This window comes from Triturus cristatus, chromosome 4_1 (assembly GCF_964204655.1).
Source record: "Triturus cristatus chromosome 4_1, aTriCri1.1, whole genome shotgun sequence".
Classification (NCBI taxonomy): domain Eukaryota; kingdom Metazoa; phylum Chordata; class Amphibia; order Caudata; family Salamandridae; genus Triturus; species Triturus cristatus.
The window spans coordinates 1,078,729,663-1,078,801,751 of record NC_140585.1 but is presented as its reverse complement, the minus strand read 5'-3'; positions in this window follow the sequence as shown (position 1 = coordinate 1,078,801,751).

The following is a 72,089-nucleotide window of genomic DNA, read 5'->3' as shown; positions in this document are numbered from 1 at the left end:
TTCTCTCTTCCTCTCTAACTCTTTCTCTCTCTCTCTTCCTCTCTCTCACTCTTTCTCTCTCTCTTCCTCTCTCTCACACTGATTCTCTCTTTCTCTCTTCCTCATATCTCACTCTTTCTCTCTTTCTCTCTCTTTCTCTGTCTTCCTCTCTCTCACACTGTTTCTCTCTTCCTTGTAGCTCACTCTTTCTCTCGTCCTCTCTCTCACTCTTTCTCTCTCTCTCTTCCTCTCTGTCACTCTTTCTCTCTCTGTCTTCCTCTCTCTCACACTGTTTCTCTTTCTCTCTTCCTTGTATCTTACTCTTGCTCTCTTTCTGTTTCTCTCTCTTACTCTATCTCTCTTTCTCTGTCTTCCTCTCTCTATCACTCTTTCTCTCTTTGTCTGTCTTCCTCTCTCTCTCACTTTTTCTCTCTTCCCCTCTCTCACTCGTTCTCTCTCTATCTCCTTTGCTGGACGCATGACGCACCATCTTATCTTTCTTCTTGTCTTGCAGGCTGTGAATCATAAATGGACCAGCAATGACACGCCACGGCTGTACAAAGTTTTGTTTGTTGTTGTTTTGTTTTAATAAAATGTGTTATATGTAAATCTATATATGACTGTGATTCTTATTTCTGCAACCTCACAAGCATATTTTCATTAATAGTTCATAGAGGGACACTTACGGGCCCAAGAAGGTTGTTGGGGGTATGCTGGTGATGTGCGAAGAGGGTGTGTTACCTGCTAATGTGCGGAGACGCAGCGTGAAAGGGGTATCTCTCACAGAAAGAGCTCCGATATGTTTTCAGAAATGCCTCGGACAGATGCCAAACTGACGGACTGAATCACAAAATGGCTTTTCAATGCTCATATAGTGTGACTTATGAACAGTTCGTACCCAGGCTCGCAGAGGGACAACTGCGGCCCGTCCTCTCGACTCACAGAGGCAGAACTATGAGCCGTCCGCTCCCAAAGGAACAGCAGCGTAGTAGCTCGCAGAGGTAGAGGCACAGCAGCGTACTAGCTTGCAAAGGTAGACAGCTGTGAGCCAACAGACTGGCTTCTAAAGGGCATAGCTGCAAAGTGGTGATGTTGGGCACAGGGAGCAAGAAAGGGTTATCTTCCTACTGGTGTCCCGGAGTGGAAGTCGTGCTGCCTGGCGCTCACCAGTTTCTCCTTTATTGTTAATAAATCTTAAACCTTCACTGCGACCAAATCATCATTACACAGAGATCCGCTATATTAAGTTGCCCCCGGAACCTTTCTTTTATATTTTCACTCGATGCGAGGAACAAGATGGCTACTAACAGTTCCTGGTTTGAAGTGTTAGCAGCCAATCAGAGGACACTTCCTGGATTGAAGTGTTAGCGGCCAATCAGAGGCAAGCTTGTGCTCGGGAGTTCGGCCCGACCAGATATATATATTGTTTTTTCCTTTAATATCTCAAAAACTACTGAACAGATTTACACCATTTCTACAAAACCGTGCTTTCTGGACCAAGATCTTTCTCCCTGCCAAATTTGGCATAATTCCGTTCGGCAGTTTGACCTGTAGCCTTGTCTAAAGTTTCCTATGGAAAATGCATTGAGATAACACGTTTTGACCCCCCCCCCTTTTTTCTCAGCCCCCCCTTGACCAATCGTCCCTAAACTTTCAAGATAGGAGCTGATCAAAAAACAGAACCTTTTTGGAAAATTTCGTAAAGAATCATCAAACGACACCAAAGTTATAAGCAGCTGGAGGGCTTCAGGAGGGGGGCCGCGCAACCCCCCTCCCAACAGGGGTGAAGCCCCGAGACTGCGGGGACCCCAGCGGGCCCCCTCAGCCCCATCGAGCCCCTGCTGTTATTTTTTAAGAAATGCCCCCGGGACCTAGCCCACCCCAGGTCTCATTAAAATAAAACACTGGAACCCGCGACCCCAGTGCAAATTGAGCCGATTTAAAAAAAAAATGTTTTCCTTCTGGGACTCCCTGAGCAGGCGTAGGGGGTCAGGGTGTTTCTACCCTGCCCCCTTCTCTTCTTTTCTACCTTTGTTTCTCTGTTTTCTAGTGACTCGCTTCTACCGAGCCACAAGATGGCTGCCAACACTTCCTGGTTTGGAGTGTTGACAGCCAATCACAGTGAAGCTTGTGCACGGGACTTAGGCTCCGCCCAAATATCAACACATTTATTTTTCTAATTTCTCAGCAACTAATGAACGGATTTACACCATTTAAATAAGCTCGCTCTCTGACCCACGCACTACCTTTGTGCCAAATTTGGGGTAATTCCATTCAGTAGTTTCAGTTGTAGCCTTGCACAAAGTTTCCTATGGGAAATTGATTTTTTGACTCTTATTTTTTGAATTTCTCAAAAACTACTAAACGGATTTACACCATTTAAAAAAAAGGTCACTTTCTGAACCAAGCTCTACCTTTCTGCCAAATTTGAGGTAATTCCGTTCAGCAGTTCGGGCTGTAGCTCGTCGTAAAATTTCCTATGGAAATTAACATGGGGAAAACGTGTTTTGGGACCCCCCTTTTTTCTCAGCCCCCCCTTGACGAATCACCCCCAAACTTTCAGGATAGGAGCTGACCTGGATAGACTTTTTTTTGAGAATTTCGCAAAGATTCATCAAACAACGCCAAAGTTATTAGCAAATCAAAAAATGCTTTTCCTATGGAAACTAGGTTGTAACTATAACTGCATGAGACCGTAAAACTGCAAGAAGATTAAAACATACATTACAGAATTTTGATGTTGTTCAAACTACAATAAAAATTGTAAATTACATTAAAAGAGATACTGATTTAAAAGGCGGTGCAACCACAAACAAGTCTTCAAATGTCAGCCAGGCGCACTCCTTAGGCAAACAATGCCTTTTGATAAATAAAAACACAATCCGGATAGGCCATAATACAAATACTTCATCAGTCCATTAATATTTTCCTTTGTAAAAAATAATGAAAACATATTAACAACAAAAACAGTCACTAAACAAAGTGCAATGTGCAAATAATAGATAAAAGGCATGCTCACATGGAGTCCCCCCCTGTTTCCAATGATTTTCTCAACCTCAATGAAGAAGCTAGGAAACAAGCAACAGCATAAGTTGTGTAAACATCTGGAAAAAACTGTAAAAACACGAGGGCTGGCCTTACCTGCACTAAGTAGAAAGATTTCAGTAGGGACAATAAAAACATTGTATGAGGGATCTCATTCAAATGTCAAAAGAGGTTTTGGATATGCCAACAGCATATGATACTGTTTGAACCTGAATCTAGTAATATGAGAAAGCCATGGTGAAGATTGAAATTGCTACATAGGTAGGGTTCAATGATGGTACCAGTTACAAGCAAGGCATGTCCATGGACCCGAGGTTTCTTAAGCTTAATTTCCTCCCAATCCATTTTTCTCCACAATATATAGTTGTCCCGGGTCCATGCAATATCTGCCTTTGTTATAGAAAGGGGCAACTCAAACAAAGTTGTCCTTTACCTAAATGATTTTCAGTACACACCCAGGTGGTCAACCACCTAATCAAAGGGCAATAAGGGCAATAAGGTCTGACAGGAATGATAACTCTAACTTCTCATGAACCATGTGGGTGATGTTGAGGCAGGTCAGATCACTATGTTATTTCTATGTCTCTCTCAGGGGTCATCCCTCTGTGGAAGCAACGTCTGAAGGTTGTTTTTAACCGCCCCTGGCATGTACTTGATCTCGAACAATTCCACGACCTTCTCTCTATAAATGCCAGTATGCCAGAAGACCCTGATGCCACTGACAAAGCACTCTCAGATTGGATTTTCAGACCTCTTGATGCACTCATTCCGGCGCAGTGGTCAGTTAGCCGCAACTCCATATCCAACCCATGGTATAACGACGATCTTGCCATCTTGCGTAAAACCTGCAAAGGCTGGAATGGGTATGGAGACTGGAGTATGACCCTTTGCAGAAGAAATGTTATCAAGCAGCAATGAAAAGCTATCATAGGACCATTCACACAGCGTGTGCAGCTTATTTTCCGGGGGAAATCAGGAGCAGTGGCAATCCTTCCAAAACTATTTTTTCCATACTGAAAAGATTGAAACACCTGGGGTCCCGGCAGTGCCTCCTATATCATCCAACGAGCAGTGTGATGCTCTTGCCACCTTTTTTGTTGAAAAAGTGGAGAACATTTACTCATCCTTTACTCACACCGTTATGAGTCCTGACCCTGTGCTGGGACCGCCCCCAACTCACACATTGGCTGCATTCCCACTGGCCTTCTTGGAGGAGCTACGGTTGATATGCACCGAGATTAAATCCGGCTCCTATTCTGACCCCTTCAAACCTGACCAGTTCATGGGATCACTACCTGTGCTCTTGTCACCTCTGAGCCAGGTAATTAACAAATATTTGTCCAGTGCGGCTGTTCCCAACACTTGGAAGCAAGCAAGGGTGGTTCATCTGCTTAAGAAACCTACCCTGGACGCTGCCAAACTGGAAAACTATCGCCTGATTTCTCTTCTCCCATGGATCGCTAAGATCATCGAGACCTGCGTTAACTCCATCCTCACCAGATTTTTGGAAGTGAACAATTGCCTGGACATCTCTCAGAATGGCTTCCGCTCAGGCCACAGCATGGAGTCTGCTCTCCTGGCTGTCATCGAGCATCTCAGGCTCGCTCTAGATTAGGGACGTATGTCGGTTCTGATTCTTTTAGACCTCAGTGCCACATTTGATACGGTCTCTCATCAGATCTTGTTATGCAGGTTGAAGGAGTCAGGTGTTGTGGGCTCAACCTTGGCCTGGTTTGTTTCTTTTCTTTCTAATGGGACCTTCCGGGTCGCGGCCCCTCCATTCGCATCCACGTTCCATTCCAAACAAACAAGGGGTTCCGCAGGGCTCCGTGTTGATCCCCACGTTTTTTAATCTTTATGTCCCACCTTTGGCGGTCCAGGTGAGGAGTAGAGGGCTTACCATTGTATCACATGCTGATGATACACAGCTGGTGGTTGCTCTATCGGACGACACCGGGGGGCAGCGTCCAAGTTTCAGGATGATCTTATGGCTGTCGCCGAGTGGATGACTGATAACTGTCCCCAACAGAACTCCATCAAGTCAGAGGTCTTGCTGGTGGGAAATCATCAAGAGCTGTGGGGTGATCGGTGGAGGCTGTGCACCCACTCCTAAGCAGATGGTGAAAGATCTTGGTGTCTGGACCTCAGCTTTCAGTTTCAAACCAAGAAAGTTGCAAGGACCTGCTTTGTCATACTTCAGGGGCTTAAACCGTTGCTGGGTTTTTTGACCCATCCGTCAGGCAAATGATTATTCAGGCCTCCATGTTATGAAGACTGGATTATGCCAATGCACTGTACTTAGGGGTAAACAAGGCCGAAACCCTGAGATTACAGCAAGCTCAAAATGTGGCGGCTAGAGCTCTGCTGGGTCTCCCCAGAACCTGCCCCACCTCTAGGGCAATCCGTTGGTTGCACTGGTTGCCTGTTGCCAACCAAGTGAAATTCAAGGTCCTTTGCACTGCATTCAAAATCTTTGAAATCTTACTCTCCGGCCATCTTGTCCAATTTGTTATAAACCTATTCCCCTATGCGCCAACTTCATTCAACAGAACAACATCTGGCGACTATGCCTTGTATGAGGATTGCGCGGTCGGGCGGGCGCTCTTTCCGTTTACTGGCTGCCAAGCTTTGGAATGCTCTGCCATTTTCCATTCGTGCCATGGAGATCTACATGGCCTTTCGCAGAGCTATTAAAACTCATCTTTTCCCCACAGCCTAGTGCCTTCTTCTGATCTCCAGCCTCTGTGTTCTGCTTCAGCGCTGGGACGCCTCTTTGCTGAGGCAGCTGTGTGCTATACAAAACATGCTAACATATCATAACATAAATGCCTGCAGAAACCATTTTCAGCCACTTGGGGTTCCTCAACATTAGCATAGCCCCATACATCATGGCCATAGGTAGCCACTGAGGCATATTTTGACTGATAGATCTTCAACAGGGCCCCAAGGGGTTTGCTGCCTATTCTTGCAGAAAAAAAAAACTCGGCACCAATAGTTTTTGACAAAGCTAAGTCCTTCACTTTAACCAAGGGACCCCATGTGGTTTTATCATAGAAAATGACACTCAAATAAGTGTGAGACTGGACCCTAGATAGACTATTACCCTGAACATGGAATGATCTTGACTTAGTCTTTATGGGGTCCAGCACCATCACCTGTGATTTACTATAATAAGTAGAAAGACCTAGATTATTCATATATTGTACAAAAAAAATCAACTAATGGGTGGAGCCCCAAGGCTGTCCTTGCCTACAAGACAGCATCATCTGCATATAGCAGTGCAGGGATCGGGCGTGAATCTATTCACGGGCAATCCACTGGCTTGTCAAGCAGCCTGGCCTGAAGGTCGTTCAAATACAATGTGAAAAAGAAAGGGGCCATTTTGCAACTTTCCCTTACTCCACTCTTTATTCTAAAAGAGGCAGAACAAGCCCCATCCATATTATAACAAACTACCTCCCTCTTATCTAGATGCAGGTTGCAAAGAAAGCCAACAATGGCTGCATCAATACACATGTCCAAGAGAATAAGCCATAATTTAGATCTATTCACCTTGTCAAAGGCAGAGGTTATGTCCAAATATGCAATTAATCAATGATCCTGGTTTGGCAACAGTATATTTATTGATCAGCATGTAGAAATTAAGACAGTGATCAGAAGTGCCTAAACCTGGTTGGAAACCATACTGGAGGTCCAATAAAATAAGCCCAACCTCAGCCCAAATCATAGACCTCTCTAGGATCACCCTGCTCAATACCTTCAAAACTTAGTCTATCAATGAAATAGGCCTATAACAACTGGGAAGATCTCTAGATCCCTTCTCCTAAACAGTAATAATGAGAGACTTGGACCAAGAATGCGATAACACCATCCAAATAACTAGATTAAATAATCAAGTTAAAAAATTGGAGTCCGTAGACTAGGTAACATCTTGAACAAATCAGCAGCAATCCCGTCAGGGCAAGGGTCTTTATGGCTTCTCATACCCTCAATAGCTAACTCAACCTCTTTTACTTCAGAGGTTGAACTACTCTGTTCAAGTGCTAAAGTTGTGACAGGGAGCTCAATCCTACCAACATCATACTCAGCAAAAAAGATTCCCTCAAAATGCTTGACTCATTTCTCCAGAGTAATGTGGAGGAATTGGCATTTTTGCTATGTGCCCCCACTCTGTTATTGTTAAAAAGAGGGCGATTAACTATCTCCCAGAATTGGCCACTGTCTGCCTTCAACAGGTCAGCCCGGGCAACCTCTCTGAGTTCCCTTTTTCTCTCCTCAAGCTTATAAGCGCTACGTCTTCGAGAAATGAGGCAATGATCTTTAGACTTACCTTCAAGTGAAGCCAGTAATAGTTGATGACTAAGAGAACAATCATTATTAAACCATCTAGGTTTATAGTTGATAAACATTTTGGGAGGATGGGCAATCTGGATCTAACATCCACTTGAATCACCTGCAATGCACTCCGAGAAGAAGCACCACCAGGCAGATCCCCCAGACATATTTCAAATTCTCTACCCTTAGCAATGACTAGGCTCTTCAAAAAATCTTCAGGGACAATTTTCACCAACTTCAATCTTCTTTAGGGGTGGGCGGAATTTGCGAAAGCGGCTTTCGCAAATTATCGCGAAAATGTTACAAATCTCCGCAAACACGTGGAAATATCATGAAGATGCGGAAGTTTTTTTCCCTCCCGTTCGCGGTATTTTCTGCGTGGTCGCGGCTCGCCAACTTACCCATGCGGTTGCTCGCGGGCGCGGCCATCTTGTTTTCACTCTTCTCGCGGTGCATGATCGCGAGAAGAAAGACGTGATCGCGTGACGCATGACGTTACTGCGGGCGCGAACTGTCGCGAGACAGCGCAAATGGCTACCAACAATCCAACATCTCGTGGAGAACGCGACCGGATCGGGAAAACTTGTCGATGAACGCGGGGATTCAGGTAAGGCGATCGCGCGTGCGCGAGAATGTATTATTTTACAGCTCGAGCAAGAAACAAATTATCGCTAAGCTGCAGAATGCGGAAATTTTGACATTTTCGCGCTCTCCGCGGAACGCGAAAATGTCAAATTATCGCAATTTCCGCGAGCGGAACGGAAATTTAGCCCAGGCCTAATCTTCTTTCCTGGTTTACAACATTACCATCCAACTGGAATGTGATACTTTGGGCAGGGGCACCGACCAAAAGGCTACATATATCAACAAAAATACAGCAATGTCATTTAATCCAGAAATGCTGATATCAAATGAGCTGAACCTATTCCACAACAAATCGGTGCAGAACATGTAGTCTAGTGTAGAGTTTGTCCATGTGCAAAACAATTTTGGTGAAAATTACCATCTAAATTTGGGGATGATATTGTCATAACACATTCCTGATAAACTCGAACAAGATGTTAGTGAAACAGTCTCCCACCGGGCAAAGCTTAAGATGTTAAATGTCTTCACTAAATGAGTGATCACATGAAGTAAAAGTACTTGTGCAAGTATGTATGTTAAAAGTTCCCACTAACATAAAACCACCTCTATCATCCTCCTTAAGTTCAATATCCAATATTTGGGTCCTGAGTGCCCAAAGCGCATCACAAAAATTGGTACCATTGGTTGCATTATTAGAATTCAGCAGTGTAATACCACGGACCACTGTTGAAGGAAAAGAGATAGCTTGCTCAGTTGGAGAAGCTGTAACCAGTTTTTCAACCATACAGTCTAAAGACAGAGAGACCAGGATTAACAGGCCACTTTTAGGCTGCCTCCTTGGAGTGGGCATGGCAGGATTACAAAAGAACTTATAATCATCAAAAAGAAGGAAGCCTCTGTCTTCCAAGTCTGGTAGAAACAACTTATAGCAAATGTTTTGAGATGCACAAGCCAGTCTAGGTGGAATTTTTTGCTTCTAACACCAGCCACATTCCAGGAGGCTAGATTGGGAACTCCAGCAACAGTACTAATATTCAATAATGTGTGGCTGTCCATCGTGACAGTAGGAAAAATTACCTCATTGCTATCAAAGACACCCTCACTCTTGTTGCTAACTATAGAATACACATTTATCCCCAATTCGGGGATGTATGGGACCCCTGACAGCAGAACCCTAGGGTGTGATAACTCAGGTGATAATCTATCGAAGCCTGACACTGGCTGTGCCATCCTCAAGGTAGTTGCATTCAGGGGGCTAGAGAGTCAATCTAGTGCATCCACACCCAAGACCTAAACCTTGTTTGTCATTGTTAAAGCAAACCCATTGGCCTCAAATTGCCTCCTATTAGTATTCTGATGACATTTAGAACTCAGACAGTGCCGAGACAAGGTTGGGAAAATGACCGGCCAGCCGGCTGTCAAAAATAGCCCAGGAGTAGGGCCTGAATCTAGGAAGCATTAGCCGTCAAATTTGCGAGATTTAAAACTGCTAGGACAGCGCCCCATCAGTAAAAATTAATTACAATGCAGTTCCCAAAACACTTCTGGGGTGAAAGCCCCATCCAGTCGTCCCTCCTAACCATCATAACTCCATTTACTAAATAATGACCTCCTGTGCCCAGGAGGGATAGCCAGTGGGTCATTCTGTTCTTTAGGGTGTAGTAATCTTCCCTGGCACCAGAATTCAGTGCAGGGACTTCAGTAAGTACTACAACATAGGGGACAGAGGCAGAGGAGAGATTTTGGGAAACAAACACAGAGGTTGTATCATTAATTCTATGTATGCTCTGCCTGAAGGGAGGCCTTTTAACTGTCCCACCCCTTGGCTCCTTAGGAGACACCAGCGTCTCAGGATGCCTGAGAGTACCAGAACTTGTGGCTTTGTTTCCAGGGTAAGCCCGCTTGTCACCCTGATCATTGATACATGATGAAGGGCCACCTTTTGCCTTGGTAAGTAAGTAGTTGGATTTAGGACCTAGTTTCCATAGGAAACACATTTTTTATTTTGCTAGTAACTTCAGCGCTGCTTGACAAAGCTACACGAAATGTTCAAAATTAGTATGACAGTCGTTTCTAGCTGCTGTGTTGAAAGTTTCAGAGTGATTCGAAAAGCGGGTGCCAAGACAAAGGGGGGGGGGGCATGCTGAATATTTCCCCATGCAAATTCCCAGAGGTATTTTAGACATGACTAGAGCCCAAAATGCTGAACCGAATTACACCAAATTTGGCAGAAAGGTGTCTGTTGGTCCAGAAAATGACCTTTTTGTCAATTGGTGTAAATCCATTCAGTAGTTTTTGAGATATTAAAAGAAATCTAAATTTGTATATCTAGGGATGTGGATATTTAGTGATGCCTACGTCGAGCTTCGTGAATCCTCATGACTGGAAAAGTGTTGTGATTGGATGACCGCAACCTGTGTAGAAAGTTGCAGCCACCATTCTGCAAACCCGGACCATGTCCCGGGGATGAAAAGAGAGATTGGAAACTATAGAAGGCGTCAGGGTAGGGTACCCTGACCCCATGGCTTCATTGTAGGGGTGTCTGAGGGACCCCTTATGAGTAAGAATATGGCCCAAATTTTTTACATTTGATCGGTGTTGCAGACCCATCACAATGCTCAGTGCAGCTCCCCATGTAGTGCTGTGATGGAGTCGCAAACCTTGCTGAAAAAATGACAAATAAATAAATTCACACAAATACTGACACACTAATGCATGCACTCAGAAAGTCCCACTCAGAGACTTACATACCCAGTCACAGACCCAGTCAGAGGTTCATGCCCCCACTCACAGACCCACTCATGCACCCACTCACTCACCCACTCAGAGAATCATGAACCCATTCACAGACCCACTCAGACACTTACATACCCACTCACAGCCCCACTCAAGCATCCCCTCCCAGACCCACTCAGACACTCATGCACCCATTCACAGAACCATTTAGGCACTCATGCACCCACTCACGTACCCACTCAGGAACTTGTGCGCCCAATCACAGACCCACTCACTGACTCATGCATCTGCTCCACTTAGAGACTCACACACCCACTCAGAGACCCACTCAGACATTTATACACCACTCACTCAGTCAGAGGCTTATACACTCACTAAAAGACCCACTCAGAAACTCATGCACCCAGTCAAAGACCTACACATCCATTCACAGACCCACTCAGAGAGTCATGCACCCAGTTACTCACCCACTGAGAGTCTCAGACCCCCACTGACAGATCTACTGAGATACCTATAATCCCACTCACAGACCTACTCAGGTGCTCATTCACCCACTCACAGGCTCACTCAGAGAGTCATGCAGCTACTCACAGACCCACTGGGTCACTCATGCACCAACTCACAGACTCACTAAGACACTCATACACCTACTTACAAATCCACTCAGGTACTTACTCACCCACCCACAGACCCACTTAAACACTCATACATCCACTCACCGACTCACTTAGAGAGTCACGCACCCACTCACAGATCCATTGAAAGACTCACACACCCACTCACTGACTCAGTCAGACATTTACACACCAACTCATCGACCAAGTGAGACACTGATGTACCCTGTCATAGACCCACTCAGAGACTGTCACAGCCACTCAGAAAGTTTAGTTTGTACTCACAGACCCAATTACAGAATTATGCACCCACTTACACACACTTGGAAACTCACAAAATTACTCACAAAGATATTGTCACATGCTTAGAGTCAAACTGTGAGTTATAACTCTTAAGTATCATATTTTGGTTTGCAGATCTGCGACTGAGGCAGTTGTTGGGAAAAAAGGATTTAAAATGGAAATTATTTAGTGTTTGGTGATAGGGTGCTCATAGAAGAGCTTTTTTTGTTTATTTTCTGTAGATGATTACTGCACATAAACAGGATGCAGTCTTTTAAGTTGACATGGAATATCCTTTTGCCTTTCTCAGAGAAATGTGCTACAACACATCTATAGATATGCTCCATGTTAAAGTGCAAGTTGTTGTAGAGGGAGCCCATGTTGTGGTCTCTAAGTAATGCTGTTTTATCAACATGTTTTCTGGCTTTGTCTATTTGTGGACAGAATTCATCTGAGCATTTCCATTCTGCCTTTGGCAAATGTTGGAGTTCACCAAGGCAGTGTGAGGGAAAAGTGACATTAATTGGCCTATGGTGCCTCTCTTTGCGATTTCCAATCACAAACCAGTAAGAGTGCCTAGGTCATTGCCACCACAGTGCACAATTAAGAGGTCTAGATTTTGGCAATCTGCAATTCTCTCAACCAAATACAGCAATTGGAGCCCCTTTAACCCTCTCCTGCAGATCCAGGTAATGTTCGCATCAGGCTAACTCAAGTTCCTGTCACTGCCACTATTTCTATCTGTTTCTCAAATAACATAACTGTGGCCCACAATCCACACTCTAACCATTTTGAAGGAAGGTGCAGTAGCACACAGGAGAAAGCTGTAGCTGAGTGTGACAGGTGGTAAAATGAAAGGCACTTAAAATGGAGGAGTGGACATGGTTCAGTAAAAGGAAGTATTTGATTGGGTGGTGTAGATAATTTGGTAAATGAAAAAAGGTAGTGGTTAATTAGGTAAAGTAAGTAGATCTGTGATTGGTTCTGAATAAATGTAAGACAGGTTATGTTATTGTGGATATGCATTCATTTTCAAGCGGTCAACCAGACCAAATACAATTGAACTTGAAGCTGGTATGCTCCTGTTAGAAAGTGGTATGAACTTTTAACTTACTGGTACAGTAGAGTGCTTCAAACAAGGTTGCTATGAGAACTGTGGTGAAGCAGTGTGGGTGAAGGGTTCTAAATACACTCTAGTTTGAAACTACAAAGTAGAGTACTTTAGAGATGGTATATGTTGTGAAATAGTAATTTGCCAATTTAAGTTCTATGATAGGATGTAAAATAAAGTTGAACAATGGTAGCAGAATTATTGCAAATGCTATAGCAGACTCCTGTATGGATTTGCGACTTTGTGGCAACATTACACCGGGTGGGAACTTCAATGAAGTCACAAATCCACTCAAAGACACTACCAGATTGGGTTTCTTACCTGGAGACTAATAAAGGGTTAAAAAAAACGATGTATGAAAACTGGAGTAAGAACAAGAAAAAATGAAGGGAACGTTTTGATTTGCTTACTACATCATTGGAAAGAGAGAGGGAAAAATTGCCATTACTGGTACTTTCTTACTGAGAGCGGTACTTATTATTATCCGTGAGAAGAAATTAGATGTGAAAGTGTGCTAAATTCTGAGAATCATCAAAGCAAATTTACAGGTATGTTAATATTGGGGACATTGATATTGTATATATATATATATATCCCAACTTCCTTTGCCCAGGTTGGATGTGATAGGCACTCTTTTTTCTCTCTGTGGTGCGATTATCTCCGCCAGCAGGGCATTGCAGTAATATCCTTCGATCTCTGGCTGGCAGGCACAGAACAAAGGGAACGCACTCTCAAGAAAGTTCCATTAACTTTTTATTTGCATGTGAGTACAAATTTGTGACCCAACGCGTTTCGGTATGCCTTCAGACCTTGATCATGGTTGCCACAATCACGCCAGAACTTGTATTTCTTGTCACAAACAGATTTGCACATTTCCTTTCGCAGCAACGCATTCTGGTTATGGTAGTCCACTTTGATTAAAAACTTATATGAGCAAAAAGTGGCAAATTGTGCTAGAGTGCAAACCATGCATTATTAAAGTGCCTTTGTTGTGAATTGTACAAAAGAATCTTTTGAAAGTGCAAATTTTCTTGAAAAAGGAAATAATAAATATAAATTGATTTAACACAATAATGTTGTAGAATTCAATACAATTTCGATTTATAGTTTGATATGGTTTGAAGAGTTACATATTGATTGCGTCGTAAATCACTGCATGTTCATTTGTGCCCTCTAGTGGGCAGATTACATCAATCCAACTTTGTCTCTGGCCTACTACGGTAGAGCATGTGCACACTATTTTCCTGATAGGCTGAGTTGTCATTCAGAACATGTTGGAAAGCCTTAGGGTCCTTATCTACTAAGTGCAAGTCACTAATGAGCTAGAGTATACGTAGGACATAGGGAGAGAGCTATGAGCTTAAAAGAAAGGACATGTTGTTTCAAGTTTTATTGACTTATATGTGCTCTTGCAGATCCATTTCTCCAGTTATAGATGCAATTTCCTACCAATATTGGTACTCATATACCTATGTGTAAAAGGATAAAGTCACTAATATACCTAGTCACACAGTGACAGAGATACTAAAGATCCATTCACTCACAAATAACTTTTACGTATCCAGCAGTAAGAGAGGCAATTACTCCAAAGCTCGCTAACACAACCATGAAGCAATCCATGCAGGTCCATACATACAGATTGAGAGTCCCATACAGTAACTAACAGACCCAGACATATATCAACAAACGTACTTACATATCCAATGATACATCCATATTAACACTGAGACCATCATTTAGGTATGTAGTGAATAAATGACAATAAAAAGTCATCCATCAAGACAAATAGTCCTTTAAACATGTCTTGGGGCTGCTACAGTAGAGCATGTATATGCAGTTTTCCTGCTAGACCAAGCTGACATTCAAAACATGTTGCTAACTCTTAAACACCTTTCCTACTACATACAAGTCACTCCTGAGATAGGCTGTAGGTAGGCCATAGGGCAGGGAGATAGCAGGGGAAAAGATAATACATGTTGTTTCAAGTTTGAGTGAGTTACATGAGCACTTGCAGACCCATGGCTCTATTTCTACATGCATTTTCCTAACCATACTAAAACTCACATACCTATGAATAAAAGGGTAGAACCACTAATACACCTATTCACACAGTAAAGTTAAACATTCACTCACACACAAACAGCTCTTATGTATCCATACTCAGTTCTTCTGCTGAGACGAGATGACACTGAAAACATGTTGACATGCCTTAAACTCCTTTTCTACAATACACAAGTCACTCCTGATATAGGCTATAGGTAGTCCATAGGACAGGGAGTTATGGCTTAAAAGAAAAGGCAAGTTGATTCAGCCACTCAAACACTCAGTCAGACAGTGACAGAGGCAGCTCAACATTCACCCACACGCACATACAGCTTTTATGTAACTGTGCTTAATGGAGGCAGTTACACACAGAGTTGCATACACCAATACTTAGTAAAACAGCCAGGTAACCAATCTATGCCCCCCCTTACATGCACATTTAGAGACCCTAAGAGTCACTCTAAGAGCCAGTCATGTACCAACAAACTTTCTTAACTTTTCAATGACACCCAAATATGGACTGAGGTATGCATTTAGATGCGTACTGAGGAGATGACACTGACAACTCCCCATGGAGACAAGCAACCCTTTCAACATGTCTTGGGCCTGCTGTTGTGGAGCCTATGTGTGCAGTTTCACCCCTAGTCTGACTTCACTTTTAAAACTCTTGTAAACCTTAACTTTTCTACCTACTACATATAATTCACTACTACATTAGTCAGTAGCTAAACCATATGACAGGGCACTATGTACTGAGAAGAAAGACATGTACTTTGTCAGGGAGTTGATGTGTTATGTTTTATAGCTTTGGAATGGTATGAATGAGTAATATAATCATGTATATAAGATTTTTGTTGGTTGAAGTATATAACATAAAAGGTATACTCTATTTTGTTTTCAAATATCCACTTGGGTTCAAACAGACCAATTTAAGATAACAATAAAAGAACAGAGGAGACAAGCACAAAAGAAACAAAACTACTTGGAAAAAACTCAGAACAAATAAGGAGATGGTGGACAGAATGTACTGGGGAAAAAATTGCTTCTAAGAGAACTAATCAGAATCTTAAAATAGTAGTATAGAAAATGAAAAATTTGGAAAATGATGTGAACAGAAAGAAATCTTCACCAACAACTCAGAAACGAAAAGCAGTAAATTATGTTCAAAGTGGAAAATGTTCTAAAGAAACAATTCATCTGACAGCAAGGCAGAAACAGTACAAAGAAATAGGAAGAAGAATCTTTACAAGTAGAGTGATTCAAAATTTGGAATTAAATATAAAGAAGTATAAGTGAAGAGCGGCAGCTTACAAGAAAAAACAACACACAGAAATTGCATTAGATAAAGCGTTTGCCTTGAAACAAAAACTATTTATCTTAATATTAAACAGAAAAAAAGACTTGGGAATAAAACTCATTTTTGTAAAATCTTTAGAGATGAATGGAAGCATACATATAGTACTGAGCGTTTCTTTAATGAAGAAAGCTACTTCCAAGACAATAGTGCATATAGTTAAGCCAGCCAGACATACAATTTAATAATATAATAAATCCAAAAACATGTTTGAGAACAACAATGTAGTGGGACACAATTGTGTATCCTATAGGGAACATGACATATACATAACACACAAGGACATTTCAGGCAAGACAGGTGTAGCTTGTAAAAATGTGAATTGTATCGAGCTTAGTACAAACAGTCAATTCACTTTTTTACACAGTGGATTAATGTGCAAGCTGTTTCACATGGGTCTACGACGTTTCGATCCTGTTAACGAGATAGTAGGATCATCATCAGGACAATGAATAGGGCATGCCTGATTTGTAAGAAATTGCCTTTAAAAACATTTCTAACTCGCGAGTTAATTGAAACACGATTTTTTCATCAATGTGGCCTGGTGTCAAGGATAAAACTAAGTCTTCGGTGTGAAAATGCACTTTGCAATCAATTTCAGTACATGGATAGAACGAAACATGAGTATCTAATCAATGTAACCAGGGGTGAATAAGTGATAAACAGCTCAGCGATGGCGTGACAATGCACGGTATATATGCTAAAAAGCATATAGCCAATTCACAAAAGTGAACTGTGAATGGAATTATTAGGTAATGAGAGAGGTGATGATTTTGGGGTCCCCCCTAAGCTAGGGGGAGGACCAAGCAGATGCCTTGAACACAAAGAGCATAACATGCTAGTGAACGATTCAGTGGTGGTCCCTTCCCACTAGGACCACCCCAAGCACAGTTAATGGGCAAAAATACAATTCCAACCAAAGGCCCTGCAAAGCATTATGGGACGAGATTAACAGTGAGCAGTGAAAAATATAGGGGCAGATTTACAAGAAAGTGACGCATCTATAAAGATGCGTCACTTTCCCTGCGCCACCATTAGAAACCCTTGCGCCACTATGGATGTGCTGTATTTACAATATGGCGCACCATGGCGCAAGGATTGACAGATGCGTCAGAATTTCTGACGCATCTGTTGACGCAAAAGTCACGCATTGGTGGAGTGGTGTCGCAAGCACGACGCAACTCCAGCAATGCAGGGGGAGGCCTATCATCATTGTGCTGCGTCACTTCTTACGCCTGCTTCAAGCAGGCGTAAGAATTTGATGCAGTGGCATCCTAGAAATGGCGCAGTGAAATCTTGTAGATTTCACTGAGTCACTTCTACGAGGCTTCTTTTTGGTCTGAACGCCCACCCGGCATACATTATACCTGACGCAGGTATAATGTGACGCAGGGCTTTACAACGTGACGCATCTCCTTAGATGCGTCACGTTGTAAACGGGCCGCATTTTTACACTGTTGCTGCGTCATGAAAAGTGACGCAACAGTGGCGCAAAAATGACGCAAGAGGCTTGTAAATCTGCCCCATAGTGTCCACTATCAAAATAATTCTACTAAGAGCTGCAGTTCAACTAGTCGTTACTAGATGTCCCTCACGAGTCAAATGCAATAGCATTGAAATTATTATTACATCAAGCTGCAGTTCCACTAGTCGTTACTAGATGTCCCTAACGAGTCAAATGCAAAAGCTTTGAAACACTTTCATGAAGCTTTGCATTTGACTTGTGAGGGACATCTAGTAACGACGAGTGGAACTGCAGCTTGATGTAATAATAATTTCAATGCTTTTGCATTTGACTCGTCAGGGACATCTAGTAAGGACTAGTTGAACTGCAGCTCTTTTAGAATTATTTTGATATTGGACACTATGGGGCAGATTTATGAACCCCTTGCGCCACTTTTGCGTCATTTTTCCCATGTTAAAAGTGACGCAAAAGTGGCGTAAGGGGCTCATAAATCTGCCCCTATAATATTCACTGCCCACTGCTAATCTCATCCCATAATGCTTTGCAGGGCCTTTGGTTGAGATTGTATTTTTGCCAACAACTGCGCTTGGGGTGGTCCTAAGAGGATGGGACCACCACCGAATCGTTCAAGAAGATGAGCTTTTTGTTTTCAAGGGATCTGCTTGGTTCTCCCCCTAGGTTAGGGAGGATACCAAAATCATCACCTCTCTCACTGCTTGCTAATTTATCATTCTCACTTTTGTGAAATGATGATATGCATTTTACCATATAAAGACAGAAATACTTATTTTATTCTAACTTGCACTGTGCAAGATGCTGTTGGCAATTGTTGCTCAGAGCAGACAAGCACACAGTGCTATCAGCTATACACTACGCAGATTGAGGAGTAGCTGAGCGTAGTTCAAAGTGTACTTTGTGTAGTTAGTGTAGTGCTACTACGCAATCTATGCCCAGGGTTACACACCACTCTAAAATGCAAAATTTTGTTAGAAGAGTTTGTGAAAACTCCTGCACAATGTGTAGGAGAAATGAATAGAGCTCTTTTGTAGGGAACATTAACAAAGGCAAAAAAAACGTTGTGAAGAGGTGCAGCTTTCTTTCTTTGCTCCTGACCAAGAGTCTAGGGAAAATGAATGATTGGATCCTGGAAGTGCGGAAGAACAGGAAACAGGGATTAGTACTGATCATTTTATGCAATCGATTAACAGTTTCTTCAGAGAAACCAAACTATATTTGTATTTGTAGTGGACGCACTCACTGCAAAAGCCAAACTTGCAATGTAGTTATATTCTCAAAAACTGAATTGGAGAATAGAGATAAGTGGCAAGAATTTGCTGTATATTTATTTTTAGAAGAATGCTTTGAGTTGTCCACAGGGCAGAATATATGTATGTAGTGCTTCGATAAGTTAGAGGAAAACAAGTTGGCAGCTAGAGCAAGTGCATAAGTTAGAATTAGTACCTATTCCCAAAAAACTACAGGGCATATTATCAAGCCGAATACCGCCGCTTTGGCGGCTCTTTACGGCCAAAAAGCGGCGATTTTTTTAACGCACAATTATCAAGGACACGCTAACCCGTATTTCCTGAGGAAGCAGCCCTTTTAACTCCACTTTGCATGTCAGCGATGAATATCACTAATGACATGCAAAGTAGGCGTTCCTTTCCATTTCTCAATGGAAATCTGCGCTAACACAGCAGCCCTATATTATCAAGCCTCGTGTAAACCCGCGATGCGATGAAACAAACCGCGATAATCGCGGTTATCGTGGGTTTGTAATGCCTAGTTTGTATCTGACTTAGCCATACTTATTATGGCAGGTGGATTGTACGGCTGAGGCAACGGGGCACATCATCAAGGAAACACGATAAATATCGTATTTCCCACTTTGCGCGATTCTGTTTCACACCGCTATTGCAAGATTTAATCATCGTGGAGCCGTTGATAATAACGCGATATCTCGGTGATTAAATCCTGCGATACGCTGCGTTAAACAGAATCGTGCAAAGCTGGAAATTAGATATTTATCGCGTTTCCTTGATAATATGCCCCTACGAGATTTAAATGTTTATGAATCCATTCTCCGACAATGTATACACCCATTACAGGCTGCAGTTCATATGGAGCCTAAGACAGGGAAGCTACTGCCAACTGGCCTTCAGAAAGGCCTTAAAGGAAGAGTTGTCTCCTTAACTTTAGATTTTAAACAGAATATTGAAACTGCTCATGTACACCGAGAAGGTCATGAATCATATGTCATTCTAGTAAATCGTATGCCTATAACTAATAAAAATATCTGTCAAGAGTTAGTGAAACTGTGATAATGGAGCAGGTGTCCAAACTTCCCTGTCAGTGTGGGCTCGTGACCAAGAGCGCAAGCTTGAAACGCACTGATCCAGCATTCATTGATGACAGCTGACCACAAAACTGCTGCATCCCTCACGTACAAGGAGTATGCACCCCGGGAGGCCATCCTCATTGAGGCAAACTTTTGTTGGATGTATATGTATATATATATATGTATATATATATATATATCATTTTGGGGCTGGACGTAGGGGACTTGAGGGAACCCTGAACACCATCAATTACGTGATCACCTGCTGCTACACGGCCGCCCTTTGCTTGGCAAAGAACAGCACTCACACAAGCAACATAGATTCCTGCTGCCGCACTTACCTCATCTGATGCATGCTGGGAACTGTAGTCTCCCATTTTACTGCTTTGTCCTCAATTCAGCAGGATCAGCTGATCTCCCACCAATGGGAGCGCCACAGGAAGTTCAAAGGAGGGAGGAGGTGACAACGGGGTACCAGCAGGTTCTGATGAAGGCGGACATGCCGAAATGCATTATGCAAAGCTGCAACCGGTGAATAAAGAGTCTCCCGCAATTTTACCCGCTGTGGCCTTGTCGATTGCTTTTAAGGAGGTGGTCGTTTGGAGATATTTTGTCGCGTTTGCCAGTAACCCGAAACAAGGCCCCGTCTATCAAGCGTCCTGGATAGCACTGGCACATGGACTGTTCCTAATCAAGGTATTGATTCATCCAGGACCGCCTCGAGAACGAACCACGCCAGTGGCTGCTGCCATCGGCAGCCTGTGACTGCATGGGGAGCAGAGCTTGATTTCAGCTTACCTCACGGCCCGGTTTGTTTCAAATTTGGGGCTGGACGTAGGGGACTTGAGGGAGCCCTGAACACCATCAAATATGTGATCAGCAGCTGCTACACGGCCCCCCTTTGCTTGGCAAACAACAGCACTCACATGAGCAACATCGATTCCTGCTGCCACACTTACCTCATCTGATGCATGCTGGGAACTGTAGTCTCCCATTTGACTGCTTTGTCCCCAATTCAGCAGGGTCAGCTGATCTCCCACCAATGGTAGCGCCACAGGAAGTTCAAAGGAGGGCGGAGGTGACAACAGGGTAACAGCAGCATCTGATGAAGGCGGACATGCCGAAATGCATTATGGAAAGCTGTAACCGGTGAATAAAGAGTCTCCCCCAATATTCCCCGCTGTGGCCTTGTCAATTGCTTTTAAGTAGGTGGTCATGTGGAGATACATATATATACATAACCCATAAGTGATATAAGCATTTGTTAAGTATACACATAAGACTATCTATATATTTTTTAACACATAAGTATTATATATATATTTGTACAAAGAAAAACACATACATAAATGCATACATAGAATCAAATTATACATGTTTACATACACAGGTATATGCTGTACATTTATGTTTTGAGTATGGTGGTCATGTAGGAAGCAGCCCACTAAAGTAATTTTCTCCAAATAAGTTATTTTTCTGTGGATCTTATGTTTCGGAAAATTAATTCCATAGTTTGGCTGCTTGAACAGAAAAATAGTTTAACAAAAATGGGGTGACCCTGTGTCCCTCAGAACCTGGGTATAATTTAGTAAACAAAGAGTGGTTCTGTTGGTTTATGTCAATTCCTTTTCAGCGCACTTAATGTCACACGCATATTATAACTTTCACATCAGTATCTCAACTGCCTGAATAGAGAATCTTTACAGACAATAAGGGCCGTGAATCATTAACAGTGTCTACTGTTTATGTTTTATCAGAATTAAATCATTCATCAATATTTACATATGTAGTAGATCAAGGTTGTCAATATATGGTACAATATATACATACATGGTGATCATGTGACATATTTGCTCAGTGCTCAACAAGTGTGCAATATATACAGAGTGGTCAGGGCATATGTACATGGGTGGGGGGGAAAGAAAGGTAGGCCAGACAAGTGTGCTGAACCAATAGCTCTGTTAGCTGATAATGCTCCTTCGGGTATGCAGAGCCTTGGTCAATCTGGGCCTTGTGTAGTCATTGACGTTTCAACTCATAATGTGCTCCATTGGGTAGTCACGTTGGGTCTTCATCAGGACTGGATGGGGGAAGAACTATGACAGTCTACGGATGGCAGACAGGTAGGTATTAGGCATGTTGTATGCTGGTTTGGATGGAGATACAAATTGGGAGGGAGGGTGTAAGACTCACCCAAGGTAGACCAGACGGAGTCCTGGCTACGTGAGCAACAAATGGCACCTGGCGGTAGAATCAGGGTGGACCCGGGCGTTGAATTTCTAAAAGGGTGGAAGGGCATATGATTTAGACCATCAGCAGATCTCACATTAAATTGTGGACCGGGTATCAAAAACAATTAAATGGGAGTGCTAAGGGTTTCACATTGGTGATATCGCGTGACAGTACGCCTGGGGCAATCTTAGAGACCTGGGGAAACTGTGTGTTGGTGCTGTGGTGTATTAGCGGTTTTTGGTCGGTTGGGATATGATGCAGAGCATGTTGGTGCCGTAGACACTAATGGAATGGGTGATTTCGAACCGTACACGCGAGCAGAGAGGCCGGTAGAGAAAGCTCAGTGTAATTAAAACAAAGTGGAGAATACGGTTTTGATTCATACATTCATGCGATGGAGTCATAAATCAGTACAGTTAGCATCGTGGTGGCGTTGAGAAACTCACCAGTGTGTTACAACATGTGCATGGTGTAGTGTTCTAAGCAACATCCTCTGTGCACAGCCAGGGGCGTATGCTTGTTTAGATGCCGTTTGACACCAGCTGACAGTGTGGTTTGAGATTGGCAAATTGGACCACGTGAAATTAATTAAAATGCCATAGAGTGTTGGTGAAAATTGCGGTGTAGATCGTGCCTAGATGCCGTTTGAAACTGGCTGACAGTGTGGTTTGAGTGGGATTAATTAAACATAAAATCGAATTTAAAAAATCCTAATACATTAAACTATTTAAAAGTCTTTAAACTTAAATTTCCCACTACATTCAGTGCAACAGTAGGGAAAGTGTTGAATGGCAGAGGGGTAATAATTACTATTCCCACTACAGTGAGTGCTTCAATAGGGAAAGTGTTGGATAGCGGAGGGTTAACATTTACCATTCCCACTCCAGTGAGTGCAACAGTAGGGAAAGTGTTGGATAGTGGAGGGTCAAAATTACTATTCCCACTCCAATAAGTGCAACAGTAGGAAAAGTGTTGGATAGTGTAGGGGTAAAAATTACCATTACCACTCCAATAAGTGCAAGAGTAGGAAAAGTGTTGGATATCAAAGGGGTAAAAATTACTATTTCCACTCCAGTGAATGCAAAAGTAGGGAAAGTGTTGGATAGCGGAGGGTTAAAATGTATTATTCCCACTCCAGTCAGTGCAACAGTAGGGAAAGTGTTCGATAACAGAGGGGTGAAAATTACTATTCCCACTCCAGTGAGTGCAACACAATAGGGAAAGTGTTGATTAGCGGAGGGGTAAAATTTACTATTCCCACTCCAGTGAGTGCAACAATAGGGAAAGTGTTGGATAGCGAAGGGGTAAAAAATTACTATTTCCACTCCAATAAGTGTAACAGTAGGGAAAGTGTTGGATTGCAGAGGGATAACAATATTCCCACTCCAGTCAGTTCAAAATTTAAAATAAACAAAATATGAACAACACAAAAATATTTAACCTCTTCTCTGAAAATTCCGCCGCATTCCTGGGCGTGGTCATAACGTCTCCTGGCCGTCGTCCGCACACGCCCATCGTGACTCATGACGGCCGGGAGACGTCATGAGCATGGAAGAGGTTAAAAAACAAAATAAATAAAAATATATAAATATGTTAAAAATGTAAATAAAAACATACTTAACATTGAAAATTTTAAAAAAACATATTATAATGTGAAATACATATAACAAATACCTATGCATATTATAATAAATAAACAAATGAATAATTTTCAAACAAATAAGTATTTTTAATTAGAAACTATTTAGAAACAAAACAGTAATTATTACATACATCTTGTTTTTTTATTTCCTACCCTATAAAAAAAAATGACTTCCATAATTAACATAATTAATTAACAATTAAAGAAATATTATTAATTAAAAAACAAATGAAAACTCACACTATGCCCCTATAATTCCCACAACCCACAGTTAAATTAAACTGTAAAACAAAATACTTACACAATTAATACTTATTTTAATTTAAAAGACTAATAGTGTATAACAATGAATTATAAAGTAAGCAAAATTAATTTACTCCCCACCCTTTACCCGTATAAAAGCAAAACCCACACACACAAAAAATAAACAATTCCCTTGATCAAATATCAATTAGTTAATTAAGATTAATGGTCAACTAATTATTAATTAATTGAACATACATTACTTCCCACCCTTTAGCCGTATAAACCCCACAACCCGCACCTAAAATTAATTACACACTTACCATAATTAATTGTCAATTAATTAATTAATGTTAATTAAGAAATAATTAATTAATTCAACATAAATTTCTTCCTGACTTTAACCTCTATAAACCCCACAACCTGCACTATTAATTACACACTTACCATAATTGTCAATTAATTATTTAATGTTAATTAGCAAATCATTATTAATTAATTATAAATACATTTCTCCCTTCCCTTTACCCCTATAAACCGCAAAACCCTCACCAAACATTTACCCCAAAAAATTAAAAACACAATTAACATTATAAAATCTCAATTAAAGAAATATTAATACATTTAAAATATTAATTAATTTATTGTAAGTAAATGACTTCCCACCCTATTTCTCTATAAGCCTGCAACCCACTATGGAACTAAAAAACACAAAAGTCGATTAAAATACAATGAATAATAGCTAACAATTTGACACATATATTACATAAACAATAGTTATACAAAAAATAAATCACATACATTTAAAATATATACTAAAGTACATAACACTAATTAGAAAATCATTATTTTAAACAACTATATTTTTGCAAACGATATTAAAAACTTCTATATTTTTAAGATCGATATTACTTACCTTTAAATCGATATTCTTGACAATGATATTCTTGCACTTGATATTTTCATTCCACGATATTTTTAACTCAATATTATGGTAGGTCAAATTTTTTGCCCTATATTTTCTGTCTCATTACCCCCTGCAAGCAAACCCTAAGGTAATCTGTTCTGTCTCCTACCGTGGATAGGGAGTTAAAGCAGCCCTTAGCTGGGGCATTTTATTACAATTTCCAGGGTGTTAAAGGATCAGGTTTCATGTGTAACTGCTCATAAACATGCATGTTTTTGGGCAGTCACAAACCTACAATGTCCAAGTTTCACCTTTTGCATAGCACTTACCATTCAAGGCCCGAGTACGATGCAGTTTGGAAGGCCTCCCAACGGCATTTGCTACGTCCGAATTGGATCAGGAACGTGTCTTTCTGACCGAATCGGAAAGGTTTCCGACCGACCGAGTCTGATGCGAGTTAGGCGTTAGGAATATCCTAACCTGAACCTGATGGAATTTGGAATGACTGAGCCGTACGGAACAGACTCGTACATCTATACGGGCGGCATTTCCGAACTACCGAGTACGATGCTACATTCGGAAAACCTTTCCCAATCGTGTCGTCTGACTCGAATCAGCAGTCAGAATCAGACTTTGGGGTCCTGTAGCCAGCACCCCTGCACCCGGAGCCTTCCCAATCGGGCTCGTGGGGATACCCATAGGTCCCCCATTACCAGCCATGCACAGTGTGGCAGGCACCAGGGGGTGCCCGCCACAGGGTGCCTGATTTTCCCCAGCCACCCTTTTGTTCAATTGGACCCTATGCATTCTGTCAGAACATAGGCTCCCATTGAAGTCAATGGGAGTCCAACCGAATCGTATCTGGAAGCATCCGGATGCATCGTGCTTGGTCGGCCGGACTCTCCCGATCCAAGTCAGTTGGAAACCATTCCCAAACCGATTTGGTCGGGATGAATTCCAAACCGCATCGTACTCGGGCCCTTAGTAGTAAATGTATTTACACCAGCCAGGGGTCTTTTTTCTTTACACCCTGGGGCCAAATTACGTACTGGCCCAGCGCACCTTTTCAAAGGAGCGTGGAGTGGAAACAATGCCAATGCGCCCCATGGGGTAGCACATTCATGTGAAAACATGGAGCAGCTGCTCTGTGTTTCCAACGTGCAGGCGACACCCACCTACACTTTCAAAGGGGATTAGAGACCCCCTTGCAGGCGGGAGCAGTAAGTGACTGTGACAGCCTGCAAGGGGATATTTGGGGGGTCCATGGGACCCCCTTTAACCCTGCAGAGGGATTGTCTTAGGGGTGCACTGACAGTGCACCACCTTTTAAATGGTACACTGTCAGTGCGCCTTCTGAGGGCTTCTTTGACCCTGCGCCCGCGTATGTAATATGGTGCGGGCACAGAGTGGAAGGAATTTCCTCATTTGCATAGGGTACACCCCTATGCAAATAAGGGAACACCCTCTGTTGAAAAAGCTGGTGCTTTAAGTGCACCAGCGCTGTCGGTATTATAAAACAGGGTGCAGAAGCATCTGCGCCCCCGTCTATAATACCAAAGTGCCCCGGGGGCGCACATAGCTGGAGCAAACGGCCGTTGCGTATCCAGGGCACCTTATGTAATACGGCACCTGGTAGGCATGAAGAGGAATGTTTGACCATCAACTTAAACCTACGGGAAACAGTATGTATGTACATTGATCGTAATCTAAACAATATGTTGCTTATCTTGAGGAATAATGGGCATAGAGAACTCCTGTGGCAAGAAGCCTCTTCATGTTCAATAAGATAGCAGGTGAGTTTGTAACTTCACAGTACCTTAAGGGGCATATTATGAAGCACGACGTTAAAATTTTCGCTGCTTTAGTGGCAAAAAACTGCTGCTAAAGCGGCGATAATCGGCTTGATAATATGCCGCAGAGAATTCCAATAGAAGCCCATGTTGACACCAGAACATGGGCTTCTATGGGAATTCTCAAGGGCATATTATCAAGCCCATTATCGCCGCTTTAACGACAGTTTTCTGCCGATAATTTTAACGCTGTTTCTTGATAATATGCCCCTGAATACTTTTATTTGAGATAATGAGTGACTGATGAATGCTCGTAAAGCTCATGTGATTTTAATGTAGGAATATGTTGGCACTGAGGCAGAGGATGACGAGTTATTTTCCTGAGCACAGTATACATACAAGATGGTACTGTCTGCAACTGAACAAACTTTGGGAGAGTCTTCAGAAGTTTTGCAGCAAGTACTCAATTGATTCGCTGCATGTGCCATAAATATGCTTTTAAGGTGCCCAACTCTGCTCTTAGAAAGAGAATCTTTCTTGCTCCGTGTCTGTCTTAATTATCAAGTATAAGCTGTTGAAGTTACAATGGCATATTTAGTTCAAACGGAAATGACTGAAATCTCTAAAGAATTTGAAAATTATCCAAAGTTGTTTAGTGAGCGAACAAATATCTCTCTTATAAACTCTACCGCCGGTTTCTAACTTTTAAAAATGTGCAATGTGATTTGCATTCTCCAAAGTGTAAAAAGAAAATTCACGAATGATTTAGGACACCTGTCTAAAAAAATTTGCATAAAGCGTTCTAAATGGAACCATTAACAGCCATTAGTGAACCAAATCTGCGATTCCAGTAAGGTCACTCTGGATTGACACAATATTATGGACCCTATTTTTTACATGGTTGTCCAACCCAGAAGTGCCGTCTTGATCTTCTGGAATGTTTGTACCTCATCTAGGCCCCACTTCCAGCTGGCATCTTTCTTGATAAAAGTTCGTAGGGGTTAGGCTAATGTGGCCAGGTTGGGTATGAACCTCCCGCAGTAGGTGGCCATCCCAAGGAAGGTGCGGACTTCCGACGCCGTCGTGGGGCAGGCGCTTGTTGGATAGAATGTGATTTGCACGGATCAACCCTGACCCCATCCTGGCTGAACTCGTATCCAAAGAATTCTATAGATTTATGGAAGAACAAGCACTTTTCACGATGGGGAGTGACCCCTTGTTCTGTGAGACGCTGGAGAGTCGCTCTGAGGTGGCGGTGATGCTCTTCTATGGTGGTGGAGTGTATCAATATGTCATTGCTGACATTGAGTACTCCTTGGAGTCCTAATAGTACTTCACAGACAGTGTTTTGGAATATTTCTGCTGCGATGAGATTCCGAAATTAAACCTTTTGTACTGACGTAGGCCTATATGCGCCGAGAATATGGAGATGTACCAACTCTCCTCCGCTAGCTTTAACTGATGGTATCCTGCATTGAGGTTCAGTTTGGAGAACCAGCGTGATCTGTTCAAATTGGCCAGAATATCATCAACTGTCGGTGTTGGGTGTCTCTCAAGTCTGATTGCTTGGTTCGGTAGGCACATATCTATGCACAGTCAGATTTTTCCTGGCTGCTTTGGCTTCTCCGCTATTACCATGGGTGAGACCCATGGGGTGGGACCAGTAAACTTTTCGATAACTCCTTGTTGTTCGAGTTCTCTGAGATTTTGTTCGATGAGGGGCCTGTGTCGTAAAGTGACAGGTTTAACTGCTTTATCGATGTGTAGCTTTATCGGGGGCCATTTCAGACATCCAAGCCCTCTGAACAGTTGCGGAAAAATGTCGAGGACATCTTCAGTTTGTAAGGTCTTGACTGTGTTGGCGAAAGTGACTAGTCCAAGGTCCTCGGCCGCGGTCCCGGGTGTTGGCTTCCCTGTCGACTATGTGAAACGTCGTTGTGACCTCATGGTTCTCTGACTTCACCTGTGCGACCATTTTGCCTTTGAGGGGTAGTGACGTTTGTCTGCCATAGGCGAGGATTCTTACATGCGATGGGACTAACGCAGGCCTTGAATTCAGGCGTTTGTATTGTTGGCACCCAATCATTTTGACGGATGCGCCTGTGTCACTCAGGGCAGAGACTGGTGATCCGGCGATCTCAAGGGCGCACGTAGGTTGTGGGCGCCTCTTCCGCTTGAGGTCTCTGGGGAAAGATATGAGGTAGCACTCGCCTTCTTCATCAGTTGATGAGTCTTCCAGGTACTGTCTTGGCTGGACCGCTGTTCTAGGTGTTCTGGGGTTCTCGTCGTCACCCAGCAACAGGTGTTTTACCGATTTGGAGGGTGGTCTTCTTCCTCGAGTGCCACGACCTCGCAGCCCTCCTCTGCATGCTACTGCAAAGTGGTTGGGGGTGCCACATTTTGAGATCGTGCGACCTTGTGCGGGGCATTCGTCTTGGGGGTGTTCCTCGCTCGCGTAATATCCGCAACATGACCCTCGCTCACTCCTGTTCAGCCATCTGCCACGGGCACCTCTGCTTGGTGCATACACAGCATCTGCTCTCTCGGTCTTCACTGTCACTGGTTTTTCTGCTTGTTGCGTGATGGCTATGTCCATCACTGTCATCCTGGTGTCTGACAGGTCATGGGACCGCGCCAGTATGAGTGTGTCCTCCAGGGAAATGCCTTGTTGTCGTAGGATGAGGGTCCGGAGGTTCTTGTTCTGACACCCTTGTTTTAGCTGGGCCCTTACTTCTTTCTTCTGGTCGTCTGTACACGTACTTGCCAGCTCCCTCAGACGCGCATGAAACGCACCCATCGACTCCCCATCCCTTTGACATGCTTGGCGTAACTTAAACCTTTTATAATCGGGGTTCAGTTCAGTTTAGCGGTGTCACTGCCAAATTGTAATCATTGGGTGCACTGGTGTCAGGTAGGTGAGAAAAATACTTGTATATCTCCTCCCAGCAAAGTGGAGCCGCAGCGAGCTCTTCGCCACGCCATCCGTCTCACGCATTGCTGTGAAATCATTATTGAGCCTGCTAATCTGGGGGAGGCGGTGGCTGGGTCTATGAGCTCACTAAACGGGGGTAGCGCATTGATTTGTGAGTGTTGCGCTGTTTGCTGTATGACTGGTGGCCCAGCTGGCGGGGGGGTGTCTGCTGGATCACTCATGGTTGGGTGAGTTACTTACATATCAGGCGGTACAGGAGTACACTTTTCCCTTGAATTATGCACCTAGCGGCAGCCCCTTGTGCTATGCAGATCAGTATGCAGAAGTGTCGCCCCTTTTCCTGTTAATTTTCTTTGAATTTCCCAATGCTTAACTGTTCTGTGGCCTGGACTTTCGGTGTTCCCCTTGGAATTGGGTATCCCAATGCTCAGTGGTCCTTCCGGTAAGTGGCAATGGCCTGGGGTGGCCGGATGACTTGCTGCCACAGGAACTAGTGGTGCAGGGCAGGCACTGCTGCTCGACAGGGAGGAAGAGAGCAAGAGAAAGAGAGAGAGCAGTCGACTGACTCAGGCTGCATGTGTGTGATCCAAGGGCCCACTAGGACTCACGGCCTAACACAGGTTTGGACTGGGACTGTGCCGGAGCACCAGTGTAGCAGGGGAGACACGCAGAGGGGTGCGGAGCGCAGGTAGGCTCGGGGTAGTCCAGTACCTTGCTTTCTCTGGTGAACGGGCGGGAGCTTCGGGTTGCAGGCAGCTGGGTGGGTGGTACCGACGAAGCAGCTCCATTCAGCTACACGACCTCGGGCACGATTCTGGGCTTCCTTGTGTCGCACCTGGGCCGCGCTTCACAGTCACCGAAGCAGATGGGGTCCGGGTGGATCTGAGGACGCCCTTAATGTTGCTTGCTGCATGGATCGCTGCAGCGCGCAGGAGCAGGCCCTAGAATTGCAAGCCTTGCAATGATGCACACAGACAACAGTTGCACACATTGGGCCGGGAGTCACGAGCGACCTCTGCCTGTTTATTTATACTCTCTGGCCACGCCTTGCCAGAGAGTGCTACATTGTGTGTATGCCCTCCCGGGCCAGCAGGTTGAGGGGTGGTCTCCCCACAGCATCTAGACAGTTACTGATTTTATTACACGTTTGCCTGTCAAATTGCTGCTACTTATGCTTTGGTTCCACGGTTTGACCAGAGAATCCCATGTAATTTTGCTGTAAACTAACCAAATGTTGTCTATTAAAATGGTAGTGGTACACCCCATTCAAATAATTAAAACCTATTTCTTATAATTAATAGCTCTCAAAATCTGGTTTGTATTGGCACCATTGTGTTTATGACGAACAATCTTTATCCAATTATGTTGGAGCCTTTATTAATATTTTTCGGTTGTATTAACTTTGTTAAGTCAGGATTTTGAGTTTTCCAACTATTCCAGTGTATATGTTCTTTTCAAGTTGTGACACATATTTGGTTTAAAACACTCGCATAGCTCTGTATGCCAGCTGTGAAAAACTACTCATTTTGCAGAGCAACGCAATTCCACTATCAAACATTAATGGTAGATTAAGACCTCGTTTATTTGAATTTTCTAAATAAAATTACTTACAACTCCAAATGAAAGAAAGTGGGTGAGCGGCTTACATCACTCTCACACATCCCAGAAAGGATGACCTTTGTCGAAGCTGTTAATTTTGGAACACCTCTCCCTGTGAGTGTGATAATTTATGGAACGAGGGCAGCTCCACTCTGTTTCTGAAGCGCCGCGGTGAAGTAAACGACCGGATTGCTTTTCCTCAGCAGCTGCATCTTGTTCCAGGTGAAGCATCACAAAGGGACCTTGGTGACCTTGAGGAGCAATGGCGAACTATATTTGAGAAGTTGCAGATGCTCTGACATGACTGTGTGCTGTAGTTGGTTCTACTGGGGATAAGCGTTACAAATTACCAGGGGAGCCTTGCTGATACAAGTGGGTGAATATACAGAGCGGCTTGCTTGCAGTGTTTGAGTGGGTTGGAGACAGCCAATGAGTAATCATGGAGGCCCCATCTACGCTACATAATCTATTGCGGAAACACCTCGCCTGACAAGGCTCCTCGAGAGAGCATGTCACTGGAGTCTCGAGAGGGAAGGGAGAGAAAACTGTCTCGTTGCTAGATTCTGTTATGAGCTGCATGTTTGAAAAAAATAGCAACCTTATCTCGCAGCTAATAACTGTGCTGGGAATAAAAATCACTTTGTCTTTCTTCTCTTCCAGATCCCCATTCATGGGTTTTTCCTGCTGCTAAAAATGCGTGAAGGCGGTAGTAGCTGTAACAAAACACTAGAGCACTGAATGGATTTGATAAAATGATGTAAAGGCCTGTTTTATGTAAGTGCATCCAGACCCTTATTCCATTCGGCCAGTGTTGACAATTCATTTGAAAGAGCGATTTTTCGCCCTAATTAGAATAACAATTTGTGCTGCCCATCACAATTTTCTCCTGATAAAACTTGCCAAAATGTGTGTGTGCAAAATACTTCACAGTCACAGTGTGAGGGATGGCATGAGGGATATCATGTTCATTACTGCATTATCTCCCAGTCCAAGGTGCGACTGCTCCTAGTAAATACAACACCCGTTGGTATACCAATGTTTTGGGTGCAATATAACTTCCTAGGGGACAGACTTACCAGAAACTGATGCATCTGTAGAGATGTGTTAGTTTCCCTGCGCCAGCTTGGGATAAGCTAGCACAACCATCGATGCACTGTATTTACAATATGGCGCGCCATGACGCAAGGATTGACAGATGTTCAGAAATTCTGATGCATCCGTTGGCCCAAAAGTCACGCATTGCTGGAGTCGTGCCGCAAGCATGACGCAAGTTCAGCAATGCATGTGGAGGCCCATACTTATTGTACTGCGTCACTCCTTACGCCTGCTTCAAGCAGATGAAAGGTTTTGACGCAGTGGCATCCTAGAAGTGGTGCAGTGAAATTTTGTAGATTTCACTGCATCACTTTTATGAGTCTTTCCTGCGTGGGAATGCCCACCCTGCATACATTATACAGGTATAATGTGATGCAGGGCTTTACAACTTGACGCATCTTCCTAGATGTGTCACATTGTAAAATAGCCGCATTGTATACGCCGCTTCTGTGGCACAAAAGTGATGCAGCGGTGGCGCAAAAGTCTCGCAAGGGGCTTGTAAATCTGCCCCTAGGTAGGTAAATCGAAATTATGCCAGTAGTGACCCCCGAAGGTATCAATCAGTCTATAATTACCATTTCTCTCAATCATAGTTAGACAGACTTTTCATTTACAAATTAGATAATCAGGGCAAAGTTATATCTATGACAAATGCTACAGTGCTAGAATACTGTTTAGTGTATATTTTATTTTGGTTTGCCTAAACTTGTGAATCTTAAAAAATCCAGTATTCAGTATTGCGAACTCATTCTCTAACACTTTTAAGCCTTATTAACTCTATCCAAACATGCCATGGTTTCAACTTTTTTCGATTTTTCAGACAAATAAAGAACAAAATCACCACATCTAAATTTTTTGGGATACACATTGCTGTACACCCATTATTAAAGCTGTGAAATGTATATTCTTTTGCCCGAACACTAAAGGGACTATTTACATCTCTAATTTCTCCCGCGCAGCCATTCCGGGGAAGCCCTCCTGCTCAGGCCACGCCCCCTCTGCGCTAGGCCACGCCCCCCGCCTTTTAAAGTGCGCGCTATCCTTCGCGCTGCCTGACAGATAGAACTCCTGAGGCGGAAGCCGGGAGCTACGAGCATTTTAAAAACTGTATATTTGTGTTTTCACTCCCTACCTGGCCGCTGCACCTTGCCACCATTCTTGCCTGTAATTTCTCCCGCGCAGCCATTCTGGGGAAGCCCTCCTGCTCAGGCCACGCCCCCTCTGCACTAGGCCATGCCCCTGCCTTTTAAAGTGCTCGCTATCCTTCGCGCTGCCTGTCAGATAGAACTCCTGAGGCGCAAGCCGGGAGCTACGAGCATTTTAAAAACTGTATATTTGTGTTTTCACTCCCTACCTGGCCGCTGCACCTTGCCACCATTCTTGCCTGTAATTTCTCCCGCGCAGCCATTCCGGGGAAGCCCTCCTGCTCAGGCCACGCCCCCTCTGCGCTAGGCCACACCCCCTCTCTTATTAAATCATGTGTCTCTCCCGGACGCGCAGCGGACGAGCGCAGCGGGCGCGCCGACAGCGTGCCGAAGGCGCGCTTAAGGCAAGCCCGTCTGCTCCCGTTCGCGATCATACGCGGTCCAGGGCCATACTTAATGTCCCTCGGGAGGGACATACACGGTGGAGCAGGCAGGAACTGCTGACTTTTCACATGTCTACCCCATGTTTACATAAATTGCGAGTGGAGGACAATACAGGCTGCGAACACTGCCACTTCTCTTTTGATCCTGGCAGGGATGTGGCCCCTAGAGATTATATTCTGGATTGTGGCCTGCTCAAAGTGAGTTCTCTGCGGAAACACAAACTAGATCTATACGACCTACTCACTGAGAAACAGTGGGATCTTGTGTTTCTCACTGAGACATGGCTAGATGAAGGCTCTACCCCTGATGCCTTAGAGGCACTACCAGAAGGCTATACAATGCTTAGGCAAGATAGACTCGCCGGTAGAGGAGGGGGCATTGCTATTATAGCACAGAAAAGCCTACGATGTCAATTAGACCACTCCTCCATCCTGGACAGTGAGGCAGGGAGCTTTACTGAAGTGAATGAAGGTTGTACGCGGAATCTATCGACCCCCAGGCCCTATAGCTAGGTTTGGGGAGAGTCTGGTGGAAGGTATAATGAAGGCTGCGCTATGCAAAGACAAATTCCTGGTACTGGGGGATCTTAACCTACATTTAAACAACCCCACAGACAATGTTAGTAGGGACTTTTTGCCAGGCGTTGGGAGCCCTCCAACTGAATCAAATAGTAAGTGGTCCCACTCATCAGTTGGGACACTTACTGGACCCCATATTCGTCAATTGGGGGGAAGTAGAAGCTAAGACCCCCATTCCCATCCCTTGGTCGGATCATCACCTGGTACCATTCTCCATACGAATTCCCGGGGTTATACCCCCGGAGCCAGCTACACTGTACCATCCTAGACGGAGATGGGTTACCTTTTCCCAGGCTAAATTCTGTGCGGCATTGACTAAAGGAGGTAGCCCTGGGGGGGATGATGCGGATACGGCTAATACCAATCTATGCAAGTGTATCACCGAGGCGCTTGATTGTACAGCCCCACTTTCGCACGCCAGAATGGGTGGCCGCCTTCAAAAAACTGCCCCGTGGTTCAGTGATGAACTACGGGTCACGAAAACAGCATTGAAGCGAGTCGAAAGACAGTGGCGGGGGGCTCCTTCTAAGGAAACTAGGGAGACCTACCTAACTGAGAGGCGAATTTATCACGGGCTAATCAGGAAGTCCAAAGCTGCATATTACACCATTAGAGTTAGTGAAGCTGGTAACTTGATGAGGGAGCTTTTCTTGCTCTATAAAACCCTCTCGAGTGGGAAACCAGCCATGGCTCCAGACGACTGCTCGGTGGAATCCTGTGATAGGATCACGGATTTCTTTGCTGAAAAGATAGCTAAAATCTATTCGTCATTTCCCAGTCATCCCATTGCTGGAACCGAATTTGCGGAAAGCCCGAGGGAATGGAGGGACAGACATATATTGACCAACTTTGTCACCCCGCCCTTAGAGGACCTACTAAAAATCTGTATATCCGTCAAGTCGGGTTCCCCGCGGGATCCCACTACGCCAAAACGGCTAGTGGATAGCTTACCGGTGCTAGAACCATATATTAGACATCTACTGGATGTGTCTTTTAGCACCGTGCCCAAAGACTGGAAACAGGCGGTGGTTCTACCTCTCAGGAAGAAATCTAACATCAGCTTTGAGAAACTAGAGAACCTCCGGCCGATCTCCCTTCTGTCCTATCTGGCCAAAGTGGCGGAAAAAACGGTAAACATGCAACTGATGGATTTCGTGGATGAGGCTACCCTACTACACGATACCCAGTTTGGTTTCCGTCCCCGCCACTCAACGGAATCAGCGCTTCTGATGGCTGTGGAGACCTTACGCCAGGGGGTGGATGAGGGTCATACTATGGCCCTCGTCCTATTGGACCTGAGTGCAGCATTCGACACTGTAGCTCATACCACCTTGCTACAGTGTCTGAATAGTGGAGGAATATTTGGAGCTGCACTCGCATGGATCCAGTCCTTCCTGACGGGGAGAAGTTTTCAGGTCCGCCAGGGCGAATGTTATTCCAGGGATATTGGATTGGGCCAGGGCGTACCCCAGGGATCGTCCCTGAGCCCCACCCTATTTAATCTTTATGTCTCCCCAGTGGCCCCTATTGTTGTGGGCCATGGTCTGCATATTGTGTCCTACGCCGACGACACGCAGCTGGTTATCTCCCTCTCGGGAGCGCCCGGTCTTGCGGCGGACAGTTTCAGAGCCTGCATGCAAGACCTTGCAGCCTGGATGTCCGCTAACTGCCTTAAACTAAATGGCAGCAAGACCAAGGTGCTCGTAGTGGGGGGGAACCCATCTGTCTGGTCGTCAGCGTGGTGGCCCCCATGCTTAGGTGAGGCTCCAACACCCTGCCAAGAAGTTTGGAACCTTGGAGTCTGGTTAGATGCCGACCTGTCTTTTGGACCGCAGATAAGACGTGTGGCGGGTGTCTGCTTCAGCGTCCTGAAAAGTATACGGAAGGTTTTAGATCTCCTTCCCACATCAGCCCGCAGAACGCTGGTGCACGCCCTCGTCACATCACGCCTGGACTATGGCAACTTGCTGTACTTGGGAGCAACTAACAAGGCTATAAATCGCCTTCAGGTGTTGCAGAACGCAGCAGCCCGCCTCATTCTAAAATTTCCCAAAAGAGTGGCCTCCAAAACTGCCCTTCGGACTCTTCACTGGTTGCCAGTGAGGAACAGGGTTGAGTTTAAGGCCCTCTGTACCTGCCACCGCATCCTTACTGGGAAGGCGCCAACACCGCTCCAGAACCTGATCACCAGGTATGTACCCACACGCTCCCTTCGTTCCTCCCACGGAGGCCTTTTAAAGGTCCCGAGAATAAGGCGGGCTCGTATGGGAGGCAGATCTTTTCGCTACCTGGTTGCTAAGAGCTGGAATGCTTTACCTTTGGACCTCCGCCTTGAGTCATCTGAGCCTGGCTTTAGGAGGAAGTTCAAAACATACTATATACACGTTAGCCTGTGCAGAATTTACGGTCGATTCTGTGGGAGTTCTTCTGTTCTAGCGCGGGGACACGCTCTGAGCGTAACCAAGCGCTCTATAAAATTCCCTTATTAAACCTATACATAAGTAAATCGACATGTGTATGTTTATTCTTGTACTTTTGAGTAACTTTACTCTTTTGGGATATTCACTTTGTTTGAGTGTAAAATTACTCAGAAGTGTAGACTTACATGTCCCCACCCCTTGAAATTGGGGTTAGAGCCTAACTTAAGAATGTAGAGTTACTACAGCAAAAAGGAGCAGCTCGCAAGGGCCAACAACTGATACTGCAAAACGTTCCTGCAGAAAATAATGTAAAGAGACACTTAAAATAAAAGCTCCTAGAAAATAATGTTAAATTAAAATAATTTAATTCTGCCTTTCAAAAAATATATATACATTAAAGTGAATATTAAAAATAAAGAATACATATATATATATTATTTTTAATGAAAAAATATTTTAGTAATCTTTCTAAATTGAAAATAAGGGTGTTTAATATTTAGAGAAAAATGTAAATTAATTTCACTTAATTCAATCCATAACTCTTGTAATTTTTGATGCATAATAAGAAAATACAAACATGTTACTTTTGGTGGATTTTTTTTAGCAAAGCTTCATTTGTTAATTTAATATACTTACATTGATGTAAGAATTATGACAAAATAAGTAAAACGTTGAAAGTTACTGTTAGTAAATTTCACATTTATGAGAAGGTCACCAACATAGGGTCAAAGTTGTTGATATGGTAACATATAGAGAAAAGTGCGAAAGTATATTCTCCATAAGAGAAAATAGAAAACATATTTTATTTTAAAATATTTTTGTATGTTTATTTTCATTTTGAAACAATTTTAAAAAGTTATAGCCTAGTAGATATTTAAAATGTAAGCTGGACCTGTTTGGGGTCCTTTTAGTTTGTGGTAACTTTAGAAGTGTTGTTTGTGAATGGCCCTGGACATACCCTTTTAGGACTTGGTGCCTGTCCTTCCCTATACCACCCCTAGCCATGTCAAGCACTCCCTTAACCCCCTACTCCTCCCTTAACCCCTTCCATTTTGTAGTAATTTATCCCCATTTTACAGTCACTCCCCTCTGTATTGCTTACATGTACTACTAAAACATAGAGGGCCAGAAGTACAAATTCTTTATTTGGTATTTCCTAAATAGTGAGTCTGTAGGAATCGCCATTTAGGAAATGCAAAATGGTATGTACAAAATGTGTGATTTCTTAATAGCAATTCCTACAGAGTAGGAATTGCTAGTGGGAAATTGCAAATAGTAATTATTAGAACTGGAGATCTTGAGTTGGCTGAGGTAGGTACCTTAGTCCAAATAGAGACCCTTGCTTCTAAGTCAATGCAAGGAAGGACACCTTCTCAGATAGCCGCTGCTCACCCCCTCGGTAGCTTGGCACGAGAAGCCAGGCTTATCTCAAAGGTAAATGTGTAAAGTATTTGCAACCACGTTCTACGTAAATCAATGATGACACCACAAATAGACTCCACACGAGTTTCATAGAAAAACAATTATATTTAAAAAAAAAAAAGATTTATGATGAGACCACACGATAAAAATCCAACATATGCATATTTGTAATATTTCACCTGCCCGGTTATTAGACCAGCAAGCCCTTGTAGGTTCTTGCAGTATTAATGAGCAATTCTAGATGATCCAATGAAGTCCTAATGCAATACTATGCAGTTCGTAATGCAAGAATCAGACACTTCATACTGTAAAAATAATGCAGTTTGTTATGTAACAATCAGGCCATTCGTAAGGCCAAAATAATGCAATTCGTAATGCAACAATCAGGCAGTTTGTTAAGCAAAAATAATGCAATGCGTAATGCAACAATCAGACAGTTCGTAATGCAAAAATAATGCAATGTGTAATGCAACAGTCCGGCAGTTCATAATGCAAAAATAATGCAATGCGTAATGCAACAATCAGGCAGTTCGTAATGCCAAAATAATGCAATGTGTAATGCAACAGTCAGGCATCTCGTAATGCCAACAATAATGTACTCCGGCACCAATCACGGTGCTCTGGACGGTCTCTATGCCACTCGTACTGACCCGCGGTCAGCTACTGCCAAAATATGCCCCCAACACGGAGATGGTGAAAAACAAAGTGCAGCTCCACACTCCGGCCCCGGTTCTGCCAATCCTTGGCAAGTACGGGCCGTGATACGAGCTTGAGCGGAGGCTCGCACTGTGAGAATGGGAAAGGCCGAGAGCGTTTCCCTCGGAACTTCGCTCTCTTCTCCTCTCCTCTCTTCGCGACTTGGGCCTCCAATGCGACTTCGGTGATTTTGGGCAGTGGAACTCTGGCCCCCCCACCCCACGGGGATGGTTCGAGGTCCCTCCTTGGCAACGGCAAGCTCAGGCCGGCGGCACAGCTCCTCTGGGATGCCAGTCCGTGCCGATGGCAATGACGAAGGTCTCAGGCTGCAACAGGGCACACAGGGTCGCTGAGACTCACTTGAGCTCTGGGGATGCCCGGTCACAGGGCAATCCTCTTGAAGGTCTCTGGCTGCACACAGCACACACACACAGCGTCGCTGAGACTCACTTGGACTCCGGGTGCACACGATCACAGGACAATCCCCACGAAGGGCTCAGGCTGCACGAAGCACACGCACACAGTGTCCCTGAGACTCACTTGAACTCCACGTGCACACGATCACAGGACAATGCTCATGAAGGTCTCATGCTGCACGAAGCACATGCACACAGCGTCCCTGAGACTCACTTGGACTCCAGGTGCCCACTGTCACAGGGCAATTCTTACAAGGGTATCAGGCTGCAAAAAGCACACACACGCAGCGTCACTGAGACACACCTGGAAACGTTTGTGATCCTGAGTTTCCACAACAGGGAGCCAGCTTTCCCTTGGGCCTTGGGGATAAGTTACTTCAGGACACAGCACACAGCAAAGTGCTTTCAAGCAGGGGGACACAGCACACAGCAAAGTCCCTTTAGCCTCTCCTTGGTCAAATCAGCAAACTGAAGGCCAGCCCCAGAACACACAGCAAGGGTGAGGCCTTTCCTTCAGTCTCTTCAGCTGTTTCTTCCTTGGCAGAGGTTCCTCTTGACCACAAAGTAGTTTCAATCCTTTACAGTCTTTTTTTTTTTTTTAAATGTTTTTATTGAGCATGGCATGCAATAAAATATATATTTCTTTTTACAATCAGATGTTAAAATACGATTAGATGTTTAAAATACAATTAATAATACAGAGAAAAACGACGAAGAAGAGGGACTCTCAGTAGTATTCAATAACCTCTATATTGCCATATTCAATTTTCCTTGTTGACAAAAGTGTACAGAAATCTCGACTAAAGTGTAATAGCCATAGAAAGTGGAAGGTGCTTATTAACTCCTCATATCTAATGAATACTATTTCCACAAATAAAGTGCAAATGCTTGTAAATATGCTGACTAAATCCATTTAAACAATCATATAAAACATTTTCACTTTAATCCCCTTTATCCTTTTCTAAATTTACAAGATGTCTCCAATTCACTTCAAAGTTTTTGAGAGCTCCTACTCGGCTTGCATATGCTTTTTCGAATTTGTAAATCCTTTTCATTTTATTATACCATTTCAGTGGGGAGGGTATATCTCTGGACTTCCAGTTCTGCAATATTAATGATCGAGCTACAGTACAAGAGATATATAAAAATACTTCTTCAGCCTTGGTCAATAACATATTTTCCTTGGATATACCAAACAAGGCTGATTCTCTTTCAGGCTGTAGTCTCTTTCCAATTGCCAAATTTATATCTAAAAAAACTGCCTCCCAGAAGGGTTGAATTTGGGAACATGTATAAAATATATGATGCCAACCTCCCTGACCATTAATATGACACCTAAAACAGCGATTTTCAACTTCCGCATACCGTTTCCCCAGAGCTTCTGGAGTCAGATAGGCCAGCCATCGAGATAAAAAGGTCATCTTTTTAAAATTAGCTGCACGCAGGGTTTTACTTCCAAGATGGCAAATTTTTTCCCACTCTCGGGTCGACAAAACACATTGGGCCCGATTCACAGAACAAACTTAAGACAAAATCCTAAACTTAGTACCATTTTGGTATTCACAGAATGCACCTACTACTTCTGGTATTCACAGAATGAACTTACTACTTTTGTGATTCACAGAATAAACTTACTACTTTTGCTATTCACAGAATGGATTTACGACTACTAACTTTACGTCCGCACTCGGGCCAGAAATTCCGGCCCGGAGGCGGAGCTTCCGGCCCGGAGTCGGAGCTTCCGGGCCGGAGGCGGGGCTTCCGGGCCGGAGGCGGGGCTTCCGGGCCGGAGGCGAAGCTTCCGGCCCAGAGGTGGAGATTTTGGCCATGGTTAAATCTCCGCCACTGGCCGGAATCCCCACCTCCGGGCCGGAAGCCCCGCCTCCGGCCCGGAAGCCCCGCCTCCGACCCGGAAGCCCCGCCTCCGGCCCGGAAGCCCCGCCTCCGGCCTGGAAGCTCCGCCTCCGGGCCGGAATTTCCGGCCCGAGTGCAGACGTAAAGTTAGTAGTCGTAAATCCATTCTGTGAATAGCAAAAATAGTAAGTTTATTCTGTGAATCACAAAAGTAGTAAGTTCATTCTGTGAATACCAGAAGTAGTAAGTGCATTCTGTGAATACCAAAATGGTACTAAGTTTAGGATTTTGTCTTAAGTTAATTCTGTGAATCGGGCCCAGTGTGTTTCATTAGCTATTTTGGCTAAATGTTTTTCGATTAATTGTGTATGGCCTTGATTGTGCAATAGTTTATACCATTTTCCCATACCCTTCATTCCTGCCCCATACAGGGCTACCACCCGATTGCTTACTGGGTTAATAAAGCCTTCCATACTACTCAAAAAATGAACAATCTGCAGATATTCGAAGAAAATAGGTGGATTGGGACTTGTAACTTCCTGCCATGAAACTAATCTATTTTGGGTAATAAAGTGTCTTAGCTCCTTAAATCCATAGTTTGCCCAATTTATTAGATGATTGTATCTAATTCGAAGACCTAAGCTTGAGCATTCCCTTATACTTAAATATTGCAGCCCCGAGGAGCCCTCTTTTTTAAAAAAGGACTGAAGTCTAAATGAATAAGTTCCAATTGTCTTGTATCTAACTTTCTTTGGACATTTAGAGGTTTTTAAAAATACATAAAGTTGTGAGCCGGCTTCCAACATCATTTTATCCAAAAAAAAAGTATCTCTATTGGATTTTAGTCTTATCAGTCCTGCCACTATATCTAGAAAGGCTGCCCCATAATATGTTTTTATATCCGGTAGGGCAAGCCCCCCCTGGGCAATTGGGAGTTGAACCACTGCTCGTTTGACCCTAGATACCTTATTTCCCCAGATAAAACTCCTAAACATCATCTCTATTTCTTTAAAAAAAGATATATTCATTCTAATAGGAAGATTGCTGAATAAAAAACTAAAAGCGGAACAATAGACATTTTAATTAGTGAAACCCTGCCTATAATCGAAAAGGGGAGTAGCAGCCACTGATCTAATAGCTTCTTGATTTTATTTTTCATTTTATTATAATTTAGATGGAATAATTGATGATATTGAGTAGTTGCGAAGATCCCAAGATATCTAATTGGATCTAGTTTGGCTGCTTGTAGCCTCAAGCCTGGAGGAAGGGAATCAATATCTATATTCACAGCCAAAACTTCGGTCTTATTTGAGTTTATTTTATACCCCCCAATTTGCTCATATTTGTTAAATTCTCTTAAAACCTTCTCTATATTTTCCTTATTGGGCTTCAGATATAAAACGATATCGTCTGCAAATAACTTCAATTTAGCGATACCTACGAGCGGAGTGGAGCTGCTTGATTCTCGGCAGGTTTGCCGAGCAGAATTCTCAGTGTTTTCCGGCCGTTCTCTGGCGAATATTGCACTGGTGGTAGTGGCGGTGAGGTTCTTTTGATCCGCGAGGCCGGTGTGCGCGGATATACAGCGCATATACACGGGGGCTTCGACGACGGCATGTGCACCGCTGTGGATGTGGCTGCGGCAGAAGCGGGAGCCGCGGCAGGAGCGGTAAAGCTGTGGCAGTCAAGGCTTCAAGTGGCCTGATTATGTGGAAAGATGGGCGTTTGAGACCAGACTTTGAGAGCAGACTCGTTTGATGGAGTTCCCTTGGCTGCAGTGACAGGGATTGGAGTGGCTGGACTGGAGATAATCCAGGGGAAGGCTATAAGGATGCAGAGAGCAGTACATGCTGAGGATCTCTGGGCCACAACGGAGGACTCCCCTCCCATCTTGGTATAAGGTAGCCCCTTTTTTTTTTTTTTTTTTGAACACTGACTGTGTTTGACATTGGTCTCAGGACTATCGCTATTTCTAAATGCCAAGATGGGAAAATTACTAAATGCACGTTTAAAGGCCAAAACACGTTGAGCTCTTGCTAAAGAGGCCAAAGAGGGGACTCGAATGGTCAACAAGGAGAAAGCCCGTAACCAGGCAGGCACAGATATTTCAAGCTCCGAAGAGGAATCACTCCTCGATGTAACATCTACACCAGAAGCCCTGGTAGAGACAGCTAACGAGGCTAATTTGACAGTAACTAAGAATATGTCTCAGCAGATTACGATGCCTCCAGAAAGCTCAAAAACGCTAAATGAAGCAAAAGAACCAAAGCAGTTCACGCTGTTTTCTAAAAAAAACATCTTGCAGCCCTCCCTGGTCTGTTTAAAATCACCACTAAAATCTAATGGTATGGAGGGATCAAGTTCAGCACCAGTATCGACAGTAGGAGCCATTTCAAGGGGGCAAAGAGATGTACAAGCCACCCCGCGGGGCAACTCTTTTCCAATGGAAAGACCATTTGTAGATAAATGTACGATCCCAACAACGTCTGCGCTAAACGAGAAAAGCTCAGGGGAAACCCTAGCAGAAACAGCAAATATATTTGAAGTGCTGGATCAGACCGCCAACACCCCCGATTTTCTTGGTAATCCAGTTCTTCCGGAAGACAATACCACTGAAACATTGTGGCATGATCCTCAAACAAACCCTGAGGTTAATGGGAACGATACCGCAGCGGATGATAGTACGACTGAAGCACTGTGGCAAGATTCTCAAACAAACCCTGAGGTTAATAGGAACGATACCGTAGCCCACAACTTATCTCCTCTGACTGGTAATAGCCCTAAGCGGCAATTCATCGGAGAAGGCAAGATGGATATCAAGGATATGTTAAACTTGATATTAGAGGAACTTCGCGAGCTGAAAACATCACAAAAAACCGAGCTAAATATCGTCCATCCCCGTCTGGAAGAAATTGAAGAAGCAATGTTAGGTTTTCCAATCAGACTTCAAGAGGCGGAGGCAAGGATTTCGGTACTGGAAGATCAAATGACGGTTGTAATGAAAGAAGCAAACGCTGCAGTGAAGAGCAAAAACTTCCTCGAGAATAAAATGGAAGATTTAGAAAACCATTCACGGAGATCTAATCTCCGATTAGTCGGGATTCCAGAAGGAATGGAGGGCTCTCAAACTCTGCAGAGGGTCGACGCATTTATAAAACAAAAAGTTATTCCAGAATTTGAAGGCGACCTCACTATTATAAGAGCCCATCGAGTCCAAGCTCGCCCTTTCCCTAATTCCACGATGCCGCGTACAATACTGCTAAATTTCGCTGATTTTCGAATCAAGGAAAAAATATTGACTAAAGCAATACAACAGAGGCAATTTCCAGTAAACGAAAATGTAAAATGTCGTATTGTTTCTGATATGACTGCGACCGCGGCTCGGAGAAGGAAATAATTTGTTAAGATGTTGTGTCTGTTTAAAGCCAGAGGAGCTCAAACAACCATTGCTCAGCAATCCAAATTGAGAGTATTGATAAGGGGCGAGTTTTATATGTTTTCTGATTTGGGGGAAGCACAGAAATTATTGAATGAAATTTCAGAGGGTCCTGCATCTTAGGCAGGATCGGTCTAAGTTTAAGTAAATTTGTTGGGATTGCCGGGATATGTGATCACTCGGGTGTAACAACAGGACACCCAGAGAAGAGGAGGGTGGGGAATGTGGTCAGCGTGGTTGGTGGGGAGGATTCCACATTCAGAGGGGGTAATGAGGGAAGGGTCAAAGGGTGTGGGGTATAAAGCAGGAAAAATAGAGCAAGTGCAAAGTGAGAATTTTTATTACAATCAGATGTTTGAGATGAATGCAGAAATACAGAATTTCAATGGTAGTTAATAATTGCAAAATCTTATCAGTCAATATCAATGGGATGTTAAACAAACAAAAGTATGGGGCCCTGATGAATTGGTTGATGTCCTGCAATCCTCAAGTAATATTTTTTCAGGAAACCCATCTAAAATCAAACTCTCCCAAAGTATATCTACCCAGATATTTCTCATATGCATTTTTTGCATCGGCTGGCTTGGCCCAGAGAGTTGTAGCAATCTATTTTTCAAGAAAACTACCCTGGGAAATAATAGAAGTCCAAAGAGATATACTGGGGAGATGGATAGAGGTTTCAGTTAAGATACAAGGGCAGATTATCAATTTTGTAAATTATTATGGACCAGTGTCAGACGATACGATCAGTCTGGTCAAAATAAATGGGCTTCTAAGAGGAGCTTCAGGGCAGATTATATTGGGAGGGGATTTTAATGTTATACAAGATTTAACGAGAGATACATCAAACAAAAACAAAAAACAACTAAAACCAAAAACTTTGAAAATCATGGAAGCCTTGAAACAAGAATATCAGCTAATAGACCCTTGGCGCGTTAGAAATCCGGAAAAGACAACATTTACTTGTCATTCATATCGTTTTCAAACCGCTTCTCAGATCGATTTCTTTTTGATATCGAGATCCCTCCAAATAGTCAAAGTAGATAATAGCTGTAATTCCTTTTCAGACCGTGCAAAGGTCGAGCTTGAGATTCTGTTGGAGACTGGGAGCAGAGAGCGACCCAGATGGCAACTGGAACGCACTCTGCTCCAGGATTAAAAATGGGTCGAAAGTTTGAGGAAATGGATTGTAGACTATTTTAAAATCAACGAAAAAACTGCGGAACCTTTCTCTAAATGGGGTGGATTTAAGGCGGCTGTGCGTGGACAGATTATCGCCTATACAGCTGCTCAGGCAAGGAATCAGAGATTAAGGATAGATACATTAGAAAAAGCGGTTGAACATGAATATGCTCTCCATCTACAACAGCTTCCTAATAAATTTGAGCAGGTGAGAGCTGCTCTTAGAGATTTTTTTTATTAGAGGAATTCAACAGCTCAAATATGTATCAGCAAAGGGTATACGAAGAGAGCCAGCTGGTAGGAAAACTTCTGGCTAACGCTACAAGGAATAAGCAGGAGGCAGCACAAATAGTGAAGATTTGGAATCCCCACAATGGTAGAGTAGAAGAGGATAGAGATGAGATTTCACAGATTTTTTTACAACACTTTAGAAAAATCTATTCCACAGAGTATTTAGTGGGGGAGGAGATAATCCGAGAATACTTTGCAAACATAGATCTTTGTAAACTTACAGAAAATCGGATAGAGCAACTTGGAATGGATATAAAGTTCGATGAAATCTCAATATCGATAAAAAAACAGCGGGCGCAAAAGCATGTGGGAATGATGGATTCCCTATCGAATTCTATAAAAGTTTTTCAACTGAACTATTGAAACCCCTACAAAGGCTATTTAATTTTATTAAACATGGAGGGTCAATACCCACAAGTTTTAAAAAATCCTTTACAGTCTTGAACAGTTCCATTTCAGCATTCAGGGGTTTCAGCTCTCCTAGGTATACCCCTAAATGTCTTTGAAGTCTGTGGGTTCAGGGGGGCACCGACCGCTGTCCAAACCAGTTCTGGGTGTCTCCCTGCCAGTGACACCTTCTTCCTTTGATAGTGGGGGTCTGGATCCTCAATAACTCAGCAGGAGATGAAGCAATTGTGTTATGGCAGCAGCTCAGGCCTCTTCACCTCCAGGGACTACTCCTCCCCCCTACACTCCAGATGCAGGTCAGCCAGTTGCTGTCTCACCTCCTCCCCTGGGTCAAGATATTCCCCAGAGCCTATCACATTCAAATCTAGACAGTCAATCCACAACCAGGCACACAGAATTGTTAGAACACAAAAACGCACCCACTTCTAAAAGAGTGGTTTCTAAACACACAATGCAAAAACCACCTTCACAAAAAGATATGTTATTAAATTGTGAGTTCAGGCACACTAAACGTCACCTCTCCATCTTAAGCCTATGGAAGATAGGCTGGAAACATATTACACAACCTCCCCATTCTGTCCAATGGGCAAGACGGCCCTTCAACAATGAAAAACTACATGGAGAGTATTTCACTGTACCCAAAACACATAAAAACATCAAAGACCCTCCACTCTGCCATATCATTTGGTCCATTAACTCCATCACAGAACCTCTATCCAAGTATGACGACATGTTTTTTGCCCCATGACCAAGGGGTATGCCTCATACATCAGACATTTCCTATTTGGCCTATAGATGGGAATGCAATAGCATTACTGTTGGACTTGGCCCTTTTTGGGTAAAGTTCCCTAAACTTTTTGCCTTCCCCCTAGACCTTTTTTCTGACATGGTGTTCACAACTTTGATGCTTTGGGCACTTTGCCACTGCTGATCAGTGTCAAAGTGCAAGTGCTCCCTGTATAAAGTGTAATGGTAATTGGTTGTTCATGATTGGAATGTTTGCCTTACTAGTAAAGTCCCTAGTAAAGTGCAATATGTGTGCCAGGGCTAGTAATGCAAATGCTACTAGTGGGCCTGCAGCACTAATTGTGCCACCCACACAAGTAGCCCTAAAGAGAGAACTCAGGCCTGCCACTGCAGTGCCTGCGCACAGTTTGTTAAACTGCCCTGTTCCCCTGACAAGTGCACCCACTTGCCAGGCCTTACCCTTCCCTTTTTATGTACATCAGACACCCCTATGGTGGGCCCAAGGTACCCCCTGGGCAGGGTGCAGTGTATGTGAAAGGCAGGACATGTACTGAGAATGTACCATGTCCTCCAATTCCTTTTTGCAAATGTGTCCTGCCTGCAGCATGGAGATTGTGATTTGTTGGACTTGTTTGTTCAGGGTGTCAAATGCTCTTAAATGTGCTCTCTTGTAGTGCTCTGGTACAGCTAGTATGGTGTAATCACAATTGTAAATTTACTGCAACTATTTTTTGGGGGAAACCCCAGCTCACAACAATTACAAGGCACGATAAAAATGAGTAACAATTAAAATAGAAAAATATAAATTACATAACATGCTGTTGTTTTTGGAGTAGTTGGTGGCTAAGACATTGGGCACTGTGAGCCATTACTAAAGCAATACAGGTGGGAATTTTCTCATTATTTTAATATCAGTAGTTTAATGTGAGGATACTGTGCCATGTGGTTTATCACCAGCAGGATAAACCTATTCCCAGAAGCTGTCTTAGGGTCCCGCAGCCAGCACTGTCCACTTCTGCCATCTCAAAGGGTATACCACTACATTGAAGATCTGTAGGGAAGCCTAGGGCATTCCTCATGGCTTGCACTTGTCTGACTAATCATGTAGGAGCAGCATAAGAAAACTAAATTCTACCTCCTTAGGACCAGAAAGTAGTTGATCATCCTGCATAGGTCTTGGTCTTCTCAGGTGTTCTGCCAAGGGATAATAAGAGTCAACTAAAGTACGAATGCCGCATAGCACTGTGGGACTGCCAGCAGTCTGGGGAATGCCAGTCAGGCAACCGTAGGCTCATTATACAGAATACCATCTTCCCACTAGATTAGGCAATCACTAGCATTATCTCCTTTTTTCTGTGCCACAGAGTGTTCCTAAAGTTCTTCTGGAGGGGAGCTATAAGATAGTGATTCATTAATTGGGGTGGCTGGTAGTCAACCAAAAACAAATAAGAAAATTAGAGGAAGTGTGCAAAGTATTTAGAAGTTCCAAAACAGCAGAAAAGTCAGAAACAAAACACAACATAAATCACACTTCAATGTATAACAATTATTTGCAATGCAATAGGTCTCGCATTTATGCGAGTTTAAGCTATTGGCATTGTAAATGACAATATTTTTTATTTATGTTTCAAAAACTAAAACATAAATAAAAGGCATTGTCATTTACAATGCCAATAGCTCAAACTCACGTAGATGCGAGACCTGTTGCATTGCAAATTAAAAAATGCGAAACTACTTCAGACACAAGAAGCGGCACCCACTGCCGAGGGTGGAGCAGAGACGTACACAGAGAAGGCCACCTGGAGCTCATCCCCACCCCATAAGGAGGTGGTTGCGAAAATCCACGGACAATTGAGTGCGGGCGGGGGGAGGGAGTTGCGAAATTACATCTGCTTTAGGGAAAGTAAAAAATATCATCACGCTTCGCGGCCAAATGAAACAAGCGGCACGGAAAGCGAATGCGTTGCGATCGCTAGTGTCAACAACTAGTGGTGCGCGCGCACCACAGAGGAGGGGGGAGGGAGCGTGGCAGCGATAGCAAGGCGTACGCACGCTGCTGCGTGTACTGGCCACTGGCGGGAATGGTCGTTTGACATTGTCCCACCTTTGCTCAATTGCGTGCCTTTATTTGTAAAGAAAAGTACGCGAAAGCCAATGTCTGACGGCGAAAGCTGATCACACGCACGAGTGTGTGGTCAGCTTTCAAAACCCTATACAAAAGGGCTCTCGCTGCGCGAGCAGTGCTACGCACTGCAACACAGGAGCGAGACCTAAAGATGGAGTATAATGTTATATGCAAAATGATACCAATACACCTAACATCCGATAAGGGAAATCATACATATTTGAATTTCTCAAGATTGCTAATGGCTGTTCGCCTATGACCGGCACCTAGGGAATTTTTAGGCCGACCAAGATGGAGCACAGTTTGAATACTTGAAGTTGATTAAAAGATTTTGCCTTCGTATTTATCTGCTGAAATGAAGGTCAAAATTATTCAGAGCAGCAAGGTTGCAGACTATATCTGAGGAAGTCCTCTTGAATATGGTTAGCCAATGGATGAGGTCCTGCTGAAAACATTGGTGGGAAATGTTTGAGCATCATCAAAATACTTTGGATCCGATTTAGAATTTAGTGGATGGATTGAAGGCAGCCAGGATGGTGGAGGACTGTACGTCCTCCAGCATGCCTTCACTGTGCCTGCGAATTTGAGAGTTAACTACCAACCAGGCAGTGAACTTTTTGGATTGATTTGTACCAACTGCCATCACAACGATTTATACAAAGCCATTGAAAGGTTTGGTGTGCATCGGTCATTGACAACAGACAAACTTTTGTTTTACAGTTTTCAAATATATTCTTACAAAGTGAGAGTTTGTTATTGAAAAAACGTAAAACTAGTTTCACCCACACCATGGGAGTTTTATTCTATGGTGTGGCATATTTTTATTTTGTATTTTTACTAACCCTCACCACTTTCACCAGACCGTGACAGAAAAATCAAAGTCTCACCAGCCGCTCTAATTTGGGTGAATGGCTGTATTGTTGACATCCACTGGCCTTCAGAGAAGTATGTTGGCGACTGAGCCAGAAGAGGCCCCGTCATTGGCATACTGTTGGTTTGTCTCACCCTAAATCAGGCAGGTGGATCAAGAGTTTAGCAAAGAGAGGGTACTCCAATTCCAATAAGGTAAACTGTCCACCAAACTCTAAACTGGAGCTCAGAATATTTCAGCAGGCCAAGGCTGCAGGCTAGATTCGTAAAGGCCATAATAAAGTTGAATAAGCTTGCTGCAGTAGTTTTTTTGCGCAGCTAAAAGCTCTAAGTGGGACCCACCTGATTTTCTTGCCCAGCAAGGTCGCTCATTTGGCTGATCCTGGTCCTCCGAAGGTCTGGAAATCCAAAGGTTTTCTAAGTCTCACTTTTTCAGATGTTGGAGAAGTCCAGCTGGACAAACCAAGGGTTCCAGAAACCCAGGGACAACACTTAGTAGCTAGAACTTCCCCCAGCAGAGCCCCCCATCAAGGTCCATTCCAGGTCCAGTTGCAACTTGTTATGTGAGTGCTTCAGGAAAAAATCCTGTTGCAGCTTGTTGTGTCCCTGTAGCCACAGAGAAGGTCAATGAATTGGTCCTTGGAATTCACTTATACATCCTGGGTACAAGAAGGAGAAGGTCAAGTCCGTCAGATCAACTTACAGGTCTCAAATAGCAGATGCAGTCCTTCTTCAGCTCTTCCACAGGTCCAGAACGTGTTCTGAAGAGTTGGTGATCAGAGCCACCTTTGTACAGTTGAGTAGTCAATGAGTAGCAGTGACTCCTGGACACTCCCTAACCAATGAGGAACATTTTCCCAGGGTAACCCTTTCCACATTTGTAGCACATACTCTTTGCTTAACTGCAAACTGTCCCAGAGTGCACTGTTCCAAGGGAAAAAACAAAGGCTTCCCCTTCCTTAGATCTTCAATTACAGTAAACTATGAATGGGCAGGCTTCACCCTGTTTTGTTCACATTAATGACGTTTTGAAGCCTCTCAGCTGCCCTTCCTGATCTGATATACATCAGCCTCTCTAAGATCAGCCCATCCTGACCCCAGGCCCAAGGCATTGTTCTGTAGTGGGAACAGTTTTCATGGCTCCATAAGGTCAAGCACTGAGAGGACAATTGCTGTCAGGCTTGGGCGACTTAGCCTCTATGCATGTTAGACAGTAAAAAGGTACATTTGTAAAAGTAACTTCTCCTAAATGTATATTAAAAGTATAACTTTACCATTAAAATGGATTTTTAATTATTAATAAAATAGTAATTGAACTGCCTTTCTCACTTGTCCCCAACATGAGATAGCAGAATTTATATTTTAGTCTGTACTCTAGTTTTCCTCACAGGACAGCCAGAGCCTTCAACATTTAAAAACACCTTTGGAGCCTTGTCATTGAAGTGATATGGTAATATTACATTTCTACATGTCCCACTTGTAAATATCATGCATCTTACCTTTCTTGCTACAAGGCCTACCTACGGTGACTTGTTAATATTTAAAAGGAAGGTTTTCCCCTGACAAAAGTGTTATTTTAAGAGGTTGTGCTGCAGCTTCAAACTGCAGCAGTCAGGCTACAATGGTAGGCATGAGGCCATGTTTTCCTCATCACATTAGTGCATGGTACTATAAGTACTACATTCCACAGGTTATATTTACATTTCCAAGCAATAGGTGTAGTTTCTACACTATATAAATACAACAGCATTACAGGAGTGTTAAATATGCCAAACAAGTATTAGCCCATTTTAGATGTTTTTTTAAAGTTCAGAGCACATGTACTGGGCATTGTATAGCAGCACCCCAGTTTGCAGAGTCTTAATAAAGGTGACAAAATTCAGCACAAATGTTAGTGATCATGCACAACGGTATATTTTCTCAATGGAGCTTTCTTCATGCTTCTAACAGAACTCTGCCTGAGATAGTACTCCTTACTCAGGAGTGTCATCCACTGCAGACACCTCAATTCCTTTAGGCTCCTTCTCCGACACCCTCATCGATAGACTCATCACAGACAGTGTGAAAACATCTGTGGCTGGTTTCCATTTATTTCACCTCTTCCCATCCTGGCACAAACCTGATCCACTATTTTAGGCTCCTGGGGCTGGATCTAAGAAGCACTGGTCGCAAAATACTGGTTGTAAATTGTGACCAGTATTTTTGTAACTGTGTGGTATTCTGCAAACTGACTTGTGAACCAATAGGTCGGTTCACAAAATGCCAAATTGTAATGGGTTGTGATTCAATATATCTCATGAATATTAATGAGGTAAGTCACAAATTGTGACCCACTATGATTGGCAGCCATCAGAGGGATTGTGGCCTGCTGGGATCAATCAATCAAGCATTTGTAGAGCGCGCTACTCACCCGTGAGGGTCTCAAGGCGCTAGAGCGGGTGGGGCATGAAGCAGCTACTGATCGAACAGCCAGGTCTTGAGGAGTCTCCTGAAGGTCGGCAGGTCCTGGGTCTGTCGTAGGTGGATGGGGAGGGTGCTCCATGTCTTGGCGGTGAGGAGGGAGAATGATCTGCCGCCGGTGGTCATTCGTCGGATGCGTGGGACAGTGGCGAGTGCGAGGTCAGCGGAGCATAGCTGGCGGTTTGGGGTTTAGAAGGTGAGTTGTTCGTTGAGGTATGCAGGTCTGGCGTTGTGGAGTGCTTTGTGAGCGTGGGTGAGGAGCTTGAAGGTGATCCTCTTGTTGACTGGGAGCCAGTACAGGTCTCTCAGGTGGGCGGTGATATGGCTGTGGCGAGAGATTCCGAAGATGAGGCGTGCGGAGGCGTTTTGTATGCGTTGGAGGTTTGTCTGGAGTTTGGTCGTGGTTCCTGCATTGCCGTAGTCCAGCCTGCTGCTGACAAGGGCTTGGGTGACCGTCCTTCTGGTTTCGGTGGGGATCCATCTGTAAATCTTTTGGAGCACGCGGAGGGTGTTGAAGCTGTGGAAGGAGACAGCTTTGACTTGCTGGATCATAGAGAGCGTTGAGTCCAGGATAAACCCCAGGTTGCGTGCGTGGTTGGTGGGTGTCGGGGCAGCTCCTAGCATGGTCGGCCACGAGGAGTCGTCCCATGCAGAGGGGGTGGAGCCGAGGATGATGACCTCCGTCTTGTCAGAGTTCAGTTTCAGACGGCTGGTCTTCATCAATCAATCAAGCATTTGTATAGCACGCTACTCACCCGGAAGGGTCTCAAGGCGCTGGGGGGTAAGTTACTGCACGAACAGCCAGGTCTTGAGTTGCTTCCTGAAGGAAAGATGGTCCTGGGTCAACCGAAGATGTATGGGGAGGGAGTTCCAAGTCTTGGCTGCCAGGTAGGAGAAGGATCTTCCTCCGGTGGTGGCTCTGCGGATGCGTGGTACGGCGGCGAGGGCGAGGCTGGTCGATCGTACCTGGCGGGTGGGCGCGTAGAAGGTCAGGTGGTCGTTGAGGTACTTGGGGCCCAGGTCGTGGAGGACCTTGTGTGCGTGGGTGAGGAGCCTGAACGTTATCCTCTTGCTGACAGGGAGCCAGTGCAGGTCTCTCAGGTGGCCGGAGATGTGGCTGTGTCGGGGGATGTCCAGGACGAGTCGTGCGGAGGCGTTCTGGATGCGTTGGAGTCTTTTCTGCAGTTTGGCTGTTGTTCCGGAGTAGAGGGTGTTCCCGTAGTCCAGTCGGCTGGTGACGAGTGCCTGGGGGACGGTCTTCCTGGTCTTGGTGGGGATCCAACGGAAGATCTTACGGAGAATACGCAGGGTGTTGAAGCACGATGAGGAGACGGCGTTGACTTGTCTGGTCATCGAGAGGGAGGAGTCCAGGATGAAGCCCAGGTTGCGTGCGTGGTCCGTTGGCTTGGGAGTGGTGCCCAGGGTGGGGGGCCACCAAGAGTCGTCTCAGGCGGAGGGTGATGATCCCAGGATGATTACTTCCGTTTTGTCTGAGTTCAGTTTCAGGCGGCTGTTCTTCATCCACTCGGCGACGTCTTTCATCCCTTTGTGTAGGCTGGTTCTGGCAGTGGTGGGGTCGTTGGTGAGGGAGAGGATCAGCTGGGTATCGTCGGCGTAGGAGATGATGTTGAGGTTGTGTTGGCGTGTGATGGCTGCAAGGGGGCTCATGTAGACGTTGAAGAGGGTTGGGTTGAGTGATGATCCTTGTGGTACGCCGCAAATGACTTCGGTGGCCTCGGATCTGAACGGGGGGAGGCAGACTCTCTGGGTTCTTCCGGCGAGGAACGAGATGATCCACTCTAGTGCTTTCCCTTGGATTTCGATGTTGCTGAGGCGCTGTACTAGGGTGCGGTGGCAGACAGTGTTGAACGCTGTTGAGAGGTCCAGGAGGATGAGGGCTGCTGTTTCCCCATTGTCGAGCAGGGATCTGATGTCATCGGTGGCTGCGATCAGGGCGGTCTCGGTGCTGTGGTTGGCTCGGAAGCCGGACTGCGAGGGGTCGAGGGATCCATTGGACTCGAGGAAGGCGGTGAGCTGTCTGTTGACAGTCTTCTCGATGACTTTGGCAGGAAAAGGGAGGAGCGAGATGGGGCGAAAGTTCTTGAGGTCGGTGGGGTCCGCTGTTGGTTTCTTCAGGAGGGCGCTGAGCTCGGTGTGCTTCCAGCTCTCCGGAAAGGTGGCGGTGTGGAAGGAGGTGTTGATGATGTCCCGCAGTTGGGGTGCGATGATGGAGTCGGCCTTATTGAAGACGTGGTGGGGGCAGGGGTCGGTGGGTGATCCGGAGTGGATGGTGTTCATCGTGCGGGTGGTGTCTTCGGTGCTGACTGGGGTCCAGTTGCAGAGGGTGGTGGTAGGGAGCGTTGTTTCGGTGGTTGGGTGCGTGGTTGGTGTGCCGAAGCTGTTGTGTATGTCGGCGATCTTGCGGTGGAAGAACGAGGCGAGGGAATCGCAGAGGTCTTGCGAGGGTGTGATGTTGTTGTTTCCGGCGCTGGGGTTGGAGAGCTCTGTGATGATGCTGAAGAGTTCCTTGCTGTCGTGGGCGTTGTTGTCCAGTCGTTCTTTGAATGCTGTCTTCTTGGTGGTGTGGATCAGCTGGTGGTGCTTGCGGGTGGCGTGCTTGAGGGCGGTCATGTTGTCTGAGGTCTGATCGTGGCGCCAGGTTTCTCGAGGGTGCGGCAGTTCTTCTTGGAGTCGTTGAGTTTGTTGGTGAACCAGGGGGCTTTCTTGCTTCTGGGCCTGCTGGGAGGGTTACTTAGTGGTGCGAGGTCATCGGCTCATTTGGTGAGCCACTGTGTGAGGTTGCTGGCTGCTTCGTTGGGGTCCGTTGTGCTGGCGGGGGGGTTCTGGTGGAGGGAGGTGGTGAGCTGCTCGGCGGTGATCTTGCTCCAGCTCCGGCGAGGGATCTGTTGTGGGTGGTGGTGGGTCGTGTTTCTCCTGTAGCTGAAGTGGACGCAGCTGTGATCAGTCCAGTGAAGTCCGGTGGAGTGGCTGAAGGAGATGTGTATGCTGGAGGAGAAAACGGGGTCAAGCGTGTGGCCGGCATAGTGGGTGGGGGCGATGGCCTTCATTCCTTCGTGGAGGTTGGATTTGGCGGTGGCCGGGTCCTTGGTAAGGGAGAGGATCAGCTGGGTGTCGTTGGCATACGAGATGATGTTGAGGTGGTGCGCTCGGACGATGTTGGCGAGTGGTGCCATGTAGATGTTGAAAAGGGTCGGGCTGAGGGATGATCCTTGAGTTACACCGCAGGTGATCATGGTGGCTTCAGATTGGAAAGTGGGAAGGTGGACTCTCTGGGTTCTGCCGGTGAGGAAGGAGGTGATCCAGTTCAGGGTTTTGTCATGGACCCCTGCATTGTGGAGGCGTGTGCTCAGGGTGTGGTGGCAGACGGTGTTGAAGGCGGCCGAGACGTCCAGGAGGATGAGGGCCACTATTTTGCCGTTTTCCAGCAGGGTCCTGATGTCTTCGGTGGCGGCGATGAGGGCGGTTTCAGTGCTGTGATTACTGCAGGAACTGGATTGGGAGGAGTCCAGGATGTTGTTCTTCTCTTGGAAGTGGGTCAGTTATCTGTTGGTGGCTTTCTCAATGACTTTTGCCAGGAACGGTAGCAGGGAGATGGAATGAAAGTTCTTGAGGTCATTTGGGTCCGCCTGGGGTTTCTAGAGTAGGGCGCTGATCTCGGCTTGTTTCCAGCTCTCCGGGAAGGTGGCAGTCTAGAAAGATGTTTCTGATCTTTCAGATCAGCGGTGCGATGAAGGAGCTTGCTTTGTTGAAGATGTGGTCGGGGCATGGGTCGGAAGGTGAGCCGGAGTGGATGGTGTTCATGATTTTGGTTTTGTCTTCGTCGTTGATGTTGTTCCAGGAGAGCAGGAGGTCTGTGTGTTTGGTGGGCGTTGAGTCGGGGGTATCGCGTCTGCCAGCGGTGTCTGGGTGTCGAATCCGTAGTGGATGTCTGCAATCTGCGGTGGAAGAAGGTGGCCAGGGAGTTGCAGAGTTCTTGCGACGGCGGGATGTCATTAGAGTTGGACCTGGGGGTGGCGAGTTCTTTCACTGCTTCTCGAGTCTTTGGAAGGTTTGCTTGGAAGTCTGGAAGTCGGCGTTAAACCCGATGGATCTCATGTCGGTACGCCTGTTAGAGGTTTCCTGATCGGGGCGAGGGTGTTGGTGCAGTCATTGATCCATTGTCTGAAGTTGTGGGCCGCTGCGTTGGTGTCAGAGGGCTCGGATGGGGGGGTCTCGGGCAAGGGCTGTGAGGAGCTGGTCTTCGTTGATTTTGTTCCAGTTGCGGTGTGGGATTCATTGCGGTTGGTTGTGCGCGGTGTGTTTCTCGAAGGAGAAGTGGATGCAGTGGTGGTCGGTCCAGTGGAGTTCGGTGGTGTGGCTGAATGTGACGTGGTTGCTGGTGGAGAAGATGGGGTCGAGCGTGTGTCCGGCATAGTGGGTGGGTGTCGTGATGAGCTGTTTGAGTCCGAGGTTGGTGAGGTTGCTGTTGTTGGCGTTCTCGAGGTGGAAGTTCAGGTCTCTGAGGAGGATGTAGTCTGTGGAGGCGAGGGTGTGCGTGCTGATGAGGTCGGCGCTGGAGTCGCTGAACTGTGGTCGGGGTCCTGGGGGTCTGTAGATAAGGGTTCCTCTGAGGGTGGTGTTGTGATCGATGTGGATCTGGAAGCGTAGGTGTTCAAAATTCTGATGGTGTTCCTGTGGATGGGATGGCTATGGCTATGTCGCGCGCCGAGGAGGCATTCATCTAGGTCTCCGTCAGGAAGGCAACATCCGGGGAGGATGAATCGAGAAGGTCTGAGAGTTCGACGGCATGCTTGTGGACTGAGTGGGTGTTGAGTAGTATGCATCTGAGATTGTTGTGGCCTGCTTTGTAGGGGTGGGCAGGACGTGTAGGTGTGCGCTGGCTGGTGCAGCTGCAGTTTCGGTAGGTGAAAGGTCCATCGGTGAGCTTCGGGGTGGCCTGGAAGCAGGTGGCGGGTCGGCCGGCATTGAGTGCGCGGAGGGTTTTGGCGTTGAAGCGGCATAGGGTGTTGTGTTGCTCGCGGGAGCCAGGGGGTCTGGCGCTGGGCGTGGTCCAGGCGCGGAAGGGCACAGATGGGCTTGCCTTAGGCGCGCCTTCGGCAGACACTCATGTCTGTTTTTAAATAAATAAGGCATTTTTTGAAACGCTGCCTGTTTTCTTTAAAATAATGGAATGTATTCAGAAAACAAATGAAATGTTTAAGGTAGTGTTTTAAGAGTAGGCAGTGGTCTATATGACTACTGTCTACTCCTAATAAGTGTTCATTCACAAAAAGGAAGAGGGCCCTTTGGGACCCCTTCTCTTTTGTGAATGGATAACCACTACATTTGTGTAGGTGGAAAAATATTACTGTTTTGCAACTGGATTTTGGTTGCAAAACATTAATGGATCTCATTCTGAATCAGCATTTGGAAGGGATGCCATTAACATGTCCATTCAAACTACCAATTAGGGGGCAGATTTATGAGCCCCTTGCGCCACTTTTGCGTCACTTTTAACATGGGAAAAGTGACGCAAAAGTGGCGCAAGGGGCTCATAAATCTGCCCCTAGGTATTTAGCCCCAAATTCGGTAATGTGTTACCGCAGGGCAATTTGGGTGTCTTACATATCAAAATGCCTTTTTACAGTTGCAAATGGTGCAATTTTTTTAATTAGACCAGAAGCGAATGCAAAATGTCTTCGTACATCTGGCTCCAGGTACCCCCAAATTCCCCTTACAAGCTGCTATGGCCTTATGGCACCCAATCAGGTAGTCCCAACATTTCAACATCAGCCTGGAGTTCTACTTATTTCGAGAGATTATGGTCAAGATAATTTCCCCAAGGAAAACAAAAAAGCGATGGATGGTTTTTTAAATTAATCTCAGCCAATGGTAATTACTCTGGCAACAATCCAATCCATCATTTTTTGCCTAACATGCCACTTCAGAAAGGAACTAGGTTCACTCTGATTGGGAAACAAGCAACTCAGACCAGTTTTGGCTTACGTGAGCCATATCATTGAGGTGCAGCTTCAAGTATATAGAGCAGTAGACCCACGTTCGGACATACTTGCTGCACATAAATCTTTGCACTGAGGAAAACCAAATAGTGATGGGTGGACTCCTTGAATTAATGTCAGCCACTGGAAAGTATTCTTGGCTGCAATCTATTCCATGCTCTTCATTGTTTTTTGGGGTCACTCAGAGGTATTGCAACTGCTCCCCCTCCTCATGAGGTGTGTAGAGGGAAAACACACCTTTACATCACATGCATTTACAACGCATGCAATTACAATGCGGTCGTTACAATGACCACGTTGTTACATCGCACTATCATTACAACGCAAGTTGTTACACAAACTTGCTGTAGGGGGCGCGCTGGACTTAGGAATAGTATAATTCACAATTCCAACTCCAGCGTGCGCAACAGTAGGGAAGGTGTTTGAATAGTAAATTATACTATTCCTTAGTTTGGAGCACCCCTACAGCAAGTCTTTGTAACAACTTGTGTTGTTATGGTACTGCGATGTAACAACGCGGTCGTTGTAATGACCACGTTGTAATCAAATGCGTTGTTACACATGTGATGTGATGGCTGTTTCCCATGTAGAGTTGAAACAGTAGTTAATGATCCTCCGAGTGACCTATCTAAGGCTTCTGGTGGGGAACACCCCTGTTGATGAGGCACCAATAGGAATAGTAATTTGGCTTATAACTATTGAGCGATTCTGATATATATTGTGCCACCGTTAAGGACAGAGATTATTAGTAGAGAGGGAAAAGAAGGGAAAAGTGTGATATTGGTAAGTAAAAAGCCTTGTTTTCATATTGCAGCAATTTGGCCATAAATTGATATTGGGTGTTGTGTCTGTGGATCTCAATATTTACCGGTATGGACCCCGTTTTTACCAGTTTTCAGTACATAAGATAGCGTGCCTGGTCCTCACGTCGGCAAGGAGAGCCTTCTAATGTATTCCTTTTTACACCCTATATACAGACTTGACGTGCGTTTCACAACTTTCAAAGTAGAACATGAGTGCTTGTTCAGTGACTGCAACACAATGCTACCAAGGTACCACTTAACCATTGACAACCTTCAAACAAAAAAGTTTCTATGTCAAAATAATAAAGTGTAAAGTCACCTGCATGGATATGTCTCTCTCTCTCTCTCGCTCAGGAAAAACAGCATTACATTTTATTTACTTCTTCTAACTTTAACTTATGAACTGCTGGCTATATTTTTCAGACTGCAATGTGCAGCATCTGATATTTAAGTTTAAAGAATTATACCCCTCGGCATAGAGATCTGTAAAAAAATACTTACGGAATTTAACCAAGCAGAGAATGGTCTCGTGAGAGTGAACTGCATCAATTTTGCATTGCGGGACAATGGACAAAAAGCATTAACATTTTATATCTATATTTAAATGCCTGACCTCGCTTCGGTGATTTTATTGTTAATAAGATCTTTAGACGTTTTCTCATCTAACAGTTAAAAAGGAACATGTATAAAGCGCGGTAGTTCATAAAATTGTAAGTGCAACTTCAGCTAGAGCATTGTATATTTCTTATAAATATATATACAAGCTAGTCAATTATTTTGGAACCGCAAAGCGTACAAAAATGTACTTTAGTAACATTTCTTGACAATGTTAAGAAATAAACACTATACAAAAGTGATCAAATTGCATTCAGAGCTGCAACATATGCTGATGGCTCAGGCTTACTTTGTCACAGCGCTAAATTTGTAAAGAAATAAGTGCCAGGTCCCTCGTCATCATTCCACTGCAGCTTGTACCACCCACCACCTCTGTCAGCACCGCCTGTGACAGAACCAACACAACTACTAACCATCACACCCTACAAACGTGACAATTCAGACTATTCCTGGCTCCACAATCTATAGGAATGGCTTGAGTGGCAGGTGTTTTCATTTTTAATGTATATTAAATCAATAAACACGTGGTGTTTTTCATCTCTAGACAAACAGTGCCACCATGTGGCAGACTATCAAAGGGGCCATTGATGGCAATTAGGTGCTGCTGCTGCTGAGCACTGGAAACCACTAGATCAAATTAGGCACTGCTGTGTCACCCGCTCTAAAGTGCCTATGTGCTTTCAGAAAGGAGCTGACAACTTGATACTATCAAAAAAGAGAGGGGAAGGGAAGTATACACTAAAACAGGACTAATGACATTGATGAACACCAATAACCTATGGTCAAGCCACCTGAACAGCAGGCAAAATGTACCACCAGGATTACACAGAACCATATTGAACTCAGATCTACACATGCAGAGTGCCCTTGGCTCACAGTATTAGGCTGCTCATACTTTCTAAAGCCTGCAAGAAAGAACTTTTAGGAAATTAGATTATTAATTGGAGTGATTGACTATCCACCTGAAGAATAATCACAACCCTTGAATTCCTAAAGTAACTAAATTAATCTGAACACAACCCACTGCTAGCTATGGCACAGGGCAGCCAGGCAATTACAACAAAAACTCCAAACAGAATGAGAAAAATAGAGTAAAATGTAATAAACAAAATGACACCACACAGACAAAATTTCAATGAGAGGAACGGAAGATATAACTGTTAATTATAAATAGCGTGAGAAGCACACAAAGTGCCAATGGTCACAGTAGACCAGGATCTAAGGATTAAGGCTGATCGCGATGGAGAGAGTCAGATACACCTACCCAATTTATCCTTGCCAAATATTTTACTTTCTGACTTAGTCATTTAAGTCCACACCTGCCACCGGATTACACTACCAAAGCCCCCTTAACTTCAGTGAGAGGCACTTAGAAGCTTACAGCGTGTCAGGCAGAGTCCGACTGCAGGGCCCAGTCCAGGTTCAGTTCCCAATAGTCAGCTGGGCAGTTGCAGGAAGGCCTCCTGAAGCATGTTGTATCCTTGTAGCTTGAACAGGATGTCAGTCTTATGATCCTTGAAGTCCACTTCTTTCGTCCTTCAGGGCTCCTCCCTACCAGGTCCAATACTATTATCTTCTTACTAAGGTCCAGAAAGGGTTCTCAAGTGGGTGCCTGGGTATGCCTGGCATAAACTAGTGGGTGGGATTGACTTCTGGGCATTCCCTAACCAGGGAAGGATGGCCGTTTTTCGTACCGGCCTGGTTTTGCAATATCAGCCCCCTGTAACAAAAGTGGCAGTGGTAAGAGGGGAGTGGTGCTTCCAACTAGCATTCCCACAGCCAAACTGTTTGACAGGGCTGTTTTCAGTTCCCTTCCAGTTCCCTTCCGGCTGAGCAATGGGATATAAAGTTCCCAGGGTCAACCCTACCCACTTTGGCCATTTTAAAAATGATGAAAATCTAATCCTGTTGTCTTTCAACATCTAAGAGCAACATCTAGTTTGAAGCTGCCACTGTACCCCTAAAAAACAGGGACAGAAATCTTGTAGAACAAAACAGTGTTCATCAACAACCAGACAGTGGATACAAAAGAACTGCCTTGCCATCTGTTTGCATCCCTTCAAATGTGCCCCCAGTGTCGCGGGCTGAACCTGGATGGCTTGGCCGGCTCGCGGTTGAAGGCAGGCGACCTGGTGCAGTCTTCAGAGGTCAGGCCTAAGATATCTTTGCATAGCAATCTTCTCAGCTTGGCAATGTCATGCTTCAGTAATTTTCAAGTAGCAGATCTGAGGGACTCTGCCCCCCTCAGATATGTATTCCAAGTTCTTTGGGGCGAGCAGGAGGTCAATCCTGACCAATCGGAGCAGGCTAACTCCCCAAAGATATGACCACATCCTGTAGAGTGTGGCATTATTTTGTCCCAGAGTGCACCAATTCTTCCAAAGTCATAATGGCTGATTTTCCAGCAGTCAAGAGCTGGCTAAACACACCCCCTAGGATGGCTTATTTCCATAGACTCTCCTACCATCTGCACATACCTTCCCTAATCCTAGGTCTGGTTGGGGTCAAAAGTGTGAAGTGGAAACTGACACTAAGGCCATCCCCCTTCTTTGAAGAACATGGTTGATGACTCCTCCCCCTGCTCTGGCATTCCTGGCTAGCAGCACACTGCCCTCCCAGCAGAGCTGGTTAACCCCAGGGGCTCTTTATCACCTCTAAAAAGCAGCCAGGCTAATCCACTTAACTCTGACCAATCAGGACAGACCACTGGAAAGCTGAATTTGGATCTACAAACAAGAAAGTCTTATAACTTCTTGTCTGTGCATTTTAGGAGAAATTCAACAATATGGTATTGTTGGATTTATTAATACCATTCTGGGAAGTATTTGAATGGTATTTCCAGCCTTTTCCTATCAAGAGTTATTAGTTACTAACCTCTTGTCATGTTAACCTATGTGGTCTGGGATTTGCAATGGGGAAATGACTTGGGCCATTTTTCCAGCACTAGGGCTTACAAAAACATATTTTATAAGTCCTTCACTGATTTCTACAGGACCCCCACCCCATGTGCAACTAAGGGGGAGACTTTGGGGGTTCTGAATCTGTAGAAATATTGCACATCCTCCCTCCACAGTGCTCCTAGCATCAAAGTTGAATTTGAGCAGCACTTTACCATAACGTGGGGAGTGAAATATGAAATTTCACTTAACCCAGTGTATATAAAACTCATTGTTATAAGGGTGTACCTTATAAATATCTGACCCCCCACACCTGGGACACCCAGGGGAGACCCTGGGGGTTCCTAATATGCCAAAACATTGTAGGTTATCCATTTTTAAGTGCCCCAAACCCCAAAGTTGAAATTGAGCACAATTTACTTTTTAAAAGCAGTCCTGACCTCAGGCTTCAGGAGCGCACACATGCAAGTGCAAAAAGAGCTGCTGGCCTTTATACTGCCATGCTCTAGGGTACTAGGGACTTCTAGGTAGTCTCAATCCCCCTGCCCAAATATATACTAGGGGCTTCTAGGGTAGGTCATGCCAATCACAGGGGTACCCCACCATACCATTGTGCACCCTAGTGAATGTAGGTGTTTTAACTGTATTCTAATGTGTCTCTTTCAGCATAGCACTGGCCCTGGGCCTGGTTAGGCAGAGCCCAGGGTCAGTCAGAGTCAGTTACCACTGGTATAATTCAACAAAAAGTTGGGGGGTGACCAGGGTACAGGATGACTTTGTAACATTTTCAGAATTTTTTTTGTTGTTGTTGCTGGCAGAAAATCAGAGTGCTTGCTCCCAGGGTAGTCTGATTTCCGATAGTGTGAGATGGCTCAAGGAAAAAAAAAAAATGCCTGGGCCAATCAAAACTATCTATTTTTTAATTGGAACAGAAACTTGCGGGTATGTCATGGACCAAGACATCCAGAAATACAAATATTTTGGTAACTGCTGAACTGATGTACACCAAATCACAAAAAACATGGCCCCAAATGTTATGATTGGTGGGTGCCCTGGGTGGGCCCTGGAGTACCCAGCTACTATAAAGGAGTCTCCGAAAGATGGGGTCCTTGGGTCCATCATAGGCTGGGAAAGGGGGGCTATGCAGACCCCCTTGCCTCTTAAATAAGGCATGGCCCCGGGGAATGGGGTCCTCTGAGGCTATGAAGGCTTGAGGAGGGAGGCTGTGTGGCCAGACTCCACTTTTAAAAAAAAGAAAACACACATCCCCGGGGGAATGGGGTCCTTGGAGCCTAAAAGGGCTCGGGATCTGGTTGGCCCCTTCCCTTTTTTAATTATGTTTTGCCCTGAGATGGAGTCCCCGAGGCCTATTAGGTCTCAGGGAAGGGGGGCCACGTGGCCCGCTCCCGTCTTTTATAATATATGGCCCCAGGTCATTGGTTTCCCGGGGTCAATTAGGGCTTGGGGAGAGGACCCTCTTCCCTGTTTAATTGAATTTGGCCCCAGGAGATGGGGCCACTGGGGCCTTTTATGGATTGAGGAGGGGCCCACGCTGCACCCTCCTTTTTTATTGTAAGTGGGCCTAGGTGAATGTGTCCCTGGGGACAATTAAGGTTTGGGAGTCGGGCTGCATGCCCTCCTCCTCTTAAAATATTTATTTTGGTCTCAGTTGGTGGGGTACTCAGGGTCCAAAGGCCAAACATATAACTGGTAAATTACTATGTTTTTTAGTTCAAAACGTTAATGTGGTCACTGACATATTATCCTAACTATAACGTCCCTTTTAACCTTAGTGTTTTTTCAGTGGAAATAATATATACACACAACAATCATAAGTGTAAGCCTTTAAATATTCAGTTGTTTGTATATTTGGCAAGGACGAATACCATCATTTTTATTAGTTCATGCAAAATAGCATTTTGCATCAGCAATGTTCCCCATATTGTAAATAAAAGATCAATTTCTGTTGTCATTTGCTGTAATTTGGTGCCATCCTAAGTCTGCTGCTTTATCTTGCCTTATGAATGTGCCAGTCTTTAGTCTAGTCATCTACTACATATGTGGCAAATAGAAATTAAATGTCTGGAATTAGACATTGTTGATGCATTTTTTACATGAGTGGTTAATTCGACTTGCATTTCCACAGTGACTTGTGGGGAACAGTGGGCCAGTTGAAAATAAAGAACACCACAGCCGGTAAAATCACTCACAATGCTGACCTACACTATGATGTGTATTATGCTAAATTCTAAATAACCTAAAGTAGTTCTGTAGCTCGAATAATATCACCATTAACTGTACATGTTTAACAACTCTTGTATTTGAAGACAAATGAAGGAAACCTAATAATTAAATATTAGATGTACCAATTCTCCGTAATTTATTATACTTCGATATGAGTCGTACTAATGTTTCTCTGATAGTATTGAATGGTTGTTTTTTTTCATCCAATTTTTTCGGCTTTTTTGCTGGGATGAGACCTTCACATTCTTGAATGCTTCTTTTTTCAATGACATATAATTTATGCCTGTCCTTTGGTGTCCTCAGATTTGTTCACGAGGCGGTAGAAAGTGAGCTTTGCTCTGAGCTTAGCTTGCTGATTAATTAAATTCCAGCTTCGCTATCCCTGGGTTGCAGCCTTGAATAACTCGTTTGAAGTCATAATTCACCATTAAATATCATTTATCAAATTTAACTGGGCAAACTTTTGGGAAAGTAGCATTTCTTTTGCTTTGTTGGAACGTTCCTCGGTGAGAAATTAACTCTTTTCATTTTCTTATGCTTTTGGCTTAGTCACCTTGTCGTGCTTTCTCAGTAGTATTAAGAGCAGCTGTGTACAAATTTGCCTTTGTACATCTACACCTAATTTTATCTTTTACAATATTTGTATGGCTACATAAAATAGATAAACATGGAAATAATATAAAATAATAAAGAATATTTAAAATGTCTGTGGTGAACGAACACTCGTATGTTAGAATAGAGAGTACAAAAATAGCATGTCTGTTTACTTCTTAACGTGACATTTACGTACCCAGAGTATGTATAAATCAAGGTATATACATGTGGATTAGGTATAGCACAGTTATTTGTATATGCTTAACGTCATGATATTGCATTGTTTAATATTCTGTTTATTATATTTTTCCCTGAAAATACTTAAAACTCAGGGGCATATGTACAAGCCCCTATTGCAACCACAACATCACCTATAGTGACGTTGTGGTGGCAATAGGGGCTGCGCCGTATGTACAAGGCATTATTAAGCCAGTTAATGTGGCTTAACTCTTCCTCATACCTAAGGCTAGGGTTAGCGTGAAAGGGGTGGGCAGTGAGTGTTGCGGTGGGTGTCCCACCGTAAAACACACTCATTTTGATGCTGTCCCCTAAGTACAAAGGTGGCGTACATAGGAGGCAGCGCCAAAATTAAGACCAGGTAAAAACTGGTCTTAAGATAGTGAACAGAGGAGAAATGCATTATTTCTCCTCTGTTTTGCTTTTCAATGTGTGCTGCCATGTGCAACACACATGGAAAAAGCAAAATGCCTATGTTTATTTATGTACAGGAATGTGTCCCTTCCTGTACATAAACAAATGTTAATGCCATTGTGACACTTTCATGTGTGCCAATGTTTGTTTATGTACAGGAAGGTGTCCCTTCCTGTACATAAACAAGCGTTAATGCTATTTTGTCACTTTCATGTGTGCTGCATGAAGCAGTACACATGAAAGTGACAGAATGCCATTTTAGAATTGTTTATGTGCAGGAAGGGACACCTTCCTGTATGTAAACAATCATCCCCTGCACACAGACACCCTTGCACCATGGTGCAAGGGAGCCTGTGTTAGCTCTAAGTTGCTAAACCTAGCGCCATCGCAGGGGGAAACGCAAGGCTGCACCACATTCTTTTAAATATGGTGCAGCCTTGCATTTCAGAAGTGGCGGAGAGAGGCGTTAAGCCAAGAAGACTAACGCCTCTCTCCACCACTTGACTGTACATATTGCACTCACTATTCTAGTGCCAAGCAACGGTGAAGTTTGGGATTTGTCATGTATTTTGAATTGCTTGCACAGAGTAAACTCAAACTACAAATTTCACCACCCTGTGTGTCAAATAATTGGAGTTTAAATCTGTTAGTCTCTCCTACTTCTGGGTTCAGCATAGGTGTGCTCAGTAAGAGGGTGCTAGAAAGTAGATTCCTGCTTGGCAAAGGTATACACCCTAGTGAGGATATGCAAAACATAAAGGTACATGTCCTACTTTTCACTTACACAGCACACTGCCCTTAGGGCTACCTACGGCCTACCTTACGGGTTACTTATGTGTAAGAAAAGGGGAGTTTTAGGATTGGCAAAGAGTTTTAAATGCCAAGTCAATGTGGCAGTAAACTGCACACACAGGCACTGTGGTGGCAGGCCTGAGACAGGTACAAAAGGCTACTTCTGTGGGTAGCACAATAAGTGCCGCAAGCCCACTGGAAGCATTTAACTTACAGGCTCTGTATATATGGTATACCACTTTACGAGGGACTTACAGGTAAATTAAATCTGCCTATCATGTATACACCAATTGCACACATGTTTAGGGAAGGAGCACCTGCACTTTAGCCCTTATCAGCAGTGGTAAAGTACTCAGAGTCCTAAGGCAGACAAAAAGATTTATCAAAACGTGCAGGCAAAAGCAAAATGTTTGGGGAAGACCATCCTAAGGAGGACAGGTCTAACGGGGGGATATATTTAAAAAATAAAACAGTGGGGGTGAAGATATTGTGGCCAATCCCCTTTAAGATTTCTATCCTTTTTATATAATAATTATATAGATACATCTCAACCCATTAAGTCTGCATGGAGGGTGAGATTGGATGGTTATGATGGGTGAGCCAATTGAAATCAATGCAGATAAAATTATTTTTGGGAGTGTGAGGAAGCATTCCAGAACTGGTGAACCCATTTACGTCCCTCCTTCTTAGGAGGCTAAAGGCTGGTCATCTTTTAAATGAGGGGCAGTTGAAGAGTATTCATGCAAATTATATTGTTGTGCATTAGGAATGTGTATTGTTTAGCCAACATAAATGTGTACATGAACCGTTATCTAGAAAGCTTGGAGATTGTGTGGGGGCTGGAGAATTATTGCAGGGTGATCATGTTTGTCAGCTTAGAGACAGGTCTACATAGATAATATCTATTACGTGTCAAATTTGAACAACTCTAAACAATAAATATTATACGACTATGGGTCTTGCCCATAAACATACCTTGGCTGAAGTTGAATTGCTCACTTTAAATAATCTGGAAACCAGTGTCAAAAGTGCAGGATCTTGACTCGCCAAAGGTCCTCACATTTAAACAAATGCACTGCGAACAACAGCTGTTCAAGTTCTTTTTATTCTGTGCATTGGCAATACATTTTTACCACGAACGACACATATTCGCACAAAGTGGCATGATGGAGTAATTTTGGAAATCTCATGTAACTTTCATAATGTGAAATTTCCAAAATTGCGTCATTTATACTGGCATAATTTGAATTTTACCCAGGCCTAGTAGAAACCAACCAAATGCAAGACACACCCTGAAATCACCCATCCAAACAGCACACAGTGGAGAACTTTAATTAAACACATCCAGGACCCTTCTGAAATGCAATATTCTGCAACAGTGAGACACCCAATTTCCCATTACACATCACCTTTATGATTTCATTTATTATTTGCCTTTTTTAGAACATGTTTTACGGATCTCCTGTCTTGTTCTGGCAGCTGGAGACAAATGTACCCTCAGAGTTAGATTTAAAACTGGAGCTTCCTATCTTATTAAAGAACCACTGCTCACCAGTATAAGAGACTGGACATTAAACAGCCTTTCCCCAGGGCTGGAGAAGCAGGTAGCAGTGGTACTAAGGGATCTGAATGAGACATGTTAAACAATGAGTAAATTATCCTTATAGTACAATGTGAGTGTATGTTCATGGTAATTCACCACTCCAGTCACTATGCCAACCGTCTCAAGTAAATTAGCCAAAATGCACCTCTGCTGATAATCTGTATCTACAGGAGCTACGTCAAACAAATGGAGATAAATCACTCTGGGGATTGTCTGTGAGTGGTCACAAGTGCAGTTCAGTCTAATCAGTCGCAGGCATCCACCAGGAATAGCTTCCCTGTATTAGGATTAAAAAAGTCAAACATGAGGTTCCAATGCCAAGAACAACACAAATCAAGGGAACTCTCGTAAATGTTAAAGGAAAATAGATTAGGAACTGTAACAATGCCAGTGAAAAGTCTAAGGGGCAGATTTGCAAGCCCCTTGCATCACTTTAACTCTGCCATTGCTTCACTTTTGGTGACGCAGTGGCTGCGTAAACATTGTGCAACGTTGCGGCCCAATTACAATGTGATGCATCAAGGGAGATGCGTCATGTTGTAAAGCCCTGCGCCACATTATACCAGCGTCAGGTATAATGTATGCAGGATGGGCGTTCCCGCGTAGGAAAGCCTTGTAGAAGTGAAGTAGTGAAATCTACAAGATTTGAGTGCATCACTTCTAGGACGACACTGCGTCAAAACCTTACGCCTGCTTGGAGAAGGCATGAGGAGTGACGCAGCAGGCCTCCCCATGCATTGCTGGAGTTGTGTTGTGCTTGCGACACAACTCCAGCAATGCATGACTTTTGCACCAACAGATGCATCAGAATTTCTGGCGCATCTGTCAATCCTTGAGCCATGGTGCTCCGTATTGTAAATACCACACATCCATGGTGGTGCTGGAGCGGGTAGTACAAGATTTTGTATACCCCCCCTCATTCTGCATGTTTATATTAATCTGAATAATCTATTAATTGTAATATTATTAATCCGTTTGAAGTGATAACTCACCAATTACATTAACAAAAGAATTACACGTGGGATTTGCATTTTTGCATGGCTAAACTAATTGTATACTTATATATGTATGCACACTAATGGTAGAAAATTAGAATATTGCATGATATATGTTGCTTTGTGACGTAATTGTAAGTTGCACCAGATGACTTCATTGGGTAAATATAAACGCTTTGAATGTTGCTATCATGCTAGATAATTACTTACACATAGGGGAATTAGTGAGGGTTTAACATTTTATTAGCCATTTCAATGTTTTAATTACGTTTTGTGTTTGTTTTGCTTAAGTTGACCGTTTGGGCCTAAGAAAAGATGGCTGACTGAGACACACAACGTGACTGCTACCATTTCATGAGGTTTCGGGTGAAATGCGCCTGCGCAACAGCAAGCAACAATGGCCTCGTCCTGACCCCAGGCAAGATGTACCAACCAAGGTCGTACTGGGAGAGTTGCCAGGACCACAAAACAAAGGACTGTCTTTAAAACCGGAACCAGCAAGTGTGATGACTTAATCTAATGGACTATGTGAGAACTTTACCGAATGACCCCAAATCCACCAATCAGGACTGTCGAAAACTGATTTTTGTTACATCTTGACGTTAGTTTCATTATAAAAGTGGGTAGACAAAGCGAATTAGTAGTTCTTTTTGAGCGAACTTTCATTTCCTGACGTTATGCTGATGGAGAGGACGGTGACACTGCTGGACAGCTGTTATCCTGAATCTTTGAAAGACTGAATTGCGGCCTGACTTGGATGAATTTAAGATTTTTCCACGACTTGACTGACTTAGAGGACGACTAATAGCCAGATTAGGTAAATATGATGATCTGCGGTTTGGTCGATGATTTTCTAAAATTTGCAATTAATTAGATAAATGATGCTTTGATTAATAGACAAATGTGTTGAGTGATTTTTTTGAAGAAATTAGATTAAGAGAAGAGCATAAATAAAAGAATTGAATCACCAAATTACAATCCAATTAACTGATTCATCGCCAAATGAGGGGAATATCACGAGGTATGAAGTTACTAAAGGTATTCATGTCAGCGTATGGAAACGTATCTCTTCCGGGAAAGCAGATCAATGAAGTGTGAGTGTTGGTGTTATGGGCCCCACCAATGAATGTATTGAGTTAATGTGTTATTGCGATATTTGGTCTGTGCCGAAGGGAGGATTTGACATTCCATGCTGCAACAGTTTTTCTGATAGCAGAATGATGGTTGTTATTGTTTTGGTTTGGTGAATATAGCTTGTAAATTGCTTATTGCTTATTGCTTATTGATTGTTATTGGTTTATGTATTAACACTCAGACGCGTCGAGTTCTATGTTGTTTGTACGGCTTCTGGGAGGTAGGAGGTCGGAAGTTTGTAACGGTTCCATAGTAGAGCACAGGTAAGCGCTGCTCTCGGGAAAGACGGAATTGTTGTTGCCCTGTAGGTACACAGGGAGAAAAGTGTGACGATTGAAGTTGCACGACGCAATGTCTGGGTTCGATTCGACGACATTGTCGTGTGTTGCCATTAGAGACATCTTCTGTGTGAGAGAAGTGTGTATGATAGCGAAGGTCACCTGTGAAGTTTTGGTCTTAGGTACCAGGAGTCCAAATGGCATTCCGATAACGCTTATCACTGGAAAGGTAACAGGTGTTTTCTGAGCTTGCTAGAAGGATAAAGTAGATGGAAGTGCTACTTTGTTAACGTATGTCATAATTCTGTAGTAGGACAGACTGTTCGCTGTTCTCGGGAAAGACAGGATTCTGTGTGAATGTACTACATTTTCTCGTGTGAAAGTGCGTGAATGTGAAGGCATTCGGGTTAATTGTGAAACTCTAGTTTTATTTCTCAGGAGCATTGGGTCTCCAACTATGTGCTAATTCTTGTTAGAAGGGTAAGCAAAAACCAAAGGAAATGATGGACGGAGTGTTGAACATTGCAAGCACTCACCCCCAGTCAACTGATCATGGGTTTAATCCATCACCGTTCTTTAGCCCACTCTGCCACCCCAGTTCAGACACGGCCATATGCAAATCAGTCTGACCCTGTGCCTCAT